At 38.1% G+C, this 72,089-nt stretch overlaps 1 long non-coding RNA gene and 1 pseudogene across 1 annotated transcript; one reads left to right on the plus strand and one right to left on the minus strand.

Annotated features, from left to right (window-relative positions):
* The first annotated feature begins 962 nt into the window (after positions 1-962).
* On the plus strand, positions 963-2,129 carry LOC129530283 (uncharacterized). The gene is made up of 3 exons (XR_008675776.1): positions 963-1,019; positions 1,133-1,278; positions 1,821-2,129. It is a non-coding gene; the product is annotated as an uncharacterized lncRNA (long non-coding RNA).
* A 1,455-nt stretch (positions 2,130-3,584) lies between these two features.
* Positions 3,585-34,145, minus strand: LOC129530348 (uncharacterized; annotated as a pseudogene).
* Positions 34,146-72,089: the final 37,944 nt, after the last annotated feature.

Raw genomic sequence — 72,089 nt, forward strand, 5'->3', positions numbered from 1 at the left:
CCGTTTCCAGAAGGCTCGCCCCAGAAACACAAGGTGCTTAAGACCCCGGTTAGCGGTACATGGGGCTGCCGACCTCCACAAGGCAGGTACCAGCTCCCCAGATATGCTTTCTTCTGCCTGCTGGCGCTGCACCCAAAGGGTTATAGGCCCTGAGCGTATACAACCTCCTTTGCACCCACGCAGTCCCCATGGGGACTACCAGGAACTACCAGGAACTACCCTGCAGCCCCTTCTAACTACACGGCTTCCTCAGGCAGACAGGTCCACACCTCAGGGATACTAGGATAAGAAGACACCACACATGCGGACATCAGCAGAGCATGTCCAGCACTCAACACGCAAAGGCCTCCTGCAGCTCATGAACCCAGAGAAGCAGCCGCCTCACACCACCCTGCCCCCGCCCCTGCCCCTCAGCTGCGACCACCTGCCCACTTTTTCTGCCTCCCGTCTCTGGTCAGCCCAGGCCGTCTTGGCCGGGGTCCAGCCACCCCAAAAACCACCACAGTTGTGGCATTGCCTCCTCACCAGACAGAAACAGAGGATCAACATCGGAAGGTGACAGGCCAAATGTCTGGGAGATATCCCTGCTCCACATTCTCTGTGCTCTTGCAAAATTGCAGGCATCAGGAGGCTTGCCCACCCAATCATCTGGAGACTCCTTGACCAGATGTAGATTGTTTGGCACACCAGATGTTGGCCTGGGTAGGAAACCATGATGAAGTGATGGATTTGCAGGCCAGGCTGGGGAGCCTGGGTCTGTGGGAGGGGTCCTGTGTCTAAGTCAGTTTGAGGTCTCCTGGCGACCAGGGTTGTCTCAGTTGCAAAGCTGGGAACGGGAAATTCATGCTTCACTCCAGCTAGCAGGCCACCTCAGCCCAGCTAGATGAAATGGTCCCATTGAATCCATACTCTTTCTCCTTCTTGGTTAGGCAGGTGGAGGAACTCAGGCATCCCTGTTACTGGCAGCAAGATGAAGATTTCCTTTTGTCACAGCCTTTATTTCCACAATGAAGTGATCAGTAAGTAGTACTGCATTGGCATCCTTGGTAAGGAGTGCCTCCTAGCATGGTAGGGGAGCCGGTATGTGGGAGGGTAGGTCTAGCATGAACCTTCCTGACTCCTCTCCCTGCAGGGTACAGGGTATCTCATTCCACTGCAGTCCAGTTGTTCTGGGATCATGAAGGTCAAGCCTCCAGCTGCAGGCAGTACACCTCCTACCTGAGCTTATTCACCTGTTTGGCTGAACATGACTGCCCGGGTTTTGGCAGGATTGCTGAGGTGAGGTTCACCATGGGGCATCATGGTGAAAGGACCTCGCTGGGCATTCCTTGGTCTCTGGGGAATTGGCATTAAACTGTGACATGAACTGTCCTGGACCCACTTCTTCAGTCCCCTAGATCATCAGCCAGGGCCTATGGCTCAATCCATTGCAGTTCTATTCCATGGTGGAAGGGACAGCATTTTAGAGGGAACAGAGGCCAGGCAAACAGCCTAGGGCTGGGAACTGAGAGGTCTTTCAGTCCTGGATCTGTGCCCCACAGGGAGAACCCAAGGATCATGCAGGAAACTGCAATGAGCAATCCCAGGCCATCCATTGGTTGGGGGAGAAAGGCCCATCAGTGAACTGCAACACCCACATTTCAGGATTGGGGAACCTTAAGCCACTACAATGCATATGTGACTAAGATCAGTGGGTGAGAAGCAGAGCTTAAGGGATAGCTGTCTCATCATCACTTGCCAGCTCCCTCCCTTGCCCTGAGACCTGCTACCACCTGGGACTCAGTTTGAGCTCATCCAGGACCCTCTCCCTCTCTACACAGATATCCACCTGAGGCCCATCTAGGTCTACGTTCTTTCAGAATGTTTCTCCCAGGTCTGTCATGTTCTGTTCTGATGACCCCGGGCTGCCCTGATATGTTATCCTCTCTGCTATCCTCACTCCAACTGCCCTGCCTTCCCATATAAGACAGTCCACTTCACAGGGAATCTGGAGGAATGCACTGGGTTCCAGTGTGATGAAATGTTCTATTTTCTCCATGTACATGTATTTTAGAACTTCCTCCAGGACTGGAAATGTGAAGAGATTGCAAAATGGCTGGGGACCCTCAGTATGTGTCCAGGGAGGGAACCTGGCTGGGAATTAAGGCCCACCTGAGTAATGGTATGGACATCCAGTGTCAGTTATCTTGATAAAGACCTGCTTTGTTACATCACCTACTATTAATATAAAAGTTAATTTCTTAGAATATTGAAAAAACAAATTTAAGCACAAAGAAAAATAATTTCTTCATAATTGTATGGAAAAACTGCAGAAGGATCCATTTTCCATTACAAATATTATGAGAGACTTGAAGTGTTTATCAAGTTTTAAGATACATTTTTATTGTTCTACTCCTGGCAATTGTTATGATCATTTTTGCAATACAGGGACATGGACTCTGGAAAGTTTTTGAGGGACTTTCAGCTTCTTTTAGAGTACTTAGTCATAAATTTTGAATTTTTTTCCCCTGTGGTTCTTTTCACTTTACTATTTGTACTTTATATGCAAGGTGTTAAATGTGTTTTCTTATTTGCCTCTTCTGGAACTTTTGTTTTCAAGGATTTTCTTTTTCTGTTAGGTATGTGAGTTTGCCTCTGAGCACTTTTTCTAGCATAGATGTTTTTTAAATTCATTAATTTTTTGGGGGTGTGTGTGTTTGTTTGTTTTCAGATGAAGTCTCGATCTGTCATACAGGCTGAAGTTAAGTGGCAAAATCTCGTCTCACTGCAACATCTGCCTCCCAGCTTCAAATGATTCCCCTGCCTTAGCCTTCTGAGGAGCTGGGATTACAGGCACATGTCCTGCTAATTTTTCCATTTTTAGTAGAGACTGGTTTCACCATATTTGCCAGGCTGGTCTCATACTGCTGTGATCTGCCTGCACTGGCCTCCCAAAATGCTGGGCTTCCAGGTGTGAGCCACCACGCCCAGCCTCATTTGTTTGTTAATGTATTTTAATCATTATTATATTTTCTTCATGTACATGTATTTTATAATTATTGAAATAATGTATTTTATTTACTTAATACTTTTGTAGGATTTTAAATGTAATATTTTCACTCACCAAATACAGTATTGTGTATAGGTTAACATTGTATAGTATTGTCATTCTGTCTTACATAAATTATTCAAGAACTCCAATACTGTTTTTCCCCAACCTGAGGAGAACATGCAGATAGTTATAAAAAATTGTGTGAGTGGGTAGGTATGAATACATAATTTGAAAGCATAGTAAAGTTCACAAATTCAATTTCACATTTGTATTTTGCATCATTTTGAAAATTTTATTTGCTGACACATGAAATTCTGTATTCACGTTCATGTTAAATAGACACTTTGGAATCAATCTGAAGAATGAAAACAATCCAAGGCCAAGCATTAGTTCAGGAAGTAAGTAGAAAGCTGTTGTTATGTAGAAAAAGCATATTTATTGAAGGTATATTTAGAGAGATTTTAGGAGGCTTAAGTCAATATTTTGTTTTTGTTGCTCTGGTGTTTTATCATACTGTGAGCCGACTGTAGCATCACTAGTTATAGTTACTAGGCTACCAAAGTCTCAGGGCTGCAGTAATTATTATTGAAGAAAGTGGCAATGTGGTTGGCTGTTTAAGGAGACTAGATGACTTAGGAGTTTGCACTCAAGGCATAAGGGCCTGGTTTAGTGGGTGGCCTTCTTTTGCTGAAGTAGATAAAATCCAGGAGAAGTGTGGACTCACTGTAGTAGCTAGGGCTTTGAGACTATTGAAGCCTATATGTCTCCAACTGCCATTGCCAGATATTGGTCTGCACATAATGGCACTTCCTGGACTCAATGACTCCTGTAAATTCAAATGCAGAATTTGGATTTAAATCCCTGTTCCAACTTCTTAAACTTAGAATTAATAAGTGGGTAATAAAATATGTATTCAGAAGAAAGGCAGACATCAGATAAGTACATAAGTAAATCTTCCTGGTAAAATACCTTCAAAAGTGTTACTACAAAAAAATCACTGAAGAGCATACCTTAAACAAGTTATTTTAATTGGAGAAATAGAAAAAGGTTGGAGTCGTTTTAAACCCTGAGGTGTAAAGGCACTATTAGATTACAGGAATTATATACAATGTCTAATTTGTTTGAAGAACAGCATACTATCTCTTTAGTATGGCTAGAGACTAATAACTCATGTAAGAAAACTCAGAGATTGACAATAAAATTTTTCAGAGATTTTGTTCTGTAATTAAAGACTTTTAAAATGGTTTCCTACTGATCAATGATTGACTTATATTTATCATTTAGGCATATGCTGTATACCCTTTTACATAGGGACAAAGTTATAGTTTCTATCATGTAGATAGAAAAAAATTTGACTGTGTACCACATTTGCATTAATGTCTTTGACCTGAGTAATGAAGCAAACAATGGAACTGTCTATGTCAGGTTACACGTGGGCACAGCTGGAAGCTTCCATCACTTGCACTTTAACATTTGTGCATTCTCATCAGTCTCTCCTGGAAAGAAAATGGACTATAACTATCCTAAAGAACATATGTTACATGTAGACACTAAGTATTGAGATAAAACCATGATTTGTCTTATCACTGTCTCGTCATTACATTTGTATGTGTAACTTACAGAGAGAAATTCAGTTTATTTTATCACCATTAACATTTTACATCACACATTTATGTATTTTATTATCTTTCTATTGACCTTTTTTTTTCTTGAGATGCAGTTCCACTTTGTCACTGAGTCTGGAATGCAGTGGCCTGCTCACAGCTCACTGCAACTTCAGCCTCTTGGGTTCAAGCAATTCTCCTGCCTCAGCCTCCTGAGTAGCTGGGATTACAGGCACGCACCACCCCTCCTGGCTAATTTTGTATTTTTAGTAGAGATGGGTTTTCCCCATGTTGGTCAGACTGATCTTAAACTCCTGACTTCAGGTGATTTACTGGCCTCAGCCTCCCAAAGTGCTGGGATTACAGGCATGAGCCACCATGACAGCTCCCAAACCTTTTTTTGGACAAGTTCTTGCTTGGTCACCCAGGCTGGAGTGCATTGGCACCATCTTCACACACTGCAGCCTCAACCTCCTGGGCTCAAGCTATCTTCCTCTCTCAGCCTCCCAGATAGCTGGGACTACATGTGTGCAACACCACATCAAGCTATTTGTTGTTGTTGTTGTTTAGTGATGAAGTCTTGCTCTATTGCCCAACAGGGTATCAAATTCCTGGGCCTAAAACGTTCTCCTGGTTGAAGCTCCCAAAGTGCTGGAAATATAGGATTGAGCCACTGTGGACAACATTGTCATTCTTTAATCACTTTTTAAATGCCACTCTTCAAAAGTAACAAGTAAATTTTACTTAAGAAATTCCAAATGCCATGTCAAGTTCAGCTTCATTTTCATAAAGAGGTAAAAAGAAAACAAATCAAGAAACCTTCTTTTTCCTTTGTTTTGAAGTTAGCAAAGAGTTGGAAAACAAATCATGTCTACTTTGGTTTACAAAATTGACTGTACAGAGAAAGATCCTCATATAAATGTTTTCAGATCTAAAATCTTGTGAAGTTATCATCAGAACCATCATCTTATAAAACAAAAACACATCTCCTAGTGGGTCTCTTGTGTGGATTAAACATCTTATTATTAGTAATGTATACAATTGTGATTATAGTTACTCCTTGAAACATAATATTAAAAATATAAACCTTATATATTTTTTACAACTGCTACCCCAGTGAGAAAAAATAACACTGACCCGGTATAATAATTTGTGCCCCAGAGAGCCAGCATTCTGGACTATTCAGATTCTTCAGACACCCAGAGTGCTAAGAGCCGAATGGGAGTCTGGACATCTTGGAGGAGTAGCAATGCCAGGATATTTCTTGCTGCTCCACTCACCAACCGGAATCTCTCATGCAGCAGAATGGTAGACACCTTCACAACTCTCAGTTGTGCCCCAGGGTGCCTCAGGCCCAGTATCACAGCAGTGTCTTCAGGACTCCTGTGTGCATAGGCAAAGATTTATTACAATACATTCATTGGAAAACCTGAACCTTAAACCTACATCAGGCTTTCTAGCATATTTCTTTATTTATGATACATAAGGTCCCTAACTCATCTTCAGAGAAATCAGAAATCTATGGATAAAGAGTTCATAGACAAGGGGATTGCAGAGGAATTGACTAACAGAGGTACTAATAAGCCAAACACTGTCACAAAATTTCTTTTTAGCCTAAAACAAAAATGTTATCCATATAAGTAAGATGCTCATGTATTATAGAAGTGAATTAGGACAGAGAAACCTTCAGCAATGTACTTATGGGATCATAAATCATAGGATATGGGAAGAGGCAGGCACAAACTTACATGTTCCTGACACAGTGGGCAGCTATGAGAACCCATGAGCTGCTAACTATGGACCCGCTATAGACCTGACTGCCACAGCTGATGATCCCAGCCTACCAAGGCATGGCATATTGCAGAGAAATCTGATCTGCTGAAGCTGAGAAGAAAAATAAGCTAATTGTGCTAATTTGAATAGAATTGCCACCTGTAGATCTTTTTTTTTTTTTTGTTTGTTTGTTTGTTTGTGAGATGGAGTCTCACTGTTTCCCAGGCTGGAGTGCAGTGGCGTGCTTCTCTGCTTAGTGCAAACTCCGCCTCCTGGGTTACTGCCATTCTCCTGCCTCAGCCTCCTGAGTAACTGGGATTACAGAAGCCCATCACCGTGCCTGGCTAATTTTTTTTGTATTTTTTAGTAGAGACGGGGTTTCACCATGTTAGCCAGGATGGTCTCGATCTCCTGACCTCGGGATCCGCCCGCCTCAGCCTCCCAAAGTTCTGGGATTACAGGTGTGAGTCACCATGCCTGGCCCATTTTTTTAAGTTTTAAATCCCTCCTATTTGTGCTAACCAAATTAGCATTGTTAAATATGACCAGCAAAGACAAACTTCTATGTCTTTTGTGTTCATGCATTTTTCTTGAAAAGAAGTGTTCCTCTTACTATCTTTCTGAGTTCATAGTTTCTTTATGTCATAGCTTAAATTTCTTTAATCAAAATATTGGGAGTCATCCCAGCTTTCTCCCCCATTGCAACATTTATATATCTATGATTGTAGCTACCCAGAAATCACTGAAGTAGATAGGCAACAAAAAATGTAATGATTTGAATGTGTTAATAAATACTGAAAAATTTGGAGATAAAGCACCTGTCTCTAAAATGGAGGGGGCTTTTCTTCCTAAACTTATAATTTTAGTGAGATATCAAACCAATAGTTTAAATAGAAAATTCAAGACTGAGGTTCAGGAAAGAGCTCATATTTTTAAAATTATTTTAGCGTTCCTCAGAAAACTGAGTTGAAGCAATGCTCGTTTATATATATGTAGAGAGAGAGATAAAAATGTTGAAGACAACCTGTCTGTAGAAGGGGTAAGGAAGTATAGATGAAATTAGAAGCATGACCAAGATCTTAAGTGTAGTTGTCTTTGAGTTAGACTTTGGAGGATGTGAGCAAATAATTATGGCCTCTTTTATGTTTTAAGTGTATTATTCACTGTAACTATGGCAATACGTGGTAGCTTTAAAACAGCTGTGGCTAAGTGCACATTTAATTCATTAGACCAAAAGAGATCCCTCAATTTCTAAAGAAACAAGTAGAAGTACAGTAATGTGAAATAGCCATTGCTAATATTGTGATAGGTTTTCTGATAGCCAAAGGAAGGGGGAAACTGATAATAGCAAGGTAACCCAATCTAGTACACCAGCACCTAAAACTTATTACTTACCAACTATTACACTGTTTCCAAACATCAAAATATCTTTAACTTAAAATATACTTAATTTAAAATAACTCTATTACAAATGCAAGCTACTGTGTGGTAGTAAAGAAATGTCTTTGTGTTAGAAGAGTGTGTCTTAATATTAGCCCTATACATCTTTTGCCATGAGAACCTGATTAATCAATTCTACTTATCTAGTATCAGAATACACATTTAAGATAACTATAATAATCATGTTAAATGACCTATATCATAATCTATAGGGATACTATGGAAATTGAATAATATATCAAGTATGAAATGCCTTTGTAAGCCATAAGGAAATAACTTCCATGATTTGGGAGATAAAGTCTCGTGCATTTTTCAGGAAGAGCTTTCTCTCCTATCTCCTTCCATCTACTCTTTTCTATTTCAATTACCTTCTTCTTTGGCTTTGCCTACCAAGGTTTTTAGCCTTACTCTGAGGCTGTGGCAGAGAGATGAAGTGTGGCCGAATAGGAGTGGGAGCGGAGGTAAAAGCCGAGGCATCTTTAGAAGCAGAGACTGAAAGGGACATGGAAGCAGAGGTAGTCATGGGCCCCTGGTAGTGCCAGGGTGCATGGCTAGGCCATGGCACTCCCTGGAGCCAGAAAGAAAAGGGTGCACTTGGCTGAAGACATAGGGCTTTGTGCAATGCTCCTCAAAGTGACACAAGATTCCCACTTGCACCCAAGTGTCCTTTTGCTGTAGATGGCACACCAAAGGTGCTCCCAGGTCACCCTGCAAAAAACAAAGATACAAGATATGAATCAATATTTTGAAGGAGGGCCAGAAGTAAGTAACTTTTAGTGTGCAAGATATTCCTCTTTCTTCCTGGCATTCATACCCCATGAATTTGTCACCTTACAGCCAGCCTCCCCAACAGCTTTCTTGGCCTCTATGCAAAAGGTGAATTCATTCAGCTTGGGGCACAATTGGGCACAAGTGCTGACTTGTTGGTTGCTCAGGTGCCCTTTTTGCAGAATTCCAGAACTTCCTGATAGAAAACACAGAAGAGGTGTTTGTGTTTGTTTTCAAATTTAGCCTAGATTAGAGGGGGAAGTATGGTGAAGAGAAATACAATTTTTTTATATTATTATTCAAGAGAGGATACTATTCTCTTTCAAAACATGCTTCTCTTCCATCCCAGGGTCTTCTTCATTACTCAGCCCTCATAAGGGACCAGCTAGATAGCCAATAGTCATACAATTGTGTAAATTTCTCCTGTTCCAGACTTTCCTCCAAGCATAGAGGAAACACCAGGGGTTGAAAATGTAGTGGCTGCTTCAGGAAGATCAACCCAGGTCCTAGAGCTCCCTTGGGAGCTAGGTAGGGTACGGCATGGTCAATGCTCACAGTCAGCTTGGGCAGAATCCCGAAGATGACTAAGCCCCACTTGGACTAGGGCCAGGGCTCCTGAGCTTTTTCTGGGGAAAAAAATCAAGAAAAATATTATTATTTCCACATTTCAATTTGAATAAAGCCCTGGAGGTCACATGAATCCAGATGAAGTCCAGGTAAGCACTAAAGTAGAAATACTTCTTTAGAAACTATTTTCGAGGATCATTTGAGACCAGGTGCACAACATGATAAGAGTTTATTTCTGCCAAAATAAAAATAGCCAGACGCAGTGGTGTGTGCCTGTGGTCCCATGTACTCACGAGGCAGAGGTGGGATAATCTCTTAATATTGGGATTTTGAGGCTACTGTGAATCACGCCACTGCACTCCAGCCTGGGCAACAGAGTAAGACCTTGTTTCTATCTCTGTTTCTCTCTGTCTCTCTCACACACACAGACATACACAAATAAAGGGAAAGATATTCATTAACAATCTCCAGTTGTAATTGCTTTATAATGATATCTTAATCTTGAAATGAATTACTTAGATTTACATAAAATAGGCACATCTAGCTGTGGTAACGATACACTGTTCATTTAGTATGGAGCTAGCACAGAAATGGGAGAAAGACAGTCATACAGAAACTATCAAGGGAATTCTCCAATTCCTGCCTCCCAGCAGCTGGGACAGAGGGTTACATGGCCAGGGCATAATCCACACTCTGCAGAAGGAATACACATGTGGAATAGAGTGAGATTAGTGTTACCACTCTCCTATTTCTAAAACCTAATTTTAGGTTTTTAGGAATATGCTTGAGAAATTCAGTATCTTCATTTCTGAGACAATGCTTCGAAATATGCATTATTCACCCTACAATTTCAGATATACTACAGAGCTTATCTGCATACTTTCCCTTTAAATAATAATGTAAAATATATATATATATCTTATTTATATCCAAGATATTATACTATTATCCAATAGTGTGTGTATATATTCATATACGTCAAGTGGAATAATAAACCCTTTCTAAGAAGTAAGACTATCTTTAAAATACTGCTCTCTGAATAGAATTGTGCTTATAAAACATAGCCCATAACTCCTGTTTTGCAAAAATAAGATATCTCTCAATATTTAAGCATCTCTGCTGAGTCATACAATAACCTAAATTTTGGTTTTGCAAAGATCTGCGGACATAACTTCTTATCTTACAAACTGTGGTTTTAGAGTTCAACAAGGATCTTCGTACCAAGTATATTAACACAAACCTATGACTAGGCTAACGGTGCCTGTGTTTTCATGACAAATAACAGCTGTCTTGAAGAGCCAGAAAGGCTGGAAACTTTCTTTCCATATCACAGCTAGTTGACACTCAACCAGGGAAACATTGAGTTCTAAATGCCTAAGAGGTTGTTGTCTAGGCTTGGGTCCAGACTGAGATACAGGCATCATGAGAAATTAAAAGTGTGGCTGGAGCAGCATGCAAGGATGACAAAGAATGAGAAAGAATGGACTATTCAGTAAATGTTAAGAAAGATATTTTCTGAAGAGGATTAGCAGAAGAGGCTATGGATAGGAGAACAGGAAAGGAGACCAGAGAAAAAATAACTGAGAAAGATGGGAAAATGCAAAATGAAGGGAATGCATAAGAAGAAAAGATTGAACAAGAAGAACACAGTGTATGTGGAGATGGAAGAGAACAAGACAGAAAAAAGAAAAAGGAGGAACAAAGAGAGATAAGAGAGGTACCTAGGGCATCAGGGCTCTCTTTTATCTTGATAATTTTTAATTTCCTGCCATTGTGCTGGTAAACAAATCTTCTAGGAAGCCAAATGCTTATAAGCTAGCTTGGTTGGAGAGAAATGATTTATCTTGGCTTTCTGTGACAGGTATCTCAGTTAACAAAGTGATAAAATACTGATCTGGGAAAGAAACAGTTTTTACTGGCAAAAAGGGTACACATTTAGACAGGGAGCCAAAGTGACTCGTTAATAGTGTTTCTTCATCTCAATTTCAGGAGGAGAAAATGATACAATTATATCAGCCTTATAATGGGTTCTGGGTCTTAGTATTTCTGTTTCAGGCTGGATCCAGGTTCTTACTTTACCAGCTTTAAAAACAGCAAAGGATTCAATAATATCAGCTTCAGACTGGATCCAGTGCGTGTCTGCTTTGGCTACAGGTAGTATCCAAGATATGAGTGTTCTTCCTATAAGCAAGGTCCACAGTTTGACTACTGGAGATAGAACCTTGGGCCAGAAACTTAGTAGGAAGCTTTCAGACCGGATTAAAGCATGAATTATATCAACTTCAGGCTGGATCCAGGGAATGAGATTTTAAATAAGCCCATGATCTGCCTTTATTCATTTGAATATTAAATGAAGATCTGACTATATCAGTTTCTTGCTTGATCCAGGGTCTCACTGCTTGGTTTTCAGCGTTGGTTCGGTATGTAGCAGCTCTTTGCTGAGTCCAGGGCCAAAATATACCAACTTCAGTTTGGACCAGGGAGAGACTTTCAGGATGGATCCAGGGTCTAACTGTATCACATTGAGTCTGTAAGCAAGATGTGACTGTATCAATTTCAGTCATGTTTCAGGGCTTTATTCCTTGGCTTACAGTCCAAATTTGGAATACTTCAGTTTCAGGTTGGTTCCAGGATCTTATTGAATTCATTTGAGTCTGGAACCAGTATCTTATCACTGGATTGGCTTCAGGGTGGGTCCAGGGATGAATTTCAGAGTATAAGTCCATGATCTGATAGTAGCAGGTACATGCTGAGTCCAGGAGTAATTTATGCTAACTTGATTCTGGGTCCAGGAGTGTGCCATTTGAGACTCAAGTTGGGTCCAGGGCCAAACTGCATAGTTTTGAGTTGGGGACCAACGTGTCAACATTCCGCCTCAGGCCAGGTCCTAATTTCTTGAGATTCAGGCTCAGTCCATTGTTCTATTTTATCAAATTGAGAATGTGTCCAGTGTCTGACTGTATTGATTTCAGCATAGGTCCACGGTTGAATACATCACATTCAGACTGTGTCCAGGGTCTAACTGTATTCTTTTCAGATTGGTTCCATGGGTGGGTTATTTACCATTCTCTCTGGCTTCATCCAGGTAGTAACTGTTTGAGAATAAGGTTGAGTACCATTTCTTCTTACATGCTTTTGGGTCTGAAACCAATTACTCAGAGTATTAATGTCAGGCATGGTCAAGCCTGATTCAATAGTGTACCAGACTCATACATATAACAGTGTATCAGACAAGGACAGGGTCCAGAGTCTGACTGCTTGAAATTCACCATGAGTCGAAGGTCTGATAATATTAGTTTTAGCTCTAGTCCAGGGCTGGATTGTGCCTGCTTCAGTCTGGATCCATAGTTTTACTGTATCAGCTTCAGAAATGGTCTGGGATCTCATTGTACCTACTTCAGATTGGGTACACAGGAAGAAGCCAACAGTTTCATATTGGATCCATGTTATAAATGTTGTAGTTCTGTGTTTAGCCCAGGATTCTATTTTACCAGGTCCAAAGGGAGTAAATGTGCTCAGTGTTTGAAATTCTGGCTGAGCCTAAGGTTTAATTTTTTTTCTGTTGCCGTTTTAAACAAACTTCTGCTAGTTAGAGCTTCAGGTTGGGAGCATAGTTTTGTTGCTTGATAGTGCAGAGGCACTACGAAGGATATAAGGGTTCCAAATTCAGGCAAGGCCCATTCATTGATGTTTTCAATTTCATGATGTGTCCACAAAATAGGTGTTTGATTTTCATATTGGATTAAAGGTTGTGTAGTATCACCTATAGGTTCTGTCCAACAAACTACTGCTGGGGATTCAGCCTGAGGCCATGGTGTGTCTGTGTCATTCGTAGGCTTTGTCCAAAGATTTCCTGCTGGAGATTGAGAATGTGCCCATAGTGTGATAGCAGCAGCCCAGGGCAGTATTTATGGATATTCTGTTGTTAATTCAGCCTCTTTCCATAGTGTGATGGTATCAGCTATGGAAGTTGTCCAGGTATTTACTGATAGACATTCAACCTGGGTCCAAGGTATGACTATGGAAGATATAGGCTGTGTCCATGGAATTACTACTGGAGATACAGCCTAGGCCCATGTTGTGACTTTGGAATTTACAGCATCTGTGCACGAATTTACTGTTGGAGACTCAGCTTGTGTCCACAGGATAATGTTATCAGATTCAGGTAGTGTACTGAGAGTTACTGCTGAAGATTCATGTTGGACCCAAGGTTTTGTGTCTAGAATTTATTCCCTCTGGTGGGTTCTTGGTCTCACTAACTTTGAGACTGAATCCACGGAACCGCACCGTGAGTGTTACAGCTGTTAAACGTGGTGTGTCCAGAGGTTGTTTCTTCAGATGTTCAGATGTGTCCAGAGTTTCTTCCTTCTGATGGGTTTGTGGTCTCACTGACTTCAAGAGTGAAGCTGCAGACCTTCCCAGTGAATGTTACAGCTCTTAAAGGTGGGACCTCCAGAGTTGTTTGTTCCTCCTGCTGGGTTCTTTGTCTCACTGACTTCAGGAATGAAGCCACAGACCCTGAGGTGAGTGTTACAGCTCATAAAAGTAGTGCAGACTCAAAAAGTGAGCAGCAGCAAGCTTTATTGTGAAGAGCAAAAGAACAAAGTTTCCACAGCAAGGAAGGGGACCCAACCAGGTTGCTGCTGCGAGCTAGGGTAGCTAGCTTTTATTCCCTTATTTGGCCCCATGCAAATCCTTTGATTGGTCCATTTTACAGAGCACTGATTGGCCCATTTTTTAGAGTGCTGACTGGTCCATTTTACAGAGTGCTGACTGGTGCACTTACAATCCTTTGGCTAGATACAGAGCGCTGACTGGTGCATATACAATCCTTTAGCTGGACAGGAAAGTTCTCCAAGTCCCCACACCATCATCAAACTGAGGTAAAGCTCAGCTGGTTTCACCTTTCAGTTTGATTGTATAAGATTGATCCTGTGTAAATGGATTTATTGGTGGAGACTCACTCTGAATCCATGGTATAGTACTAAACCTACTAGTTTGTCCAGGGATTTATGGCTGGAAATTCAGGCTTGGTCCACAGCTTGTCTCCATCAGCTGTTGTCTGTGTCCATGAAATTAGTGTTGGAGAGTCATTCAGGATTCCTTGTGTGACTATGTAAGTTTCAGACTGTGTCCAGGCATTTCCTTCTATAAATTCACCCTCATTCCATGGTAGGACCATATCAGTGATAGCCTTTCTTCAGGGATTAATTGCTGGAGATTTACCTGGAATCCATGTTGACTACAAGATACTGGTGGATGTTCAGCGTTGGTCCATGGTAGGAATATATCATGTGCCCAGGGACCTACTCCTAGAGTTTCAGCCAGAATCCACGTTGTGAGTATATCAGTTTCAGACTGTGTCCAATGATGTAATAATAGTGATTCAGCCTGGATACACATTATTATGACCATATCAGATATAGGAGAATATATCCATGAATTCATCACTAGTGATTCAGCATGGGTCCCTAGTGTGATTATATCAGCTTCCAACTGTTTCCAGGAATGTACTGCTGGAGACTCAACCTGGTTTCACAGTGTTATTGTTTCAGTATCAAATTGTATCTGGTAGTTTACTGCTGGAAAATAAGCTGTGGTCCACAATGAGACTGAATTAAATTCAGATGGGAGCCAGTTGTTTCCTTCTAGATATTCAGGCTGCAATTTTGTCCAAGGATTTATTGTTGGCATTTCATCAAGGGTCAATTGTATGACAGTTTCAGCTATAGCTTTTGCCCAGGGATTCATTGCTGGGAATCTATCCTGGGTCCATGGTGTGACTGTCTTAGCTATAGGCTCTGTCAAGGGAATTAAGGCTGGAAATTCACCTTGATTCCAACGTGTGACTTTATCAGATACAAAACGTGTCCAGAGATCCACTGCTGGAGATTCAGCAATAATCCACAGTATGACCGGGTCAGTTTCAGACTGTCTCCAGCATGTTAATCCTTGAAATTCAGCCTTTGTCCATGTTGTGACTATATCTGCTAACATATTTGTCCAATAGTTTACTGTTGGAGTTTCAGTCTGGGTCCACAGTGGGACTGTGTGAGTTTCAGATTGTGTCCAGGGATTTAATTCTTGAGACTCTCCCTGCATCCATGCTGTTTACATAATAGCTTCATTTTGTATCCAGGAGTTGATTACACCAAGGTCTTTCTGAATCCAGGGTCTCAGAATGTCATCTTCAGCCTGGGTCCATGATCTAACTTTACCACTTTCAACCTTGCCCCAGTGTCTAAATGCATAAGTTTCATGAAATATCTAGTCTCTTAACTTTTTAGCCACAGGCTGGTTCCCAAACCTCACTATTTCAGTGTCAGACTGTATCCAGTGGTGATCTGTCAGAATTACTGGTTCTCTCCACTATGTGACTGTCTCTGCTTGAGATTGAAACAAAAGTTTGATGATATCAGCTTCAGTGTGATTCAGGGTCTGCATTTATCAGCTTCAGGTTGGGACCCAGGTACCACTGTTTCCATTCCAGTTTGGGCCCAATACCTAACTGGATCTGTTTCTGGTTGGGTCCAGTGTTTTTCTTTCCATTCTTCAGTCTGTGTTCTGGGCCACAATATCTAATATTTATGCCGAATCCAGGGTCTCACTCTTTCAGTTTGTTTGTAACCATGGTTTAATTGTATCAGCTTTCAAGTGAGTCAAGAGTCTTCCTGATTGAGTTTCTGGCTGGGACCACGTTTGGAATATGGTTGTTTCAGGCTGATTCCAGGGTCTGATCATGTCAACTTTAGAGTGAATTAAGGGCTCAATTATGTTCATAATAGGATTTATTAAGATCCATGTCTGCATTGGGGGTTTGAGTATAACAGCCTCATGTTTATTCAATGTACTAAATCTATTCATTTGATATAAAGGCCTGATAATACTTGTTTTCTGTTGCATACAGTACCTAATATTATCATCTTTTGACTTAGCACATAACTATGGAGTATGCAGTATGGAAGAAATCCAGAACTGATTGACTCAGCTTCCGTCAGAATCCAGTATCCATCTGTCCTTTCTATAGTTTCTTGGGATCGAAATATATTTAAGACTGGCTGACACCATGGTTCAAAGTTATGGGTTACTGTAGGATACTGAGCTCCATCTTCACTGAGGGAAGAATGAGCCCATAGTTCAATTTTATTAACTCTGAAAGGTACCAGTGGAATCCAGTTGTAAGTTACTGGTTTAACACCAGGTTTAACTCTATGAGCTGCATGATACGTTTGGTGTTTGAATCTGCATCACTGTTTCTGTTTTATAAGACACAAACTGTTTCCAAGTTTCAACTTCAGGAGTAATTTCTAGCCAAGGTATAGCTACAAGTTGTCGATGAGATGGAACATTAATAGATTGAACCTCAGACTGACCAATCTCCATCTTAGAAGAAACTTGAGATCCATCTATCCCACTTGAAAAGAGAAACCAGAGGCAGGGCATGGTGGCTCACGACTGTAATCCAAGCACTTTGGGTGGCCAAGTTGGGCAGATTACGAGGTCCGGAGATCGAGACCATCCTGGCTAACACGGTGAAACTCTGTCTCTACTAAAAATACAAAAAAAATTAGCCGGGCTTGGTGGCGGGCGCCTGTAGTCCCAGCTACTCGGGAGGCTGAGGCAGGAGAATGGCGTGAACCCAGGAGGCGGAGCTTGCAGTGAGCCGAGATCATGCCACTGCACTCCAGCCTGGGCAACAGTGTGAGACTCTGTCAAAAAAAAAAAAAAAAAGAAAGAAAGAAAGAAAGAAAAGAGAAACTGGTAGAGTATGAAGCCTAATTATAATAGCTAATGTATTAATCCAGGATCTTGCTGAATCAGTCACAGTTTGATACTTATAATTCATTGCATTTTTCTGAGGAAGATTCCAGGATATAGGTATAATAACAGGGGTACTCCAGTGTTCAGCTGTATTGGGATGATTCCATAGTTTGGCAACAGGAGAAATCCAGGATCATACCATTGGGAATTTGCTAGCAGAGGAGAGGTGACCACTTTGAAAGTGTAATAGTCTATTGGCATGAAAAAAGTCTCTATTATTTGAACCAAAAAACATTGATTGAGGATTCCAGTGCTTTCTGTTTACCGGGAAAGTGCTTAATCTTCTCCCCTATGTTTGTACTGAGAATCCATGGAACACCAAAGTGGCAGAGCCTGTGTTAGAGCAAAGTGTGTTTTGTGGACTGTCTTTTACTCCAGGAGGAAAGTTGCAGGGTAGAGAAAAAGTAGGACCCAGTGGCTTCTGGGATGCCTTGATAAGCCATCTAATCCATATGTATGGGACTGTCCTGATGACAAGAACAGGGTCATAACATGCTTCTGAGTTTATCACTGACCAGGCCTACCAGTTCCCAGTGACTTCCAAAGAGGCAAAGAACAGGAATACCTTGCTGTACCTGAAAGGTTAGAAACAAAGATAACCAAATATATTAGAAATACATACAGACATATAGTATACAGTATTAAAATACATAATGCATAAATTACATATATATGCAATACATGTATATTAATTATAAAATACACAGATACATATATTTTATGTTTATCAATACTTATATTTATAAATTAGTTAAATAGTTATGTGGTTTATACATACATTAAATTATAAGATATTAAATTGTAAGTATAAGTTATACTTTTGTATCACATGTAAATTTCATATTACTTGGGCAATAATAAATATTACATGGTCCATACTTCAAGAGTTCCATATGACACTTAGGAATAAATAATTCTAACTGTGGTTAAAATAGTAAAATTAAATACTAGAGGGAAATTAGAGGAAAGTTCTATACCATAAAAAAAACACCTACATACTCAAAATCATTATCTGAATATTACTTATGTCTTTAGCCAAGTAATCTTAGGCAAAGCACAACTTACACAGTCATATGAAATGACTGTTTGTATCACCTCCTCTGCCATTACATTTGTTGAAGCCATCATCATTTGTTTGGTCTCTCTGCTTGATTCTGATAGCTACTTGCCTCTCACAGTTTGTTCTCCCAGTAGCCAGAACTACACTCAGAGTAAAAGTACTTATTCTAAAATTGACTACGTAATTGGAAGTAAAACACTCCTCAGCAAATGCAAAAGAACAGAAATCATAACAAACAGTCTCTCAGGCCACAGTGCAGTCCTCAGGATTAAAAAACTCACTAAAAGCTGCACAACTACATGGAAACTGAACAACCTGCTGCTGAATGTCTACTGGGTAAATAATGAAATGAATAAAGAAATTCTTTGAAACCGATGAGAACAAAGACACAACATACCAGAATCTCTGAGAAACATTTAAAGCAGGGTTTTGAGGGAAATTTATATCACTTAATATCCACAAGAGAAAGTAGGAAAGATCTAAAATTAGCACACTAACATCAAAACTGAAAGAACTAGAGAACAAGAAAAGCAAGAGCAAACAAATTCAAAAGCTAGCAGAAGACAAGAAATAACTAAGATAAGAGCAGAACTGAAGGAGACAGAGACACAAAAAAACCCTTCAAGAAAATCAATGAATCCAGGAGCTGGTTTTCTGGAAACATCAACAAAATAGATAGACCACTGGCCAGAGTAATAAAGAAGAAAAGAGAGAAGAATCAAATAGACACAATAAAAAATGATAAAGGAGAGATCACCACTGATCCCACAGAAATACAAACAACCATTAGAGAATACTATAAACACCTCTACCAAAATACAGTAGAAAATCTAGAAGAAATGGATAAATTCCTGGATGCAAACACCTGCCCAATATTAAACCAGGAAGAAGTCCAATCCCTGAATAGACCAATAACAAGTTCTGAAATTGAGGCAGTAATTCATAATCTATAAAACAAATAAACAAAAAAATCCAGGACTAGATGGATTCATAGACAAATTCCAGCAGACATACAAAGAGTAGCTGGTAGCATTCCTTCTGAAATTATTCCAAACAGTAGAAAAAGAGAGAATCCTCCTGAACTCATTTTATGAGGCCAGAATCATCCTGATATCCCAACCTGGCAGAGACACAGCAAAAAAAGAGAAAATTTCAGGCCAATATCCCTGATGAACATTGATGCAAAAATCCTCAATGAAATCCTGGCAAACCAAATCCAGCAGCACATCAAAAAATGTATCCACCACGATCAAGTCAGTTTCATACCTGGATGCAAGGCTGATTCAACATGTGCAAATCAATAAATGCAATCCATCACATAGACAGAACCAATGACAAAAACCACATGATTATCTCAATAGATCCAGAAAACCCCTTCGACAAAATTCAACATCCCTTCATGATAAAAACTCAATAAACTAGGTATTGATAGAACATATTTCAAAATAATAAGACCTACTTATGACAAACCCACAGTCAATGTCATACTGAATGGCAGAACCTGGAAGCTTTCTTTCCCTCTGAAAATCTGCACAAGACAAGGATACCCCCTCTCTCACCACTCCTATTCACCATAGTATTGGAAGTTCTGACCAGGGCAATCAGGCAATTGAAAGAAATAAAGGGTATTGAAGTAGGAAAAGAGGAAGTCAAATTGTCTCTGTTTGCAGATTACAAGATTGTATATTTAGAAAACCCCACTGTCTCAGCTCAAAATCTCCTTAAGCTGATAAGCAACTTCAGCAGTCTCAAGATACAAAATCAATGTGCAAAAATCACAAGCATTCCTATACACCAATAGCAAACAGTGAGCCAAATCATGAGTGAACTCACATACACAATTGCTACAAAGAGAATAAAATACCTAGGAATATAACTTACAAGGGATGTAAAGGACCTTTTCAAGGAGAACTACAAAACGCTGCTGAAGGAAATCAGAGAGGACACAAATACATGGAAAAACATTCCATGTTCATTATAGGAAGAATCAATATTTTGAAAATGGCCATCCTGCCCAAAGTAATTTATAGATTCAATGCTATCCCCATTAAAAATATGATTGACTTTCTTCACAGAATTGTTAAAAACTATATTAAACTTCATATGGAGCCAAAAAAGAGCTGGCATAGCCAAGACAATCCTAAACAAAAAGAACAAAGCTGTAGGCATCATGCTACCTGTCTTCAAACTGTAATAACACAAGGCTACAATAAGCAAAACAGCATGGTACTGGTACCAAAACAGATACATAGACCAATGAAACAGAACATAAGTGTCTGACATAATACCACGCCTCTACAACCATGTGATCTTTGGCAAATCTAACAGAAACAAGCAATGGGGAAAGGATTTCCTATTTAATAAATGGTATTGGGAGAACTAGCTAGCCATATGCAGAAAACTGAAACTTGACCCCTTCCTTACACCTTATACAAAAATTAACTCAAGATGGATTAAAGACTTAAACATAACACCTAAAACCATAAAAACCCTAGAAGAAAACCTAGATGATACCATTCAGCACGTAGGCATCAACAAACACTTCATGTCTAAAACACCAAAAGCAATGGCAACAAAAGCCAAAATTGACAAATGGGACCTAAGTAAACTAAAGAGCTTCTGACAGCAAAAGAAACTATCATTAGAGTGAACAGGCAACCTACAGAATGGGAGAACATTTTTGTAATCTATCCATCTAACAAAGGACCAATATCCACAATCTACAAGGAACTTAATCAAATTTACGAGAAAAAAATAAAACCACCCATCAAAAAGTGAGCCAACGATATGAACAGACGCTTCTCAAAAGAAGACATTTATGCAGCCAACAAACATGAAAAAAAGTTCATCATCCCTGATCATTAGAGAAATGCAAATCAAAACCACAATGAGATACCATCTCATGCCATTTAGAATGGTGATCGTTAAAAAGTCAGGAAACAACAGATGCTGGAGATGACTGGAGAAATAAGAATGCTTTTACACTGTTGGTGGGAGTGTAAATTAGTTCAACCATTGTGGAATACAGTCTGGTGATTCCTCAAGGATCTAAAACTAGAAATACCATTTGACCAGGCAATCCCTTTACGGGTTATATACCCAAAGGATTATAAATCATTCTACTATAAAGACACAGGCACACTTATGTTTATTGAGGGATTGTTCACAATAGCAAAGACTTGGAACCAACCCAAATGTCCATCAATGATAGATGTGATAAAGAAAATGTGGCACATGTACACTATGGAATACTAAGCAGCCATAGAAAAGGATGAGTTTATGTCCTTTGCAGGGACATGGGTGAAGCTAGAAAGCATCATTCTCAGCAAACTAACACAAGGACAGGAAGCCAAACATGGCATGTTCTCATTCATAAGTTGGAGTTGAACAATGAGAACACATGGAGGGGAACATCATACACCGGGGCTTGTCGGTGGGTGGAGGGTTAGGGGAGGTATAGCATTAGAAGAAATACCTAATGTATGTGATGGGTTGATGGGTGCAGCAAACCACTACAACACATGTATACCTATGTAACAAAACTGCACGTTCTGCACATGTACCCCAGAACTTAAAGTATATACAAAAAAGAAATACATATTTATATATAGACATATACTATACATATATTAAAATATATATAATGCACAATATACATGTATTATATATATTGCACAAATTTCATCTATAGGTAATACATATATAATTATAAAATATGTGGATGCATATATTGTATATGTTTAGGAATACTTATATTTATAAATTAGTTATATAGCTTATGTGATTTATACATATATTAAATTATAAGATATTAACTTAAAAGTATAAATTATAGTTTTCTATCACATGTAAATTCCATATCACTCGATAGACAGTAATAAATTTTACATTTTATATACTTCATGAGTTCCATATTAACACTTAGGCATAAATAATTGTAACTCTGGTTAAAAGAGTGAAATAAGATACTAGAGGGAATTTAGAGGAAAGTTCTAGACAAAGATCACTTACATACTCAACATCGTTATCTGAATATTACTTAAGCCCTCAGCCAAGTAACTTTAGGCAAAGCACAACTTATAGTCACATGAAATGACTGGGAGTATCACTTCCTCTGCCATTACGTTGGTTGAAGCATCATCATTTGTTTGGTCTCTCTGCTTGAACCTGATACTCACTTGCAGCTTACAGTTTGTTCTCCCTGTAGCCAGAATTTATACTCTGCGTAAAACCAAAAGGAGTTGTCTTTGATCTCACTTAAGTGTTTTATTTTGTTCATCTTGCCACATGATGGGAGTATGACTACTTGCTTAATTCTAGTCTCAGAATTATTTCAATGGTTATTTTCTCTGCCTGGAATTCTCTTCCTCCAAATATCTGCCTAGATTACTACCCCAAAGGTTTAGTCTTTGCTTAAGTAAAGCATTTTTAAAGTCATGCCACTCCAAAAGACATTTGCCAACATCTTCCTATCACTTATTAATTTATCAAAATATGTTTTACCACTGAACATTTTACTTTACTTTTTTCTTGCTTGTAGATTGACAAAAAATGTAAGCTTCATGACAGTAAGCCTAATTGCATGATTTTATAACCAATAACCCTTAGCCCACATGAAAATAAATGCTTAAGCACTTCATATTTTACAAATGAATGACTGCTAATTGTTTTTGTTCTATATTCAATATCATTACGTTGAAATGTAAAGAATATTAATTTCTTTAAAATATTGTTTAACAGATTCTTAAATATGATTTAATTTTTAAAGACCATCTTGCCTATTGCTTTCCAGAACAGAAAATGTTTTATTCCTCTAAAATGTGCTGCTTTTGCTTTAAAATATTTCTGTAGGAAATTTTTTTCTGTGGCTCCTACTGATTAAATAATCAAGTCTAAATATCATAACTTCAAATTATGAATTCAGCTTATTTTTCTGTTCTCATGTCTTCTCTATCTCTTTTTACCAACTTTTTTCAGAAAAAACCCCACATTTTCCTATCCAAATATAATCTATGTATTAAATATTCTTCCTACATCTGTATATCTTATTTCTATAATAAAGAGCTGCTTTTCTTTCAAAGCCCATTCTAAAAACCTAATCAATGTGTACATATAATGAACCATATATTCTATATATTCCTACTATTTGCAATACAAATTCCTGCATGAACATGGACCATTATATCTTGTAAAGTTATTGCACTATCCTTTACACTTGATTTATTTCATATTAGGCAGTAAGCTCTCTAACTACAGGGCTCAGGATTGGATTTTCTGAGAAGCGGGATGAGGCCTGTTTCCTGTATGTGCCCTATTACGTTACAATTCTTTGTCTGTACTGGTATTCTGCCTGTCTTAATTGCAAGTTTTTTAAGTACAAATTTTATGATTTTTTATGGTAATCTTTTGGACTTCGAAAATGTTCCAATAATGTTTGTTAGCAAAGAATATTGAAATGATTTAGTATCCTTTCTCCATCATAAATTCCATTCATATTTCAAATAGTTTAACTTTTCTATTTTTTTTTTTTTTTTGAGAGAATGACTCTTCTCTGTCCCCTAGGGTGGAGTGCAGTGGCACAATCTCAGCTCACTGCAAACTCTGCCTTCTGGGCTCAAGCGAGTCTCATGCCTCAGCCTCCTCAGTGGCTGGTATTACAGGCACGCATAACCACGACAGGCCAATTTTTGTATTTTTAGTAGAGAATAGGGTTTCACCATGTTGGTCAGCCTGGTTAAGTTTCCTTCTAAGGCCAAGCGTGGTGGCACATGACAGTTATCCCATGTAATTTGGGAGGTTGAGGTGGGCAGATCACTTGATCCCAGGAGTTCAAGATTAGCCTGGGCAACAGTGAGACTCCAACAGTAGAGAAAAATAATTAACTAGGTGTTGTGGTGCATGCCTATGGTTCCAGCTACTGGGAAGTCTGAGATGGGAGTATCACTTGAGCCTGGGATGTCAAGGCTGCAGTGAGCACTGATTATGTAATTGTACTCCAGCCTCGATGACAGAGTGAAACCCTGTGTAAAAAAATAATAATAATAATAATTCTGGCCATTTTTGTCTTATTAATTGTGGCTATTGATAGACTAAATATTACCCCCTTCAGAAGGTACTACATGATATCCTACATTAGGCTTTAAGAAAAAGACCATGATATTCTTTCAAAAGTAGCTATTTGTAGATGTGTGTTTTTCAGGACTAATTTTGTTGTGTCATTTTGGATTTTCATGATTGATAATGACCTTTCATGACTTCAGATTTTCATTTTTTATAAATTCTCAGTTTATATTTGTTTAATTGGATTATAGATTTTTTTCTAACAACTGAGTTCAGGAATCAAACTATAACTCTGTCGGTTTTTCCCTTTGCTTCTAAATACCTTTTCATTTATTCTATTTGTTCATTTTTTTTTTTTAAGAAACATAGTCTCCCAGGCTGGAGTGAAGTGACAAGATCATAGGTTACTGCAACCTCAAACTCCCTGGCTCAAGCAATTCTTTCCCAACAGACTTCAAAGTAGCTAGGGCTACAGGCACAGTCCATAACACCCAGCTATTTTTTTTTTCTAGAGACAGCATCTCACTATGTTCGCCAAGCTAGTCTGGAACTCTTGGCCTCAAGTGATCCTCCTGCCTCAGTTTCCCAAAGTATTGAAGTTATAGGCATGAGCCCCTGTGGCTTCAAAGACTTTTTATATAAGTTCCCTACTTCTCAATTTTTTAAAATCACTAAAAATGCTTCTGCTTTATTTATTTGTGATTGAAGAAAATACATTCCTTCATGAACCTTTATAGAATTGGTAAGGTGTTTCTACAACCCCCTCACAATACTAACTTTGCCTTTATATAGGAAGTACCCAGCAGTCTTCTTGTGACTGACTCCAGATACATAAATTATTATTCCTAGTCTTGTGAGTATGTTGATGGTGGCAGAAGAAGGGGTCTAGAAGCTTGACTGACAACTTCTTGATACTGCTGCCAAAGTTATTGTGAGCTGAAGAAACAGAGATGAGAAGGATATGAGACATGCATTATTCCATTAGGCAATTTATAGCATGGCTTTCCTATAAGATTTTATATTATAGCTTTCATTCATTACAAATATCCCTGAGACAGTTCAAATTCTCCTTTTCTCCATCTTATCTCATATATACTTACTTCATAGACTCTTGGATTTTGGCAAATCACCTTACACCAGGTAACATGATACAGAGTAATTTCAATGCCTGACATTGTGATTTTTACTTCCTTTGTTACCCATATAAAGAGGAATAATATGGATTCAATTGTATGCTAGTTTTTTATACACTTCTGATTTTATTTTTCCATTAATTCTGTTTTTATTGTCAACCTCTGAATTACATTAATGACATAGAGAATATGACTCTTGTGGCTTAGTCTGATATTGCTATACCCTGCAGTGTCTGTACAAGCACTTATAACAGCTCTTCCAAAAGATGTTGTAAGTGTGGAAATCTGGCATTTCTTCACTTCTGATAGGGTATTGGAGAAGAACCACTCCTATATCCCCCATTCCTGGATCTGTTCCGATTTGTGGATTAAATCTTGGGTGCAGGCAGATTTTGGGGCCCAGTAAAACACTGGTCAATGACTCCAGAAATGGTTAGTGTGCATTGCATTCTGGTCAATGACTCCTGAAATGGTTAGGGTGAAAATAGTTCCTAATGGAATGGAAACATAAAGAATACAATAAAGATTAAAGTGAGAAAAGCATTTAATTTTACTTCAATTTAAACTTAAATGTTTGCTAAAATATAATTTTTGTTGGCTGGGCATGGTAGGTCAGACCTGTAATCCCTGCATTTTGAGAGGCTTGTAATCCCATGACTGCCCAACACAGGCAGACAACTTCAGGTCAGGAGTTTCAGACCAGCCTGGATAATACCGTGAAACCTATCACTACTAAAAATACAAGAAAAAAATGGGTAGGTATTGTGGCACGCACCTTTAGTCCAAGCTACTCAGGAGGCTCAGGCAAGAGAATCATTTGTATCGGGAATGGAGGTTATAGTGACTGAGATTGTGCCACTGCACTGCAGCCTGGATGACAAAGCAAGACTCCATCTCAATAATAATAATAATACAATAAAAAATAAAATAAAATAAATCCTTATTTAGCAATTTAAGCACTTGATATTTTACAAATGAATGATCCCTCATTTTTGTTCTATATGCTATATCATTACAGTGAAATATAAACAGTATAAATTTCTTTAATAGACTGCATTGTTGCTAGATGCTGACAATGGGGCAACCATTGGGATCAATGAGTATAACCACTGCTTCTGAGAATTAGGAACTAAATGCCTTTATATTGTACTTCATTTTGTACTTATTGTTAATTTGTTTGTTTTTGGGACAGGTTCTCACTCTGTCACCCAGACTGGAGTGTAGTCGTTTGATCATGGCTAACTGCAGCCTTGACCTCTCCACTCAAGCAATCCTCCTACCTTAGACTTCTGAGTAGATCATACTACAGGCATATACCACCGAAAGTAGCTAATTTTTGAAACAAATATTTTTAGAGATAAGGTCTTTCTATGTTGTTCAGGTTGGTCTTGAACTCTTGGACTTAAGTGATCCTTCCAGTTCAGCCTCCCAAGCAGCTGGCACCACAGGCGTGCACCACCAAGCATAGCTAATTTAAAAAAAATCATATATTAGAGATGGGGTATCCCTGTGTTGCCCAAGATGATCATGAACTCCTGGGATCAAGTGATTCTTTCACTGCAGCCTCCCAAAATGCTGAGATTACTGGTGTGAGCCACAGCACCTGTTCAGTATTTTCTCCCCCTTTCTTTCCTTCCTTCTCTTTCTTTCCCTTTCTTTTTTCTTTCTTTCTTCCTTCCTTTCTTCCTTCCTTCCTTCCTTCCTTCCTTCCTTCCTTCCTTCTTCTTTCTTTCTTTCTTTCTTTCTTTCTTTCTTTCTTTCTTTCTTTCTTTCTCTTTCTTTCTCTCTTTCTCTCTTTTCTTTCGTTTATTTCTTACAGGGTCTCACTCCCAGCAACATGTCATGGCTAGTGTCCATGGCTGAATCCTGCCAGGGCATTATTCTCAGTTGGTGGTAGATCCTGTCTACAGCCAGCTGTCTGACTAAACTGTAATTATGTAGAACAAGGCTAAAGAGCAGTGGCTCAATACAGCCAAGTTATCAGGCTTAGGTGTTCCTACCACCTCAGCCTCCCAAGGAGCTAAGATGGGGTCTCACTCCAGTTGCCCAGGCTGGAGTGTAGTGGAACAATCTTGGCTCACTGCCACCTCTGTGTCTCAGGTTCAAGCTATCTTCCTGCCTTAGCCTCTTGAGTATCTGCAAGTACGGGTATGCACCACCATGCCCAGCTAATTTTTGTATTTTTGGTACAGATGATGTTTCAGCATGTTGCCCAGGCTGGTCTCAAACTCCTGGGCTGAAGCAATTTTCATGCATTGATCTCCCAAAGTGCTGGGGGTTACAGGAATGAGCCACCATACCTGGCCTATTATTTTCTAAAGAAGATTAAAGTCCCTTTCATGTATCAAAATCCAAGGCAAATATAGTTAATAATGATAAAATAGATCTAAAAACTAAATGTAAGCATAATTCCATTCTCATGGTTCTAAATACTTACAGTTTAGTCAGACAGCTGGCTGTAGACAGGATCCACCACACAACTCAGAATAATATCCTGGCAGGATTCAGCCATGGACACTAGCCAGGACGTGTTGCTGGATGCTGATAATGGGGCCATCAATGGGGTCAACATGTATAACCACAGATTCTGAGAATTAGGTACTATAAATGGGGGGGAATGGTAAATATAACATGAAAAACAGTATCCTTTCAAGTGATCAGTGAGATATGTCATCCTATATATTTACTTGTTTGATGAAGAGGAAATTAAGGAAATACAGAGAAGAACGAGAAGGAGTAAAGAAAAGCATCTTCAAAATGTAGAATTAAGGGAAAGGGCTCCATTAAATATAGTAAATGAGATAAATAATATAGAGAAGAAAGAAATAATAATATTTTAAAGACTAAAAACAAAACAAAACCCTAAGTACTCAGAACAAGTCTTAGTCAGCAGATTTACTTGAGAAAAAAAATTCCATGTTCTGTAACTTACCAGCAGAACAGTGAAGAAACAATCCCCAAGAAGAAAAGTAGAACTCCCATGTTGGCTTAAGTGTGTGCGAATAGAAGATAGGGTTTATGGTTATCTATGAAGATAGGGTTTTAGGAAACTATTTTGGAGATTAAAATGGCAGGATATAGAATGTCTGACATCATAAGAGGTCCTTGTGAGATAACTGCCTTCCTTTAGGATTAACTAAGCGTTATATGCAAGAAATGTAGCCAAATTAAAGGAGATATTAAAATTTTAACTCTTCCATTAGTTCAGTGTTAACCATTAATTTTGGAGTAGGGACAGATAATATTCCAGTCCCACACCTTTTAAAAATTTAGGGTCTATTCTGTGTTACTATGTAGCTTTTTTTTTTTCATTCTTTTTTTGAGATGCAGTCTCACTCTGTCACCCATGCTGGAGGGCAGTGGTAGAATCTTGGCTCACTGCCACTTCTGCCTCCAGAGTTCAAGACATTCTACTGTCTCAGCCTCCTGAGTAGCTGGGACAACAGGTGCACACTAGCACGCCTGGCTAATTTTTGTATTTTCAGTAGAGACAGGGTTTCACCATGTTGCCCAGGCTGGTCTTGAACTCCTGTGCTTAAATGATCGCACCGTCTCAGCCTCCCAAAGTGCTGGGATTGTAGGTATGAGCCAACATGCCCTGCCAATACTTAGCATTTATCTATCAAATACTACTTAGTAATTAAAAACAAATAGATAATCTATATTATCTAACATATTTTCTGCAAGAAGTTAAGGAAATATTGATAATTATTTAAAATAACCAATAAATAAATATAAAGAACAATAGCACATTTCATTCATATATCTATTGACATACCCACATCTACTCATTATTATATCTCTACTCAGAAACACTCATATTGTAAATTTATAGAAAATATCTCAAGACAAATTATCTGGCTTTCCTTTAATGGCAATCTGAAGCAAAGAGCTACAATTCAGTAAATTTTTATCAAATCTCTCAATTGGAATGTGCTATAAGTCAGACACATATATGAGGAAGACCAGTCTTTGCTCTCAGGGAGTTTTCAAGGCAGGGGAGAACAATTAATACACAGTATGGGTAGTTGCTACTAAACAAAATAGAAAAGCTAAAGTCAATTATATATAAATAAATTTATATTCCATACTATATAAGTCATGAGATAACAGAGAAGGCAGATTATGCAGATTAATGATTTTATTCTAGATCGAAATATATTCTATCATTCCACTTAGCAATTATAGTACATTACTTTCAACTTCAAGATGACTGTAAGATGGCCTCACTGTACCCATCTCTATGTCCTTGTTCAAAATACCAAAAAAGAGGAAAGAAAATAGGGGGAAAACTTTTTTTTTCTTTCTTTTTTGCTTTTATTTTTTTTTTGAGACGTAGTCTTACTCTGTAGTCCAGGCTGGAGTGCAGAGCTGTGATTTCAGCTCACTGCAACTTCTGCCTCCCAGGTTCAATTGATTCTCCTGCCTCAGCCTGCCGAGTAGCTGGGATTACAGGTGCCCACCATCATGCCTGGTTAATTTTTCTCTTTTTAGTAGAGATGTGGTTTCACCGTGTTGGCCAGGTTAGTCATGAACACTGACCTCAGGTGATCCGCTCACCTTGGCCTCCCAAAGTGCTATGATTACAGGCCTGAGCCATCACACCCAGCCAATAAATGATTTAAAAAAATAATTAGCCAGGGATGGTGGTGCATTCCCCTAAGTCTTAACTACTGGGGAAGCGAAGGAAGAGGATATGTGAGACTTAGAATTGGAGGCTGCAGCGAGCTATAATGGCACCACTGCACTACAGGCTGGGGAGGGAGACCCTGTCTCAAAAAAAAAAAAAAAAAAAGAGAACAAAAGTAGAAAAGAAGGAAGGAAGGGAGGAAAAGAAAGATAAGAGTAGGGAAGTGAAAGGGAAAAGAAAAAAATACAGGGAGAGGAAGAAGGAAGAATTTGTCAGCAAAATAGTGGCACTTAAGCAGATTTTTCAGATTTATGCCCTAGCATTCATTACATATTAATTTGTTTTTTGTGTGTGTTTACTAGTTTTGTTTTGTTTTTTGACACAGGTTCATGCTGTATCACCCAGTCCAGAGTGCAGCGGCGTGATCTTGTCTTAGTGCAGATTCCACCTCCCGGGTTTAAGGGATTCTCCCAGCTCACCACCTGTAGCTGGCACCACAGGCCCATGCCACTACTCCCAGGTAATCTTATTGTATTTTTGGTAGAGACAGGGTTTCACCATCTTGGCCAGGCTGGCCTTGAACTCCTGACCTCAAGTTATCTGCCCCACCTTGGCCTCCCAATGTGCTAGAATTACAGACATGAGCCACCAAGCTGTGCCTACATACAGGGTTTTTCTTTCTTTCCAAACAATTCTTGATAAATCATGTTTTTTCTTGAAATTATCTGTCATCTTATTTTTCACTTGACTATGATAATAGTGCAACGATTTCTTACAATTCTTTTATTTTTCTTTCTCTTGTTAAATTATCTTGTTATTTATTCTTCCACTGTGTGTATGTGAGTTTGTGTGTGTACTCATACATGTGTATTTCTTCATTTCTTTACCTTCCTTGTATGCATGTATAACTGTAAGTATACATTAATATAAATAAACTATTGGATATTTTACTTGGTGCACAACATCCAAAGCAACTCAATTTTTAAAGTATATTTTATATATTTTTGACCAGTCACTAAGGAAAGCAGGATTGCAAGTATACCTCTAGGTGTCACTGAATATAAATGTAATTATAACAATTCTATACATTTTTTAGCCCTAAACTATGTTGTATGTACCGTGCTCAAACATTATTAATCTTATGATAATAATATCTAGTAGACACTGTTATTATATTCTCTTGTTGATTGGGTAAATTTCAAAGATTAAGCAGTCTAACTTCACACAGCTATTAAGTGGTGAAGGTTAGATTTTTCTTGGTTTGCTTAACTTTATATTGTACAAATCACCACTACATTATACTATCTTATAGATATTAAGCTTTTAGTCAAATGATTTTTAACTGCTGTCCTAAAAAAAAGTAGCCTATTTGCATGGCAAGCAAAATGTTTCATGATCTTGCCCTCCCTCCCTGTGTCCACTACTGACATTCCCTGATCTTTGTGTATTTAGTCCTATTTCACTGACCACAAGAAAATGTAGGTTATTCCATCAAGTTGATTTTTACTTATAACACTGCATGTTTCCGCACATTCTCCTAGCAAATATCATTCTACATTTGTGTTTTTGCTTTTCCTTCCACCACACAGATTTTAAAAACACCGTTCATCTGCATGTTTTATCTCTGCCTAGAAAATATTTCTTAGTATTATGTAATATATTAAAAATCATTTTCAGTCTTGTTTTTTCCATTTCTTTATAAGAGATAGTTTTCTTTAAGAGCAAAATATTTCTGGAGGAAAGATTTGTTGGTTTAAATCCTAATTTTTTTAGTGATATCCTCCTAAAACTGTGTTGCTTTCAAATGCTTGTAACTTAAGTTTCCTGTTTTGCAAATTAGGCCTAGTAAAAATTTTACAAATGTTATGGGACTTCTAAAAATGAAGTTAGTATAAAATGTATGTAGATATTTTATCAAAGCGGTTGATCCTTATCATTATTTAGAAAATGACATTATGTGTATCCTCTTTTAAAAAAAAACACTGAAGCATTTTCTCATACATCTTATGGCATCAACCATTACGTATTATTTACAAATCTGTTTTTCCTGTGGTGTAGCCTCACTAGCTAACTTATTAATTCATTTTTGTATTAGTTATCAATTTAGTATAATATACTACTCAATTACATGTAACATTAGTAAATGTATTCCCTCAAGTAAATATAAATTTAAACAAAGGGAAATATTTTCTCTTCAAAATGGAAAAAGAGTAATCTATAATGTAGACAGAGCCATGGTCAAATTAATGTTTTTCTAGTAAGAATGTGACAAAAAGAATGTGAGAATAGAATGCTACAGTGGGTTTTGTAACAAAAAAACTAATAATAGAAATAGATTTGTAACCATAATTCAAGAAACTTTTTCTAAAATATACATAAACATATAAAATATCTTTCCTTCAGAGCATGATTTTACTGTTAGAATATTCATCAAAAGGCCGGGCGCGGTGGCTCACGCCTGTAATCCCAGCACTTTGGGAGGCCGAGGCGGGTGGATCACGAGGTCAAGAGATCGAGACCATCCTGGCTAACACGGTGAAACCCCGTCTCTACTAAAAAAATGCAAAAAATTAGCCGGGCGTGGTGGCGGGCGCCTATAGTCCCAGCTACTCGGGAGGCTGAGGCAGGAGAATGGCGTGAACCTGGGAGGCGGAGCTTGCAGTGAGCCGAGATTGCGCCACTGCACTCCAGCCTGGGTGACAAAGCGAGACTCCGTCTCAAAAAAAAAAAAAAAAAAAAAAAGAATATTCATCATCAAAAAAGGAAGCATTAAAAAGATAAATTAAAATATTTATGCAGACACAAACAGCTCTATATTGGTATGGTATAGTTTATGAACTAAGTAGTTCATAAGTGGGAGTATAGAATGTATAGACTTTAATTTGTTTAAATTAATATAAAACACTTAAAATGTGGCTTATAATAAGCCTTTTTTAAGGTACTGTTCTTTAAAATTCTGATATGCACAATTTATAGACAAACTCAGAAAAATAAGTTTGGGTTGCATTGTGTAGATATTTAAATGTATTTTTATGTTACATTTTATTTTGCAACAAAATTCATAAAATGGAATAGGTTGGGGGAGAATAACTTAACGGACAATATAGTCTGTCAGCTAATAAAATATTTTTCTCAGGCATATAAATGGTATTTATTTTACTAGAGCTCTGTTAATTAAGGATGTTACTTATTATATACAAATTGAGGACAGAGAAATTGCCTATTTGTGTATATTGTTTTTGTTAATTTTGGAATTTTGGGTCAAATCACTACATTTATCTACTAAGCAAATAAAATAAAGTGTTCAAATATTTCTATTACAACCAAAGAGCGAAGATACAAGATTAAGATGTAGAAACTTTACATTCCTAATTGACTTATTTTTCTTGCTTTCTTTTAATGTTACTTATTATTGCTTGTTTCTTATGGAATTCTTTAAATTTTAGTTATTACTTTTCCCCTTTATGCATTATTTTATGAAATAAGCTTATTGCTAATATTTGAGAGGGGGATGAAACATGGATGACTATTTCAAAATAAAAATACTTCTTTAAGGTTTATCACACTACCACAATTGAAAAAAGTAAATAATGAAAATAATATAGAACACATTTTGGCATTTTAATTTTCTTTCATTCTCTTTTTGTTTTTAATTCAAAAGTTTCTTGGGCCACGCTTTCTTTTATTTCTGTTACACTTCTCTTTCCCTACTTCCTTTGTGGCTCTCGCAGGGGTGGTATATCCGGGTTTCTAAGCTTTTTAGCTGGGTACGCCACTAGCCTCGACTTTTCCTTCAGCTCATGGTGACAGAGGGTTGTGCACAGGCGGTTTCTCAGAAAATCAGGGAAATTAGGCAAATAAATTCTTAATTTTAAGCAGAGAGGACATGTTTGATCTCAGGTGACAGAGATAATGTCTAAATCATCTCCTGCGAATAGAGGAAACGTGGTAATTCAATCCATGTCTCTCAGGCTTATTTTGGCAAATGTTAAGAAATGTTATAATTGTTATTATGTGTGGATTTATGTATATGAGTATAACTGGTTTCTTGTAAACCACGGAGTTTTTTCAGACCCCTAAGTTTTTGGATTTTTTTCTTTTTTCTTTTTGCTTTGATGGGTTTTCAATGTGTGGGTGTTGAATTATGGGAGGAAACAGTAGGGAGAGAACTCTTTACTGCTATTAAGAAACCCACTTTCGTTAAACTCACTGATTTTTCTTGGGTATTCTTCCCTTTACTGTCAGACATGTCCGACATGCGGGCAAGTTGTGGGAGATGGAGCTAGGGCGCCATTTTTTTTCATGTGCACTTTTTGTTAAAGTGGTTTTTTTCTGTGAATGTGGTCATAATTCAAATATATAGGCAATATACTTAACCACTGTGATTAAAAACTTGTATTTTTACTCATCACATGTCAAATTTGTGATTTGCTTGACAGAAATTTTGAAATTTTGACATAAATTGCATTACTTTAGTGTATGAGGAAGTCTGGGGCCATAAATTATCTCAGTTTAAATTTGTCTCCGTAAAACCTTTAATCGCCTCCTTCCTTGTATGACAATATTTGAAACATGTTTCATGTATCTCTGGCACCGTAAATAATTTAAACCGAATAAGTAGGTGTAATTGAGATAAATGGTGAAAGATAGCTTAAAACAGAGACAAAATAATACGTTTAAGTTACTCTGTTAACTTGGCACACGGACTTATTTTTGTAATCCTACCATTTTGGGAAGAGGAGTATGAGGATGGCTTGAAGTCACGAGTTAGAGACCAGCCTGCGTAATATAATGAGGTCCTTTAATCTACTGCCATGTCGGCACCAGGACCTAGTTTAGTGGAAGGCATTTTTTCACAGACAAGAGATGGGTAGGGGGAGAAGGTGGTGAGGTGGACACCTTGGGGAGGTGGGGGGCGGCCGTTCCAGGAGGAGTACAGGGTAGGAAGGGGTTTCGGGCCAGAGCAGTGTGACAGGGGCAGTGGTGGGACAGCGGGACTGCGAGTGGGACAGGGCAGGCCAGCGGGGAATAGGGAGGATGGATTGTGGATGAAACTTCCACCTCAGGTCACACTCAGGCATTACTATCTTCTAGGGAGAGTGCCGCCTAGATCCTCGCATGCGCATTTCACAGTAGGGCTCTTAACTCCTGTGAGAATCCAGTGCCTTTGCTGATCTAACAGGAGGCGGGACTCAGGCGGTGCCAGTAGTTCACCAACTGTTCTGCAGCCGGGTTCCTAACAGGCCACAGACAGATACTGGTTGGAGACTAGGGTTTGGGGATCCGTGATCTATTGTATATTTCAAATCACTGAAATATTGTAAAATACTTAAAACGTTCTCCCCCAGGAAAGCATGTATTTTAGTTAGCTTGGTTTAATCATTTATTAAAATTTCAAGCTGGTCGTGGTTGTTCACCCTTGAAATATCAACACCTTGGTAGCACCAGGCGAGAAGATCGCTTGAGTCCAGGAGTTCGAGACTAGCTTGGGTGCCATGGAGAATCCCATATCTATTAAAGAAACACAAACAATTGCCTACTAGCTCTGATAGCGAGAGCCTGTAGCTTCCCAAGTAGCTGAGAAGTGGGAGGATCACTTGAGGCTCCGCAGGGGACACTGCAGTGAGCAGTGCACGTTGGCAACAGGAAATTTCCATCTCAAAAAAAAAAAATACACAAAACATCACATTGTACAGTATAAATATATAGTTTTCAAATAAAATTATTTAAATGGGACATCCCGCATATTGCAGCTTAAGAAAATTACAATAGCTTTTCTCGTCTCATTTTTACAAACAAGTTTTTGCCAGGTATGTATTAAAATGCAGCATTTGTCCATGAAGTCAGTGCCCCTTTCGCTCTGCATGTTACAAATTTTACATATTTAAAGTAAGAAATACTAAAAGTATGTCAGCCTTTTTAAGGGAAGGGAATTTCACTTGAGTTTTCAACACAGTATGTAATAAAATTTTATCCTTTGGGCTTATGTATTGTTATCTAAATATGGATTATTATTTTTTTTTACCATTTTCAGCAAAATGGTGGAAGCAGGTGGGCCTGGCAATCTTTTCACTGGTGTCCTCCATTTAGAAACCAATGAAAAGTCGCTTAAAGCAGTATTTGGGAAATATGGTCCCATATTGGAAGACAACATATGTGTGTTTGTGTGTGTGTGTGTGTGTGTGTGTATATATGTGTTGGATATATATACACACATATGTATGTTGGATATATATATGTTGGTTTTATATTTTTCCAAAATAAATATATACTTACTATATTTACTGAATACATAAACTAAAATATTTATTTGTTTTTGAACTGTTATTTTCAAGTTTTTATTTGATATGGGGAAAATTCTCATGGCAGCAGTTAAGGGTCTGTGGAAAGGGTCACCTACTAGTGAGAAAGGAAAATGAGCAAAAGTAAATGTGTTGTGCAGGTAGGGAACAAATTGGAATACAATAGGCTGACTATAGAGGTGACTTAGTATTAAGAATCATAGTAATGATGCGAAATGTAATTTTTTTTCATTTGTTAGTACTATGGTGTGTCCACTATATAAATGTAAAATGTTTTCATGTATTTTACTTTTTCTGATAAATGATTGGGAAACCAGCAATTTCAGATGCTTTGCATTTATTCTGAGAATGTTGCAGATGAGTCCCTTATTAATAATATCCTAACTGTTCTTCACTTAGCATGTCAAGGTCTTTTTGGTATTACTAAACTTTTGAAGATATCATAATGTCATATGATCTGAAATACTGTATCCATCACCTTCTTTTTGCCATATAAGTGCAAATGTAGCTGGAAAGATATTGGAATAAACGTTATATAAATTAATACATGGTAATCCTATTTGTATGTTAGTATCTCAATACAAGTGTAAATAGATTTTCAAAGCTTTCAAGCAGCTTTAAAACTTAGAAGGAACTCTCACAAAAATGAGGGAAGTAAGTTAGTATTTATTAAATACTATCAATGGAATTACTTTCAATTCATAGAAACACTTCTATAGCGTAGACAAACTGCATAGTCAGCTAGAAAGACTTACAAGATGGAAATCTTCTACAGAGAGACATCTAGACAGACTCATAAGAAGAAAAGATTCTTTCACATTTTCTGAAAATACGTTCTTGAGAAAGCATATTTGAACAAGACCTTTACATTTAAGGAAGTGTTAAGCACTTGAAAGTAGAAAATAATATGAGAACATTGAAGTTGGGTAACAGAACTACTAACTGGCATTTTTGCCCCATCATTGCTCTTTTTCTCCTGAAAACATTTTTATTCTGTCACCAAAGTGATTTATGTAACATGAATACCTAATTACCCATTTTCCCAGTGTGTTTGAGCACTTATTGGATCCAACCAATGGTCTCTGTCTTATTGAATCTGAAATTCTAGGAATTGTGTGTTTATTACAGCTTTAAACTTTTGTGTCATTCTATTGCCTACTGAAATTGTTTATATTACCATCAAAATCATTGCATTCTGGATACTTTGGAGCCTTTTTGTTTTATAATACCATCCCAATCTGTTTTTAGTTCCCATTACTCTTTATGCTATCACCAATATGCTTTTTTGGACTTCTTGAGAGTTATTCTTCCCAGCGTACATCTGACAAATGGGAATTTATGCTCCAAAAACAGCTTAGATTTTACATTTTCTTCTTTATTGCATATTTTGGGTATTTTGGCCTCACTGAACAAAGTACTAATCTGTTGATTGTTAAATTGTCTTTAGTGCATATTTAAATTTTCCTAGTTGCCTTTGTTTCTGTTACATCTGGCATACTTCCTGGTGCATAGCAGAAGTACATTTTTATTCAGGTTATACTTTCATATTTTAAGTTTTGGTAGAAACTGACAGTTGCTTTTGGCTCATGGTTTTGTAGGTATGGAAATAATTTTGACTTATGTACAGTAATCTATGATAATTTCTTTTTCCCTGTAGTTTTCAAGCACAAGAACAGGTGATTTCTGTAGATGTTATTTCTAAATTACTTCATCCAACATATCTTACTGTGTAAGAATAAATATAAATGTAATATGCACACAAAAGTTAAGGAGGGAAATAAAGGAGGTACTTAGAGGTTTCAGGCGGAATGGACAGCTTCAGAAAGTTTGACTGACTTCTGAAAAGTGGGAAGGAAGCAGTCATGCATAAATCTGAGGAACGTATTTTGGGCCTAGAAATAACAAAAGAAGTCCCAAGGTTGGAAAGACAGACTATGTGACAGCAAGAGGTCTTGGAATGGATTTAAGTTCTTCCCCAAAATAACGAAGCAATGTAAATTTTAAACACATTTTTTGCTGACATTTTTTCTAAAACCACCTTTGCCTATAGAAAAGATTAAACTGAAGAAAGTTATTATGAAATTAATTAGCACACTTCAGCATTTCTGAGAAATAACATGAAGTACTATATTAAGAGTCACTTATTAGCGACACTTCTAAGGCAAGATAAGAAATGAGTAAGGCAAAAAACCTGAATGAGACCAAAGAAGGATCACGTTTACAGAAACAGAACTACAGTAAATATAGAATTGTAAATCATATTGAGACATTTTATGTAAGTGTTAGGAGAACAAACAAGAAACAGTTCGTAACCAATAATGTGGTTAATCACTTTGAATAAATAATATTTTTTAAGATGACACATTCATTCATATACCCTTGGGACACTGAAACAATTAAATGATATGAATACAAAGATTATAGATTGTAAAAAAGAAATGTACTACATTATCCAATAGAATGTGTGATGGGTTAATTTTTTTGAGGTGTTATTTTTCAATACTATAAAACTTTTCAAGGAATTTGAATAACAGAATTCGTGTTTGGTCCCTTAATGTAGGGCATGTGCTCAGTAAATGTCTCAAATCTGGCATTGTGAAAGAGATGGTCGTTTCAGGAAAAAAACCTATATTTGCTTTGGGAGAAAACATCTAGAACTGAAATATAGTGGATGCAAAAATGTTTGTAAAATGTGTTTAGGTTAAATGTGACAACTTTATTGATAGGATACTTAATACTTTTAGTTTTTGGATGGAAAAGCAATGAAAGTAGAACAAGTTAACAAACCGTCTTTTCAAAGTGGCGGTAATGTGGAGATCACCATCTTCTTGGAGAAACAGGAGCCCTTCAGGAAGTCTGAGACAGGAAAAAAGTAAGTCAGTATTTTGTGATTGATCTTGCAATATTTGTTGTTTGTGTATACACATGGAAATATCTATACAAATATATTTCTTTGCCATTTTGATATGCATAATTTGCACATTAGCCTGCCATAAAGCATTTTGCATTTGAGAAATCTGTAACTTCAGTTATTGAAAAGAGTCTGTGACTCAGGAAAAGTCTAAAAACCACTGCTTCACATATACGTTAGTTTCTTTCTTTGCTGGAGGATGAGTCACTGAAAATGGTATTTATGAATGATTTACTCAATAGGAATGAGGGGTCAATTTTTACTTAAAAAAGTCCATGCATTAAAAAATTTCATTCAATTATCTATTAACCAACCTTCAAAAATCTAACATTTAATTTGAGTTTTAATAACCAGATGTGTAAGTCATTGGATATGTTTTGTCAAGTTGAAATTGCAATGTTTGCTCCATTTTGAGGTACATAGCTTCATTTTATTTCTTTTCTCAATTGATCTTGAGGGTGAAGATTAATACTGCTCTTCCATGTATGAGAATACGTGTTTACTTACCTGTGACACCACCAGGGTGGTGTCATATTTTTTGTAGATATATGAAGATATTTTATTACTTAATATACAATTCTTAAAGATTATTAAAATTGAGCATAGCCTGAGCTAAAAATTAATATTTCATAATGGATTTTTAAGAATTGTATATTATGATACAAATTTTACAGATAATGTATTTTTCTGAGGTGTCATTTTTTGATTTTGTAAATAACTGAGTTTCTTTGAATGGGATTTGGTGTAAGCTTATGGTATGTTTTGAAAAAGCTTTACTCATACCAGAATTATATGAACAGTAATTTATCATTTATCTCCTAATATATTTTTTCTTTATGTAGATTGTATTTATGTATTTAACTGATGATAGATTTTTGCTCTCTCTTCACTCTGCATTTATCCCAAATCTCTCTGTCACACCAATATAAAATGATTCTTGTGTCATTTTTTAGATTTTCTTCTGTCACCAGGCTGGAGTGCAGTGGTGTGATCTCAGCTCACTGCAACCTCTGCCTCCCGGGTCCTAACGATTCTCCTGCCTCAACCTCCCATATACCTGGGACTACAGTTGCTCATCACGAGGCCTAGTTAATTTTTTTTTTTAATTTTTAGTAGAGATGGGGTTTCACCATGTTGCCCAGGATGGTCTTGATCTCAACCTCATCATCTGCCCACCTCAGCCTCCCAAAGTACTGGGATTCACACTGTGAGCAAACATTAGTTTTAATCCTGTGTTTGCTAGAGAATTCCTTTTAATTTTTCTTGAAGTTCCTGGCAGTATACTTTGATGGTAGGCTTCTTAATCTAATGAATTAATCCATTTCCTAGGTCCCACGGTAGTGGTCTCTCAGTGTGCCAATCTAAAAATTGTTTGTTCAGTTTCTTTGTTGGGTTGGAGTCTTGCTCTCACCAGGCCAGAGTGCATTGATGAGATGATAGCTCACTACGGCCTTAAATTCCTGGGCTCAAGTAATTGTCCTGTTTTAGCCTCCTGCATTGCTGTGACTACAGGCATGCACCACCACACATAGATAAATTTATTTTTATTTTTTCTGTATTTTTGTAGACACAGGATCTCATTACATTGTCATAGCGGACATTAAAGTCTTGGGCTCAAGCAGTCCAGCTGCCTCAGCCTTCCACACTGACTCAGTGTGAGTCACTGTGCCTGGCCATCCAGGTTCTGAGACCTCAATAATACTTAGGTGCAAGGCATTCTTACTGGTTATGTGAGGATACTAAGAACTAAAAGAGCATTTTGCAGATAAGCAATCACTGGGCTTAAATAATAATTAATAATAAAATTAAGGCTTGATGGGTAGACTTGAAGGAGTCCAGCATTTTTAAGTTAAGAGCTTACCACAAAAGTGCAGAGTTGTGAAATATATGGGGGGTTTAAATTAAGATATGGTATAAATTAATATATGGAGAGTGTAAATATATGGGGGGCGCACAAATATTAAGATTGTACAGGGATGTTGAAACCTTAACACAAGATCCTTGGTGTAGGATTTGAAATTATTTGAGGAGAGAATTTAATTCTAAGCAGCATGAGGTGAACAGTAGAATTGAACAGAAGTAATATTTTTGAGAAGAAGTGTGAGATTTCAGACTGAACAGAAGAAAACAAGACCATAAAGTAGTAGATCTTAGCAAAGACATTTAAGCAGAACAAATTAAAATCCTAACCTAGCCCTCCATCATAATATGGAGGAAATTGAAAACTGCTATTTTCAATTTTGGCATGCAGTAGTTCGAAGGTAGCAATATTGGTTTGTGAGATGAATTAAGCAACATGGGAAAACTTACCTTCTTCAGCTGAGAAAGGACAACATATGTAAACTTTATATTCAGTGAAGTGTTTGATGGTTTTACATGTTTTCCGTGTGTCATTAGTAGTCATCAGTAATTCATATGAAAAGAAAAATAATAACTAACTAGTTATTAACAATTAAAAGTGAACTTTTACCTAAGAATTAATGTCTGCCTTCAGCTTTGTTAGAAGATCTGGCCTTGTGGACCCATGGGATTATCCACAGCCAGAAGAAATATTTAAGTTGTCACGAATGTCTAGTAATTTAGCGAAAGAAGAATGGAGTCAAACAATAAATAATTTTAAAAAGTTGTTTCAGAGAAGAAAAAATTGTATTTCAGATTTTGTGTTCTTTACGTAATATTTAATCATTTTAACATTAAATGTCCCATGTCACATGGATGAGGGAATTATGGAGGTCCTCTATGCAGAGAGCCAGTCTCTTACCAGGGAAATGACCATGTGTCACCAAGAGAGTTATGCAACTAAGGATACGTAAAGGAAAAATGAAAAAAATAGTTGACTTTTGTTGTGGTGATGGAATTCACATAATAAAATTAAACATTTTAAGATAAATAGTTAATTGGCATTTAATATATTGTTTTGTGCAACAACTACCTCCATCTAGTTCCGAAACATTTTCATCACTCCAAACTACAACTCCACTAGCAATTAAGCAGTTCCTTTCATTTTCTCCCTTCTGTCAGCCACTAGCAAACACCAATCTGTCTTCTGCCTCTCAGCTTACCTGTTCTGGGCATTTCATGTTAATAGGCCCAGACATTACATGACTTTTTATAAGTGTCACCTTTCATTTGCATGATGCCATGAAGTTTCATTTACATTGTAGCACTTCTCTCCTTACATAAGCTGCTAACCCATTATTTTGTTTGGGTTGTTTCTACCACAGTATTTCTATATATACATATCTGTTTGGGTATACTTATTCAATTCTCAGTATATATGAGTGGAATTGCTTGTCCTATGATAACTGTGTTGATTTTTTTTGAGGAACAACTACATTTCTCCATAGTAGCTGCATCATTTTCCATTCCAGCTAGTATTGTACCACAGTTCCAAATTATCTACAACTGCTCAAACGTTTGATATTTCCTGCTTTTTAAAATTTATTTCCATTCCAGTATGTGTGAAGTATGGTATCTCATTTTGGTTTTGAAATGCATTTTCTGAATAACTAATTATGTTTCTTTGTTCCATGTGCTTTTTGAGCATTTGCATATTTTAATTGGGGAAATAACTATTCAGGCGTTTGGCCCTTTATTTTGTTTAAGTTGTAAGTTATGTTTTGGATATTAGAAGTTGATAATTTAAAATTTGTTCCTTTAACTTATGTAAGCAGAATTCATACAAATTCCTGAGACACCAGGGATTATGCTCCATCATCTAGAGATTATGGATACTGTGATTATGGACATTCTAGTCAGGATGAGCATTCCTCTAGAGGATATAGATACTATAATATTTTCTGGTTTTGTCAAATAGATTTTTTAAGTTGTTCCTGCTGACATTAGCAAACTTTTTTAAATTTAGTGACTGTGATGACTATGGTGGGGGCCATGATAGAGATCATTGTGAACATCCAAATGGGGGTTCTTACAGAGATGCATATCAGAGTTATGGTAAGTGTCCGGGTTTGATTTGTAAATTACAGTATTATATTTAGTAGACTAGATCATTGTTTTAATAATCATTTAAGGAAAATCATAAAGGAAAAATACAACATGTTTAAACACTGAGAATTGTTAACAGTATAATGCATAGTGAACATGTAGGTGAGAACTTCAGTTCATTTTCAGAAAATGTGACAATGTTTAAGTTTAAAATAAACTTTCTTATGCTTTGAATTGCTATTCTTATACTTCTTTTAAATAAAACCTTTTGACTATTTCAGGCATAATTAATATGGTGTCAACAAAGACAGAAGAAAGCAGAGTTTTCAAAATAGTACTTTAACTGAGACATGCATTAGAAATACTATTAAAAATGTTTAAATGTAGTTCATTATAAGTTCTATATTTTACCAACTTTGCAGGGACCTTTTATGGTTCACCACCTGCATGATGGCCTTGGATGAGTTATGGTGGAAGTAGTCGCTATGATTATAACAGCACATGAGATAGATATGTAGGAGTTGGGAGAGTTACTCATGGAGCTGTGGTGATTTATATTCCTGTGGTCTTGAGCACTGTGGCAGAAAAGAATGAAGGAATCTACCTTCTCTGGATAGGGTACACCCTGCTCCTCATGAAGGATATGGTAGCTCAAGTTATGGGGCATCTACAGGAAGCGGTGGGGGAAGCCAATGTGAAAAAGGAGACTGAAGCGATATTAAAGGAGATATTAAAAATAATAGTTACCTTGGTATTCAGGAGGCTGAGACAGAAGAATTGCTTGAACCCAGGAGGCAGAGGTTGCAGTGAGCCAAGATCTCATCACTGCACTCCAGCCCGGGCAACAAAGCAAATGGTCTCTCAAAATAAAAAGAAAAAAAGTAAAGAAAAGAAAAATAATAATTATTGCATACAATCTTTGCTCGCAAATCAAAATTTAAAATGTCATTTCTGCATCATTATGTGAGTACCACTAAAACGAAATGTTGATTTTGAGGGGAGAGGTAGAGCTCAACTTCCTTCATGAATTTTTTGAGGTATGAAGATGAAGAGGAACTTTTTTCAGAGTAATTTCGTAATTGTTAATGCTTTTTGAAAACTATCTGTTTAGATGATATGGCTATATTACAATATTCAGAATAAAATTACACATGTAATGCGTAATGCCTGATTTTGTTGCTACACATGCTTAAAAGCAAATAAAATAGGAGATTAAATTGTGGTGTTTGTTGAAAATTTTCATTTGTATCTTTGAATGTAAATAGATACAAAAGTGGGCATAGATTAGGTCTCCCTTTCAAGCTGCACACGTTCTCTAATTAGGCTGTGTTTCTCTTTAAAAACTTAACAAGTTTTAAAAGTTTGAGAATTCTTCAGAAAGACTATAAAACTGTCTGCCTCATCATTAACTGTTTATCATTCAGAGGAATCATGTAAGTCAAAGGAAATAATTAGATATGGTTGATATTAAAGTTTAAGACATTCAGAACATTCTTCTTGTCGCATTCTGTGACCGAAGGGGGATAATGGTGATGAAACATTTTTTTCAACCTAAATAAAAACCGAACCAGCTACATTTCCTAAGTACATATAGCTTAATGAAATTAAGTATTCCTAGTTTTAAAAAGTGGAAAATAAGTGTTTTACGTGGGAGGTACTCAAGTCAATTATTTCCTATAATATTTGACAATGGTTGTTGTAAGTTATGGTTTAGCAATAAGTTCTTGTAAATAGAAACTATCTAGAAGGCTTGGGATTGTATCAGATTTTTTTTTTTTTTTCAGGACGGAGTCTAGTTTTGTCACCCAAGCTGGGGTGCAGTGTCTGGATCTTGGCTCACTGTGACTGCAACCTTCTGGGTTCAAGCTATTCTCCTGCCTCAGCTTTGTGAGTAAGTGGGTTTACAGCTGTGTGCCACCACAGCTGGCTATTTTTTTTTGTATTTTTAGTATAAACAGCATTTCACTATGTTGGTCAGACTGGTCTTAAAATCCTCATTCACCCTCCTCAGCCTCCCAAAGAGCTAGGATTACAGGCATGAGCCACTAGGCTCAGACTATCAAACTTAAATGAAGATATGAATAGGAATGCTTTAAACCTTATGTTTTTTGGAAAGTGAAGTATATAAAACATGAAACAACATCATAAAGTTTCAGATAGGTGATTGCTTAGTGGTTTAAAATTTCATCTAATGATAAAACTGAAAAGATTTGGACCCAAATGAGTAAACCAATTAATTTTCCTGATCATACAAGCTAAAGAATTGAAGTATATGAAGATCCAGAACTTTACAGTCCATAATTCTTAAAATTAAGAGTAATCTGTAAGAAAGACATATTTTTATGAGAAAATTTTGACAAGATCATAATTTTTTATAGGGTAAGGTGGCAAATAATTTTAAAGGGAGAAGTTATCAACTTTGATTTTTGAAGTGAGTTATTTATGTTATGAAATAATAGGTTTTCATTCACCTATAATGTAGGATTGTGAGGATTAAGTGAAATGATATAACTCCCTGGTCTTGTGTATCTTCACAGTAGCAACAGAAGAAACAGTGTCTGTCCAGGTGTGATGTCTCAGGACTTTAATCCCAGCATTTTGGGTGGCTGAGGTGGGCATATTGCTTCAACTCAGGAGTTTGAGGCCAGCCTGTGCAACATGAAGAAATCTTGCCTGTATAAAATAGACAAAGTATTGCTGGATGTGGTAGTGCATCAATGTAGTCCCAGATCCTTGGGGGCTGAGGCAGGAGCATCGCTTGAGCCCCTGAGGTCCAGGCAGCAGTAAGCCTGCTTGCTCCACTGCATTTCAGCCTACGTGACAAACTGAGACCCTGTCAAAAAAAAAAAAAAGTAAGGACAAGGTGTCTATGATACTCTCTGTCCCTAGACTTATTTATTTATTTATTTATTTATTTATTTATTTGTTTATTTTATTACTATTATACTTTAAGTTTTAGGGTACCTGTGCACAATGTGCAGGTTAGTTACATGTGTATACTTGTGCCATGCTGGTGTGCTGCACCCATTAACTCATCGTGTAGCATTAGGTATATCTCCTAATACTATCCCTCCCCCATGCCCCCACCCCACAACAGTCCCCAGAGTGTGATATTCCCCTTCCTGTGTCCATGTGTTCTTATTGTTCAATTCCTACCATGAGTGAGAACATGCAGTGTTGGGGTTTTTTTTCTTGCGATAGTTTACGGAGAATTATGGTTTCGAATTTCATCCATGTCCCTACAAAGGACATGAACTCATCATTTTTTATGGCTGCATAGTATTCCATGGTGTATATATGCCACATTTTCTTAATCCAGTCTATCATTGTAGGACATTTGGCTTGGTTCCAAGTCTTTGCTATTGTGAATAGTGCCACAATAAACATACGTGTGCATGTGTCCTTATAGCAGCATGATTTATAGTCCTTTGGGTATATACTCAGTAATGGGATGGCTGGATCAAATGGTATTTCTAGTTCTAGATCCCTGAGGAATCGCCACACTGACTTCCACAATGGTTGACCTAGTTTACAGTCCCACCAACAGTGTAAAACTGTTCCTATTTCTCCACCTCCTCTCCAGCACCTGTTGTTTCCTGACTTTTTAATGATCGCCATTCTAACTGGTGTGAGATGGTATCTCACTGTGGTTTTGATTTGCATTTCTCTGATGGCCAGTGATAGTGAGCATTTTTTCATGTGTTTTTTGGCTGCATAAATGTCTTCTTTTGAGAAGTGTCTGTTCATGTCCTTCGCCCACTTTTTGATGGGGTTGTTTTTTTCTTGTACATTTGTTTAAGTTCATTGTAGGTTCTGGATATTAGCCCTTTGTCAGATGAGTAGGTTGCGAAAATTTTCTCCCATTTTGTAGGTTGCCTGTTCACTCTGATGGTAGTGTCTTTTGGTGTGCAGAAGCTCTTTAGTTTAATTAGATCCCACTTATCAATGTTGGCTTTTGTTGCCATTGCTTTTGGTGTTTTAGACATGAAGTCCTTGCCCGTGCCTATGTCCTGAATGGTAATGCCTAGGTTTTCTTCTAGGGTTTTTATGGTTTTAGGTCTAACGTTTAAGTCTTTAATCCATTTTCAATTAATTTTTGTATAAGATGTAAAGAAGGGATCCAGTTTCAGCTTTCTACACATGCCTAGCCAGTTTTCCCAGCACCATTTATTAAATAGGGAATCCTTTCCCCATTGCTTGTTTTTCTCAGGTTTGTCAAAGATCAGATACTTGTAGATATGCAGCATTATTTCTGAGGGCTCTATTCTGTTCCATTGATCTATATCTCTGTTTTGGTAGCAGTACCATGCTGTTTTGGTTACTGTAGCCTTGTAGTGTAGTGTGAAGTCAGGAAGCGAGATGCCTTCAGCTTTGTTCTTTTGGCTTAGGATTGACATGGTGATGTGGGCTCTTTTTTGGTTCTATAAGAACTTTAAAGTAGTTTTTTCCAATTCTGAGAAGAAAGTCATTGGTATCTTGATGGGGATGGCATTGAATCTATAAATTACCTTGGGTAGTATGGCCATTTTCACGATATTGATTCTTCCTACCCATCAACATGGAATGTTCTTCCATTTGTTTGTATCCTCTTTTATTTCATTGAGCAGTGGTTTGCAGTTCTCCTTGAAGAGGTCCTTCACATCCCTTGCAAGTTAGATTCCTAGGTGTTTTATTCTCTTTGAAGCAATTGTGAATGGGAGTTCACTCATGATTTGGCTGTTTGTCTGTTATTAGTGTATAAGAATGCTTGTGATTTTTGTACATTGATTTTGTATCCTGAGACTTTGCTGAAGTTGCTTATCAGGTTAAGGAGATTTTGGGCTGAGACAATGCGGTTTTCTACATGTACAATCATGTCATCTGCAAACAGGGACAATTTGACTTCCTCTTTTCCTAACTGAATACCCTTTATTTCCTTCTCCTGCGTAATTGCCCTGGCCAGTACTTCCAACACTATGCTGAATAGGAGTGCTGAAAGAGGGCATCCCGGTCTTGTGCCAGTTTTCAAAGGGAATGCTTCCAGTTTTTGTCCATTCAGTATGATATTTGCTGTGGGTTTGTCATAGATAACTCTTATTATTTTGAGATACATCCCATCAATACCTAATTTATTGAGAGTTTTTAGCATGAAGTGTTGTTGAATTTTGTCAAAGGCCTTTTCTGCAACTATTGAGATAATCATGTGGTTTTTGTGTTTGGCTCTGCTTATATGCTGGATTACATTTATTGATTTGCGTATATTGAACCAGCCTTGCATCCCAGGGATGAAACCCACTTGATCATGGTGGATAAGCTTTTTGATATGATGCTGGATTCAGTTTGCCAGTATTTTATTGAGGATTTATGCATCAATGTTCATCAAGTATATAGGTCTAAAATTCTTTTTGGGTTGTGTCTCTGCCCGGCTTTGGTATCAGGATGATGCTGGCCTCATAAAATGAGTTAGGGAGGATTCCCTCTTTTTCTGTTGATTGGAACAGTTTCAGAAGGAATGGTACCAGTTCCTCCTTGTACCTCTGGTAGAATTCGGCTGTGAATCCATCTGGTCCTGGACTCTTTTCGGTTGGTAAGCTATTGATTATTGCCACAATTTCAGAGACTGTTATTGATCTATTCAGAGATTCAACTTCTTCCTAGTTTAGTCTTGGGAGGGTGTATGTGTCCAGGAATTTATCCATTTCTTCTACAATTTCTAGTTTATTTGTGTAGAGGTGTTTGTAGTATTCTCTGATGGTAGTTTGTATTTCTGTGGGATTGGTGGTGATATCCCTTTTATCATTTTTTATTGCATCAGTTTGATTCTTCTCTCTGTTCTTCTTTGTTACTCTTGATAGTGGTCTATCAATTTTGTTGATCCTTTCAAAAAACCAGCTCCTGCATTCATAAATTTTTGAAGGGTTTTTTGTGTCTGTATTTCCTTCATTTCTGCTCTGATTTTAGTTATTTCTTGCCTTCTGATAGCTTTTGAATGTGTTTGCTCTTGCTTTTCTAGTTCTTTTAATTGTGATGTTAGGATGTCAATTTTGGATCATTCCTGCTTTCTCTTGTGGGCATTTAGTGCTATAAATTTCCCTCTACACACTGCTTTGAATGTGTCCCAGAGATTCTGGTATGTTGTGTCTTTGTTCTTGTTGGTTTCAAAGAACATATTTATTTCTGCCTTCATTTCGTTATGTACCCAGTAGTCATTCAGGACCAGGTTGTTCAGTTTCCATGTAGTTGAGTGGTTTTGAGTGAGTTTCTTAATCCTGAGTTCTAGTTTGATTGCACTTTGGTCTGAGAGACAGTTTGTTATTATTTCTGTTCTTTCACATTTACTGTGGAGAGCTTTACTTCCAACTATGTGGTCAATTTTGGAATAGGTGTGGTGTGGTGCTGAAAAAAGTGTATATTCTGTTGATTTGGGGTGCAGAGTTCTGTAGATGTCTATTAGGTCCGCTTGGTGCAGAGCTGAGTTCAATTCCTGGGTATCCTTGTTAGCTTTCTGTCTCGTTGATCTGTCTAATGTTGACAGTGGGGTGTTAAAGTCTCCCATTATAATTGTGTTGGAGTCTGAGTCTCTTTGTAGGTCACTCAGGACTTGCTTTATGAATCTGGGTGCTCCTGTATTGGGTGCATATATATTTAGGACAGTTAGCTCTTCTTGTTAAATTGATCCCTTTACCATTGTGTAATGGCCGTCTTTGTCTCTTTTGATCTTTGTTGGTTTAAAGTCTGTTTTATCAGAGACTAGGATTGCAACCCCTGCCTTTTTTTGTTTTCCATTTGCTTGGTAGATCTTCCTCCACCCTTTTATTTTGAGCCTGTGTGTGTCTCTGCACGTGAGATGGGTTTCCTGAATACAGCACACTGATGGGTCTTGACTCTTTATCCAATTTGCCAGTCAGTGTCTTTTAATTGGAGCATTTAGTCCATTTACATTTAAAGTTAATATTGCTATGTGTGAGTTTGATCCTGTCATTATGATATTAGCTGGTTATTTCGCTCGTTAGTTGATGCAGTTTCTTCCCTAGCCTCAATAGTCTTTACAATTTGGCATGATTTTGCAGTGGCTGGTACCAGTTGTTCCTTTCCACATTTAGTGCTTCCTTCAGGAGCTCTTTTAGGGCAGGCCTGGAGGTGACAAAATCTCTCAGCATTTGCTTGTGTGTAAAGTATTTTATTTCTCCTTCACTTATGAAGGTTAATTTGGCTGGATATGAAATTCTGGGTTGAAAATTCTTTTCTTTAAGAATGTTGAATATTGGCTCTCCCTCTCTTCTGGCTTGTAGAGCTTCTGTGGAGAGATCTGCTGTTAGTCTGATGGGCTTCCCTTTGTGGGTAACCCGACCTTTCTCTCTGGCTGTCCTTAACATTTTTTCCTTCATTTCAACTTTGGTGAATCTGACAATTATGTGTCTTGGAGTTGCTCTTCTTGAGGAGTATCTTTGTGGCGTTCTCTGTATTTCCTGAATCTGAATGTTGGCCTGCCTTGCTACATTGGGGAAGTTCTCCTGGATAATATCCTGCAGAGTGTTTTCCAACTTGGTTCCATTCTCCCCATCACTTTTTGGTGCATCAATCAGACACAGATTTGGTCTTTTCACATAGTCTCATATTTCTTGGAGGCTTTGTTCATTTCTTTTTATTCTTTTTTCTCTAAACTTCCCTTCTCGCTTCATTTCATTCATTTCATCTTCCATCACTGATACCCTTTCTTCCAGTTGATCGCATTGGCTCCTGAGGCTTCTGCATTCTTCACGTAGTTCTCGGGCCTTGGCTTTCAGCTCCATCATCTCCTTTAAGCACTTCTCTGTATTGGTTATTCTAGTTATATATTCATCTATTTTTTTTCAAAGTTTTTAACTTCTTTGTCTTTGGTTGGAATTTCCTCCTGTAGCTCAGAGTAGTTTGATCGTCTGAAGCCTTCTTCTCTCAACTCATCAAAGTCATTCTCCATCCAGCTTTGTTGTGCTGCTGGTGAGGAACTGTGTTCCTTTGGAGGAGGAGAGGTGCTCTGCTTTTTAGAGTTTCCAGTTTTTCCCCATCTTTTGGTTTTATCTACTTTTGGTCTTTGATGATGGTGATGTACAGATGGGTTTTTGGTGTGGATGTCCTTTCTGTTTGTTAGTTTTCCTTCTAACAGACAGGACCCTCAGCTGCAGGTCTGTTGGAGTTTGCTAGAGGTCCACTTCAGACCTTGTTTGCCTGGGTATCAGCAGCGGTGGCTGCAGAATAGTGGATTTTCGTGAACCGCGAATGCTGCTGTCTGATCGTTCCTCTGGAAGTTTTGTCTCAGAGGAGTACCCAGTGTTGTGAGTTGTCAGTCTGCCCCTACTGGGGGGTGCCTCCCAGTTAGGCTGCTTGGGGTTCAGGGGTCAGGGACCCACTTGAGGAGGCTGTCTGCCCGTTCTCAGATCTCCAGCTGCATGCTGGGAGAACCACTGCTCTCTTCAAAGCTGTCAGACAGGGACATTTAAGTCTGCAGAGCTTACTGCTGTCTTTTTGTTTGTCTGTGCCCTGCCCCCAGAGGTGAAGCCTACAGAGGCAGGCAGGCGTCCTTGAGCTGTGGTGTGCTCCACCCAGTTTGAGCTTCCTGGACGCTTTGTTTACCTAAGCAAGCCTGGGCAATGGTGGGCACCCCTCCCCCAGCCTCGCTGCTGCCTTGCAGTTTGATCTCAGACTGCTGTGCTAGCAATCAGTGAGACTCCATGGGTGTAGGACCCTCCGAGCCAGGTGTGGGATATAATCTGGTGTGCTGTTTTTTAAGCCTGTTAGAAAAGCACAGTATTGGGGTGGGAGTGACCCGATTTTCCAGGTGCTGTCTGTCACCCCTTTCTTTGACTAGGAAAGGGAACTCCCTGACCCCTTGCACTTCCTGAGTGAGGCAATGTGTCACCCTGCTTCGGCTCATGCACGGTGCGCTGCACCCACTGTCCTGTGCCCACTGTCTGGCACTCCCTAGTGAGATGAACCTGGTACCTCAGATGGAAATGCAGAAATCACCCGTGTTCTGCATCACTCACGCTGGGAGCTGTAGACCAGAGCTGTTCCTGTTTGGGCATCTTGGCTGCCAAAAAGGCCCTAGGCTTTTTTAACCCTAATTATCTCCATGAGGCATTCTGTCATAATGATTAAAAGGTATGGAAAACAGAAGAGTAACCAGTAAGATACAATCTGTCAACCTTGGAATAGGGATTCTGTTTCAGCAAGATGGAATAAATGCGGAAAACTCTTTATGTAACAAGAGCAAAAGCCTTATTGCATCATTTTTCAAAGGAACATAATGCTTTTGAATGAGTAATAGGTTAATTTTTTATCATTTTTGTCCACAGGCATTACTATGAGAAGATACCTGGACTTGGTGGTTTATAACAAACATTTCTTGTAATCCCAGAGGCTGAGAAGCCCAAGGTAAAGGCATCAGCTAATAAAGTGTTCAGGTAAGGGGTCATTTCCTGGATTTTATCTTTATTGATTTATTTTTGAGACAGAGTCGCTCTGTCGCCAGGCTGGAGTGCAGTGGCATGATCTCGGCTCACTGCAACCTCTGCTTCCAGGGTTCAAGTGATTCTCATGTATCAGCCTCACAAGTAGCTGGGATGACAGATGTGCACCACCATGCCCGGCTAATTTTTTGTATTTTAGTAGAGACAAGTTTCACCATTTTGGCCAGGATAGTCTTGATCTCCTGACCTCGTGATTTGCCTGCCAAAGTGCCAGGACTACAGGCATGAGCCACCTCGCCCAGCCACTTCCTGGATTTTAAACACCCCTCCTGCTGAGGCTACACCTTATAGAAGTGAGTTGGGAACTCTATAGTCTTTTAGGAGGGTGCTAATAACATTTACGAAGGTGCTGCCTTCCTGACCTGATTACTTCCCATCAAAGTCCCCTTTCCACCTCCAGAGGGCAGCCAATTGACACTTCCACATGTTGATCATAAAGTATTTTTTAGATGGTAGAGTGAGGATGGCAGTGATGATTTAATTAATTCTTTGGTTTCCAGTTTTTAATGACTTCAGTGTTGGCATCAGGTATTAAAGGCATGAAGATGATTTTTTAAATTGTTCATATGTAGTCATCCACTTTCAGCTTACAAGGTTTGGGGACAATTGAGCAGTTTTGGTTTTCAGTGATGCTAAATCATGAAAGTGGGACCCAGGGGTGAAATTTTAGTTTAGAGAAGGGTAGCTATATAATGGATAAAAGGAGAATTGAAAGTGTAGACTAATAAAATATGTAAGGCAACTCACATGGGGGTGTGTTTTAATTTTCCATTGAAACAAAATTCTCTCTGAAGTTACTTCTCCTGACTCTCATTCACAAAATAAGTCTGGTCTGACTAAATTTGTCCTCATTTTTTACCTAACTGCGGTAAGAATTGTCACTGATCACAAAGACATATATATATATATATATGTGTGTATATATAATTTATATATACACACACATATAAATTATATAAATTTTTAAATATATAAATAAATTTATATTTATTTTTATTTATATTTTATAAATTTGTATTTATTTATTTATATTTAAATTTATATAAATTATAAATATACATTTTATATTATATAAAAAATAATGTAAAATAAATTATTTATATAATTTATTTTTAAAATCAGAGACAATATCCAGCTCCATGCCGTCTCAAACTCATGGGCCCAAGTGATCCTCCCACCTCAGACACCTGAGTAGCTGAGACTGTAGGTGCAAACCATCATGCTTGGCTAATTTTGCATGTTGTTTGTTTGTCTGTTTGTTTGATTTTAGAGATGGGGTTTTACCATGTTGCCTAGGCTAGTCTTGAACTTCTGAGCTCAAGTGATTCTCCCACCTCTGTCTCTGAATGTGCTGGTATTACAGGTGTGAGCCACCATGCCTGGCCACAGACGCCTTGGCAGTATACATGGTGAGAACTTTATATAATTAGTTTCAGATTATAATTTTTAATGCCTTGAGACTAGGAACTAAGCCAGGAACTTGCCACCAGGCTTCCCTTTCAGAACCTATACACTTGGTGGAATATCTTTCCTTTCAAAGTCTCCAAATATTATGAGGTTTTCCAGAGCTTGCCCAGAAGTGACCTGTCTTTCTCACCTCTTAGACTAGGAACTCTAACCAATTACCAGGTTGGTTTTTCCAAGAGGTCTGTATAAGCATTTTCTCCACAGTCAACTTTACTTCTTAAAGCTGCCTGGTTATCTCTGATTTTCTGAAAATCATTCCTAAATGTATTTGATATTTCAGACAAAGCTTTGTTATAAAACCAGGTTCTAATTAGGTTATGTTGAAAGGATAATACATTCTTACTACTTCATAAATGACTCTATTGCCATACAAATGTTTATAAAATCTTAAATGTCCAGTGAACATAACACAGCTTAACTAGTAAATTAGTAATTCTAAGAAGGATACAAATGACAAATGTATTCTCTCTCTCTTTTTCTTTTCAGACTGGATCTCGCCCCCTCACCCATGCTGGACTGCAGTGGCATGATCTTGCAACCCCTGCCTCCCAGGTTCAAGCAGTTCTCCTGATTTGGCCTACTGAGTAGCTGGGATTACAGCTGTGTATCACCATTCCTGGCTAATTTTTGTATTTCTAGTAGAGATGGGGTTTCGTAGTTTTGGCCAGACTGGTCTGAAACTCTGGACTCCATATGATCCACCTGCCTCAGCCTCCCAAATTGCTGGCATGAGCCATCATGCCTGGCCCACAAATGTCTTTTTATACTTAATAATAACCACAATTGTAATATGTAGCTGTCTGTATTAAACAATTTTAAAGTAATCTTAGTTATTAAATATTTGCATGAGTCATGTGAACCTGAATACATATTTCTAGGATTATTAGGAGTATGTAATTCACAATAGTGCTCATTTATCTCTAAGCCAGTTTGAATAGCACCTTTTTAAGTGATATTAGAAATTAACTTGGTAATAATATCCAGAGGTAGAAATACATCACACACACAGCATATTTGCATAAAAATATAGAGGCAAACATATTTTATAGCTGTCCTAAAATTTAGTTATGAATGAGGCAATAGAGTAATATAAAACTCACTAGTTTATATCCATTTCATATTGTATCTGAATTGTTCTTCTGGCAAATGAGACAAGGTCGCCTATTCAATAGGAGGTCTGATACTTTTTGTCTGTATTGGTGAGGAAGACTTTTATGATATTATTTTGCCCTAATATTTAATATATGGAGCCAGAGGACTACATTTTAGGCATAGAATACATCTAGTTGCAGTCTGGATGTCTCCAAAGGCTGAGTAGATAAAATACTCAATCTCTTCTAATGAATTAGCCATTTTTTCATTTCAACTTTAGGCCAGTAATTTTTTGGAGGGTGGGGAAGATACTCAAGTCCCTCAAGAGCCTCTGATTTAGTGGGCCTAAATTTCTGTTGACTATAGAGAGTTGAAAGGCTGAAATAGGAAGGGAAATGTTTGTTTAGGGGTAGATAGAAGAATGGATGATGAGATGTTTGAAGGAGGATATGTCAAAGGATTCAAGGAAGGTAAAGGGAGGATCAAAGGTGGTGAGAGGAGAAACAAGAAACATGAGTAATAAGAAGGAAGATGTCAAAGAGCACCAGTGTAGGGAGATGTTAAGTTTCTCAAAGGTCATTGAAGTTCCAAATTATCCTTGAAAAATGCATTCAAACAACAAGGATATAGAGTTACCAAAGCCCAAGTCCACAAGGGTTCAAGAAGGTGAGTTTTAGTTGGCTAGGAGACTTCCATTGGACAGGGAAGAATCCAAATAAGAACATAGAGGGGTCAAAGAGCTTCAATGGAGATGAGAGATAGAGATAGTTAGATAGAAAGATAGATAGAGCTAGAGCTAGAGCTAGAGATAGAGATAAAGAAAGATAGAGATAGATAAAGATAGAGACAAACTTCCTAACCTGCCAGAAAGATGGGAAAATTCACATTAAGGAAAAAAGGTCTCCAACACAGGGAATCAGGAAATAATCTTCACTCAGGAAAGAGACTAGAAAAAGGGAACCCAGCCGATGGAGTCATGGAAAACCCCACTCAGGGAGTAGCTGAGAAAAAAGATGTTTAGCATAGAGAATCAGGGAAAAAAATCTTACTTGAGAATAGACATCCAAGAGGAAAATTCAAGCCATAAATGTCAGAGAATGAGCCACTCTTGGGCAGAAGGGTATACAACACAGAACCTAAAGGGATAATCTCAAACATGAAGCAAAGCTGACAAAAAAAGAGTTGCAGACTTGTAAATCAAGAAACAATTTCCAGTCAGATTAGAGAGCAAGGCAAAAGAGACTTACAACCCCAGGGAGTCAGGGAATAATCATAAGAAAAGTGATAACCTGGGAAAAGAAAATGTCACGCTAGGAGACAGGGAATAATACCCAATAAAGAAAAAGAGCCAGGAAGATGAGATTTCCAACTAACGTATCAGGAAATAATCCTCAGAAAATTGGAATAATCTGTAATAAGGGAAAAAAAGTTAAGAAAAACAAAACAAAACAAGAACATGTACATCTCCTGGAGTCAGACAGTAATCACTAGTAAGGGAAACACCAGGAGGAAAATACTTTCTGCACATTAGGAATAAATACCACTCGGGAGACAGAGAGAGCCCATAAGAAGGACTTCTACCTAAGAAAGTTAGAATAATCCTTATTTTTTTTAAAAAAAAAGAGAGAAAGAAAGCTTTAAAAGAAAAGTCAGAGTATAATCCCAATCAGGAAATTAGAGTCAGAAAGGAGAATTTTGAGCCCAAATGTCAGAGAAAAATTTCAAATCAGGAAAAAGAGAGAGCCAGGGAATAATCTTCAATCATGAAAAGAAGTAGAAAAACAGTCTTTCTTCACAGAGATCATTTAATATTTACCTCAGAGAAAAGAACAAAGGGGAAAAAAAGAGGTTCAGTCCAAGGATTCAGAGAATAATACCAGTTTAGGACAGTGAGCCAAGAAGAAGTGACTTTGAGCTCACAATCACATGAGAATTGTTCTCATTTAGGAGAGAGAGAGACAATCAGGTTGTCAGAAAATTTTACCCATTAACAAAGAGACCAGAAAGAAGAGATATCTAGCCAGAGAGTCAGAAAAAAGAACTAATAAGAAGTGACTTACATAATAAAATAACAACAACAAAAGGATAAAGATGGCTGCTAGAGCCACTCAAGACTCACCTCCTCCACAAAGAAGGTCCAAATAGCAAATAGATGACTATGCATTGAATTGAACATCTTTGGGAGAATGCTGGAATTCAGCAGGGAAGTGACTGTGACTCTCTTGGGAAAACCGGCTAGCCATATGCAGAAAACTGAAACTGGATCCCTTTCTTACACCGTTTACAAAAATCAACTCAAGATGGATCAAAGACTTAAATGTAAGACCTAGGACCATTAAAATCCTAGAAGAAAACCTGGGCAATGCCAATCAAGACACAGGCATAGGCAAAGACTTTATGTCCAAAACACCAAAAGCAATGGCAACAAAAGACAAAATTGACAAATGGGATCTAATTAAACTAAAGAGCAAAAGAAACTATCATCAGAGTGAACAGCCAACTTATGGAATGGGAGAAAATTTTTGCAATCTCTCCATCTGACAAAGGGCTAACATCTGGCATCTACAAAGAACTTAAACCAATTTACAAGAATAAAACAAGCAACCCCATAAAAAAAGGGCAAATGATACGAACAGACACTACTCAAAAGAAGACATTTATGCAGCCAACAGACTTATAAAAAATGCTCCTCATCAGTGGTCATTAGCGAAATGCAAATCAAAACCAAAATGAGAGACCATCTCCCTCTGGTTAGAATGGCAATCATTAAAAGTCAGGAAACAACAGATGCTGGAGAGCTTGTGGAAAAACAGGAATGCTTTTACACTGTCGGTGGGAGTGTAAATTAGTTCAACCATTGTGGAAGACAGTGTGGCAATTCCTCAAAGATCTAGAACTGGAAATACCATTTGACACAGCAATGCCATTACTGGGAATATACCAAAGGATTATAAATCATTCTACACAAAGACACGTGCACACGTATGTTTATTGCAGCACTATTCACAATAGCAAACACTTGGACCCCCAAAAAATAAGATGAAGAAAGGAACCATGTGGTCAAGTTAGTGAGTAATCACTAAGTCATTGGTCTGCAATCGAGGTCACAATGTTCTGGCGGAAGTTCATTCAAGCTGAGTTTTCATTATGGGACAACAGTTATCAGCAACGCAGAAACAGTATATAAAACTATTGAAGAAGTTGCTTAAGTCTAGGAGAGTTTCAGTTTCACAGGTTCAATTAAGGAAATTATAAACTGTGGTCTCATATAATCCGTGACTTCCAGAAGAAGGAACCCTACACGTAGAACTCTGGCAACAAGTAGGGAGAAATCTTAAACAATATTATGCACAGGGGCATCAGGTCCCAGCATCAGCTTTAAGATGGCAGGCTTTACTAAGGATGGCTTTAGTCCCGTTATACACAGAAGAGCCTAAAAAGGAGAAGGAGGGAGAAAGGTGACCTGCCTTATCACCTCCTTTTCCCTCAGTCCCACTATCATCGGGATAAAATAACAAAAAGTAAATGGAGGGTTTGCCTGATCCCCTCTTACTATAAGTAGAAAAAAAGACAAGAAACATACTTCAGCTATGGGACCTTGTCTTAAACAAGCAGCATTAGAAGGAGAGTTCTTAGCCTGTCCAGTAATGCAAGACCGACATGGTAATAAAGTATATGAACCCGTTTCCTTTCACACTTACAAAGAACTAAGAAAAAACATTAAAGAAAACGCTCCCACTAGACCATTTACAAAAGGAATGATTGAGGCCTTAGCAGACCACTTCTGTATGGCCCAATGGAACTGGTCAATTCTGGCTAAAGCAACTCTGGAGCCTAGCCCATACCTCCTCTGGAAGGCAGAACATGATGAGCTGTGTGAACAAGAAGCCAACCAGAATCAGGCGGCGGGGCAAAATATAACTGCTGATAAGCTCCAAGGGAAGAGTCCTCATGCTGATGTACAACAACAACTAAATTTTGATCCCCAGGCCTATGATCAAGTGTCTTTGTGTGCTCTCAGAGCTTGGGACTGAATTCCCAAGAGCTGACTGAGTTCAGCAGGGTCTTTCGTAAATATTTGACAAGGGCCTCAGGAGCAATTTGTTGAGTTTATGGATCACTTAATTCAGGCAATTAAGAGGCAAATCAGTCACACCCAGTCCACTCCTATCTTATTGTTGCAGTTGGCTTTCAAAAACATTAATGTGGATTGCCAGCAGGCAATGCAGGCAATCAAAGGAAAGGCAGGCACCATCAGGGAGCTGATATAAGTGTGTCACCTGGTAGGAACTGAGACAAACGAGGCCAGAATATTAGCTATGGCATTAAGGCCTCCTAAAGTGAGAAGGGAGAGAAAGCAAAATCATTTTCTATGTGGAGTGAAAGGTCATGTGAAGAGGCAATGCCCCCATAGTAAAAAGCAAGCTAACTCAGGGAAAGGACCCTTTTCTATATGTCCTGGATGTAAGAAAGGGAGACGTTAGGAAAATCAATGCAGATCTAAATTTGATAAAAATGGCCATCTCATAGTAAATCAGTTGGGAAACTTCATGAGGGGACGGCCCCAGGCCCACTCCCAACTGGGGCAATGCCAACAGCTTTCCTCGGTTGGCTAGAAAGCCCACAGTCCTCTCTCTCAGAGCAGTCACTACTGGGAGTGCATGACTGGACTTACTCTGCTCTGCCAAATTAGTGCTAAAAGAGGAAGAAGGCCCTAAAAGGGTTGAGACTGGGATCTGTGGCCCGCTGCCTCCAGGAACAGCAGGATTATGCCTGGGGCAGTCTAGCCTATCCAGTAAAGGAATTAATGTGCTCCTTGGAGTAATTGATAGTGATGACCAAAGTGAGATATTGGTTATGATGGAATGTAAAGGTCTGCATGTTCTTCCCCCTGGATCAAAAAATAGCTTAGTTAAAGATTTTACCATGCTGGGTCCCTAATGCCCATGAGAAGGAAAGGGGAAAGTGAAGTTTTGGAAGCACAGGAGCATATTGGAATCAATTAATCACTGATCAGAGATGCATGATTACCTTAAAAATTGGTAATAAGAATTTTACTGGCTTATTGGGCACAGGGGTGGACATTTCAATCATTAGTGATCAGAACTGGTCAAAAATCTGTCCTTTGGTCACTCAGAAACAGAAAACTGTCAGCAACAGGAAAGCGTACACAGTCAAACAGAGCACATGCCCCTGAACCTGCTGTGATTCAGAAGGAAAAAAGGCATTATACAATCTCTGATTGTGCTCATCCCTGCTAATCTTTCAGGATGGGACCTATTAGCCCAATGGTGGGGGGGGGGGCACTCTGCAGACCCCTTTCTAACAATGGCCACTCTTGTTATTCCTCCACTACCTCTGACTTGGATCTCTCAACACCTGGTCTGGGTAGCACAGTGGCCTCTGAAGGGAGAGAAATTACAGGGAACTCATGAGTTTGTTGAGGAGCCATTAAAGGCTGGACATCTTGAACATTCTACCAGCTTCTGGAATTCTCCTATTTTTGTCATTCCCAAAAAGTCTTGGAAACAGAGGTTTTTAAATGACTTACATGATATTAATGCTAATTTACAGCCCATGGGACCCCTTCAAAAGGCCTCTCCTCCCCCACAGTGATTACTCAAGATTGGCCTATAATTGTTATTGACTTAAAAGATTGCTTCTATACCATTCCTCCAGCAGAATAGGAGAGAGAAAACTTTGTGTTTACAATACCAGCTGTCAATAATGAAAAGTCAGCTTGTCAATTTCACTGGCAAGTGCTTCCTCAAGGAATGCTAAATAGTCCTACCATGTGTCAGTATCATGTTAATCAAGCTCTGCTCCCTAGTACAAAAGAATTTCCTGACTGTAAAATTATTCATCCTATGGATGATATTGTACTAGCAGCCTGAATAGATCAATACTTTTACATTTGTTTACCTCTGTCCTAAAGAATACACAGCTGAGAAGTTTAGTCATTGCACCTGGAAAACTGCAAGTGTCCAATGTCCTCTCCTTGGAAATACCTTGGATATCTGTTAACCTCCTGGTCAGTAAGACCTCAAAAGGTTAAACTAAGTACTAGCAACTTATACACCCTAAATGATTATCAGAAATTACTGGGTGATATTACCTGGCTCCATCCCATTTTGGGAATTCCTAATAATAAACTACAAAACCTGTTTTCTATCTTAAAGGGCAATCCAGCTCTTGATTCTCCCAGGTATTTAATCCCTGCAGCAAAAAGAGAAATCGAGGAAATCAAGCAAGCCATCTCTGAGAGACAGCTAGATCACATTGATCCATGGTATTCAATTCAGTTGTATATCTTTCCCAGCAAACACTCCCATGCAGGGTTACTAGGACAAATGACCCCTGGGCTACGATTCCTACAATGGATTTTTGCTCACATACTGAGACTAAAATACTGTCTCCCGATATTCAGTTAATTACTAGAGTCATCTATTCAGGTTGCAAACGTTGCAATCATTTACTAAGTTATGACCCTGATGTCATCAGGATCCCTTTAAAAAGCAATTCGAAGCAGGATTACCTTTGTCAACAGACCTGCAAATAGCTTTCTCTGATTACACAGGGCAAATAGAGCACACCCTCCCTGCTGATAAACTCCTTCATTTCTTATCTCACACTCTGACAATATTGCCTATAAAAATAATTTACTCCCCCATGCCTAATCCTTTAACACTGTTTACCAATGGGTCAGCTAAACATGGAAAAGCAGCAGCCTGGAGACCCCAGAATTCAATCACTCAATCTGGGTTAACTAGCACTCAGAAAGGTGTGATTGGGGCTCTGATTTTGGCCTTAGAAACTTTTTCCACTCAGCCCATAAATATAGTTAGTGATTCTGCATACTCACTTCATTTATTACAAAAGTTTGAAACAACATTGATTAAGTCCACTCTGGAGCTGGCCCTGTTTACTCTTTTTCTCTGACTTCAGCAATTGCTAGATCAATGTGCACATCCTATTGTTATTACCCACATGCGAACCCACAGCTCACTGCCTGATCCATTGGTTTATGGCAATGAACAAGCTGACCTTCAGGTTATGACATCACTGCTAGACCAAGCCACTCAATCACATCAATTTTTCCACCAAAATTGGAGAAACTTATCTAAACAATTTCAAGTAGCCCAGAGACTGCCTAAACAAATTATCCTACAATGCCCAGATTGTCAACTCACAGGCACGTCCCCTCCTTCTAGAGATGTGCACCCTAGAGAATTGGAAACTAATCAGTTGTGGCAAACAGATGTTACAGACATCCCCGAATTTGGGAAACTAAGATATGGCATGTATCCCTTGATACCAACACTCATTTAATTAGTGCAGATGCTTTGCCTGGAGAGCCTACTCGAAATGTCATTAAACATCTTCTTTTAACTTTTGCATTTATGGGGTGACCCACAAAAATTAAGATGGATAATGGCCCAGCTTATACCAGCTCAAAATTTAAAAAAACTTGTCACACATGGAATATTCAACATTCCACAGGCATCCCATAAAACCCCCAAGGACAGGCAATAGTAGAACATGCACACTTCACCCTTAAAAATACGGACAAAGAACAGAAAAAGGGGAATATAGGTAAGGCTCCTACAACACTACTGGCACAAGCCTTATTTACCCTTAATATTTAAAATTTGGTGTCAAATTGCAATCAGCTATAGAAAAGCACTTTGCTAAAACCTCTCAAGGCATAAAACCTGCAGTTTTATAGAAAGATGTAAACAGTAATGAATGGTGTGGTCCTAGCAAATTATTAACACTGGGGAGACGGTATGCTTGTGTTTACATTCCATCAGGTCCTCTTTGGATTCCAGCATGAGGCATCAAACCATACCATGGTGTAGCTAGGATCCAACCCAGTACCAGAATTGAAAGAGTTAACCCTGCAAGACTCACAGTTCTAGAGGATGCGGCTTCCACAGACAACACAGCCCTGGACATTAGCTGGGGATGCTGAAGAGGACAACTCAGGAGGCTGAACAAATCCTGCTCTGGACACAGACACCATTTACTCCAGATAATTTTTTTCTTGCTATTCTTTCTATTGTACATTGTGATTCATATCGGGTATTGATCCTTTTTATCCTCTTGCTTTGTCTGCAACCTGTACCTGCTACACTCTATTGGGCTCATATCTTAGGCCCACTTTTCTTTCACCCTGTCACCTGGGCAGACACTCCCTTCCCAGTCTACAATAATGTGACTACTTGGCAAGGAAGGATAGAATTACCCCCAGCAGGGTCCCTCAATAATGGCAAATATTGGACTAAGGTGCCAGATAACACTACATATCACTCCACTATCCTCCCACTGCATGTAAGTTATAAAGGCTCTAACCCTTACTGTGTACCTGGCCAAAGACAAGTATGGCTACATAATGGCAAAGAAAATGCCTTAACATTTTTAGCTACAGGTAGCCTCAAACCAGGCAATGCAATCCATGCTTGTTTCCCAAGTAGTCCTTCCTGTGCCAAAGAACAGAGCTGAGAGAGTAATGAATTTCACTTTAGCTGTGAAGTCTGTCATGGGAAACAAGCCTATAGCCTCCAGTTTAGCAATTAAAACATTTTAGACTGGAGTCCCCATGGCCAATTGCAGGGCAGCCTTACAAATGTCTTTGACTATCATAGCATTAATCACCGTTTCATAGCCACTTCTCGTTCCCCTCTAATTTGGGCTGATGGGGAGATGGGATATCCCCAGATTCCAAGTAAAGTCCATGCCAATCCAAGGCATGTTATGGTGCCTGGGACATCTTAGTACCTACCTTAACACCTGCCATGGGAGATAAAATAATTCCAGCTGCAACTACACTATAGTCTTTATTCATATTCACACTGATCAGTGGCTGCTTTGCACTACCCATCCATATGTTTTGCTTATGGGAACTAACATTTCCATTACCACTGGAAACTCCACATTTATGACCTGGGTGCAAGGACAGGCTTGGTTTGCCTCATGTATCACTGGTCACAATATATCTAAATTAAAAACTTCTAGTGTCATGGTATTAAGGAGACAATCTACCAGTCACTTTGACACCTAATTGGCAAGCTGCCTCTGCCCTTGTCACCTTAGAATGTGCCCTGTCCCTGGTCAGACACAAAAGATTCACATTTACACTTATGGCCTTTATAGTCTCAGCCACAGGCGTTCTGGCAATGGCTAGTGTTGCTGTTGCATCTATCACTGAATCAGTACAAACAGCTGCTTTTGTAGATAATCTGGCCAGAAATATAAGTAATGAATTTCTCTTACAGTAAGGGAAGAATGTGCGAGAGAGTGACAAGATGCACTAGCATTCTGTCAACAGTTAAACTGTGACTGGGAACATAAACACACTTGTGTCACTTCTCTACCATTGAATCAATCAATGCATAGCTGGGATGAGGTGAAACAACACCTCTGGGGCAACTTTCATAACAATTTAACAGCAGACATAAAGCAACTTAAAACTAAAATTTTGGAATCTGTTCTCACCTTAGATCTCCGGACCCAACAAACAGCCATGTGGAAGGGTGTACGAGATCATCTCTCCTAGTTCCACGCTCACTCCTGGGGACACTCTTTGACTGGAAAATAATTTTGCTAATTATGCTCATGTTTGTCTTATGTTATTTGCTAATCCTGGGATGCAAAGTCTGAATAAGAGCAGTGACTGCCTCATCTTAAAATCCTGTGGCTGCACATATCTGTGCTCTGCAATCAAAAACCCTAATAAAGAAAACAAAAATGGAGAAATGTTGGGATTCATTCAGGATGGTGGCAGAAATATTAAAGGGAAATATTAGGAAAAATTCTAGGGAATAGTCACAAACCTTTTGGAAGGCCAAAAGGTCACATAGCTTGTAATAATTGAGCAGGGTGAAGGCAGCTGGTTCTTACCTTAGAATATTAGGTCATAGGGTAAATACGAGGGACAATAGAGGCTTCCCTAGATAAGTCTGTTTATCCTACCTCCATTAACTAACTTTTGAGCCAGACGGCCCTCTCAGAAGGAGGTCAACCAAGGGTATTGCCCCCTAATGGTATTTACTCTAGACCAGGGTACCTGAGCTTTAATTATTCATAGAACCGCTGTCTTAACCATGTTTATTATCCTCAAGTGTATTTACTCAAGGCTTCTGTTGGTAGTTGTATACTAAATCAATGCCTGGAGTGCCAGCTGCTCAGGGCCGGCTGCAGTGACAAACCTGTCTTGGTGTGCAGGCAGTCAGATACAGCAGGACTGGCAAAACAGAATATCTTTGTATCAGTGTACATTTTATTCATCCATCGTTTGGGTCAGGACCCGCAGGCAGACCCCCACAGCTAATGCCCTTTTGTGAGGAGGAATAACTCAGTTAGGAAACTCAAACTACTGGTAGTTCAACTCAGGGTAGTTGAGTTTGAGTCCCACTAATTTAGAGAGAGTAGACAAAAACCTTTGGCTTCCTATTGAAATTGCAGAAAGGATACACTTGAGGAAAAAAATCTATATGCCAGGAATAAAGAATTCAAAATGAGAATAAGGATAAGATCCCAACAGTCTCATCCCAATAAAGTATAACACAAAGGTTCTACAACATCTGTATGACTAGCCAACAATTTCTGCTAGAACAAATGCCAGCCTTTTTCAGAGAAAGAAAATAAATCCATTCTCTAAACATGCAACTGCAATTCACAGAAAAATGTTGTTATGTATACAAAGAAACAAGAGCATATTGAGATAGGAAAGATAAATAAGAAGTCGGACTGCTCCATGACCCAGATATTCGAATTAACACACAATTAAAACCGTGTGTTCAAGGACTTAAAAGATAAAAAGGCTGTATTAGCAGAGATAATTCAATATCTGAGAAATTTAAAAAGTGGATGCTTTTAGCAAGACTTGGAGAAGAAAATAAGGTCAGTGTTCAAGAATGTGGTAAGCAGTATGGCTTCTAGATGCTAGAAAAAATAAAGGGAATGACTCTCTGGTAGAGACTCTAGAAGAAATGCAGCCTTGCCTACACTCTGGTTATAGTTTACTGGCCCTGTTTCAGACTTCTGACATCCATAGCTGTGAGAAAATAAAGTGTAATCTAAGATCTGAAGAAAATGAAAGTGTCAGTCTGAGAAGACTAACAGAAAACAGTATGGGAAAAAAGCAAAGGGGAAAAGCTATGAACCAAGACAGAACTTGAAAACATGGGCAACTTGAATAAAATATTATTGACTCTGGAATAAGGGGTGGGCCTGAGATATGAGGTTAGAGCATTGGAAAGCAGGCACACCATGAGGGCCTTGTGGATGCTGGTAAAGCAAGTAGTTACTTTCTGAGACATATCCTCCACAAACACATTCCTTAAGAAGAGTGACTTAATATAATTTATATTTTTAAAAAAGGGAGTATTACAGAGAATAAATTTGAGAAGGCAAGAGTGAGAAGGTGTTAAATTTTAGGAAAGCTATTGCAGTAGATGAAGCAAAATATAATAGTGGCTTGGATTTACGGTGGATATTTGGAGCAGAGCATACTTGGATTGGGGATATTCCGAAACTAAGTTTAGTAGGACTGAATTATGGATTTGATGTAAAGCTTTAAGGAAGAAAGAAATTGAGGATAAAACTTTGGTGTTTTGTCTTGAGTGTTCGATAGTGACTTACACGTTTTTAGCAGTGAATGCCACTGTTAATAAAAGACTCAGTTGGAAACTGATGCTGGGACTGCCTGAATGCAAAGCTCCTGTTTTTTACGAGCTGAAAAATCATCCCTACTTGGTCCCAGGATTTCTATATATAAAAAATAAAAAAGGAAAAAAGTTGTGAAACCAATATGACTTATCTCAGTTTTGTAATTCTCTGAGACTTTTACTCAATTCCTTGGTCTGCAAATCAAAAAACAAGAACTGAATTAATGTATATCCAATTTGTTACCCAAATGTGTTCATCTAAAAAATTCAACACTCACACACACACTGACATACACACAGCCAAGCAATAATGAAATATATTGTAAAGTACAAGAACTTGGGGCTGGGCATGGTGGCTGATGCCTGTAATCCCAGCATTCTGGGAGGCTGAGGTGGGTGGATCACGAGGTCAGGAGTTCAAGACCAGCTTGGCCAAAATGGTGAAACCTTGTCTCTACTAAAAATACAAAAATTAGCTGGGAGTGGTGGTGGGTGCCTGTAATCCCAGCTACTCGGGAGGCTTATGCAGAGAATTACTTGAACCCTGGAGGTGGAGGAGGATGCAGTGAGCTGAGATTGCACCACTGTACTCCAGCCTGGGAGAGAGAGTGAGACTCCATCTCAAAAGAAAAAAACAAAACCAAACCACAACAAAACAAAACAAAACTTGAAACCACAAATACACTTGTTTTTGAGTCTCAGCACTAGCACTTTCTGACATGTGTCATTATATATGTCATTTAACCTTTATGAAACTCAGTTTTTTAATAAATAAAAGCATATATTAATACCCACAACATTGTTGTAAGCATATTAACCAAATTATATTTGACTGTAAAATTAAAAACTAGAAGTACATGTTGGTTTTCCAGTGCTCTTACAAAAAATTAATCATTATAACATTTGAAAATAAGAAGGTATGGAAGATAAATTAATACTTTTCTTTTCTTCTTCCAATTTCAAATATAAGCATTAATAGCAATTTGACAATAATTTTCCTGAAGTTAATTTTGCATATAAAACATCTGCAAAGATTATGTTCACATTTACAAAACTGAAACTGCTACACACACATCCATGTACACACATAATACATGCACATTCTATAATTTGCCTTTGTTAAATACACATTTTAGATTTTCTTCCAAAGCAACACATGTATCAATCTTATTTGCATTAATAGCTACATAATAATCAATATTATATTTATACCAAGGTTTCAATTGATGCACCATTTAATCTTTCTGATTTTGAGGAAAGTTCTAACATTCCAAATCTTTTATATTAATAACAATGCTATAATAAACATGATGGTATATTTATCTTTTATTCTTGGTAATGTTATTTGTATTTAATAAGTGGTACAAAATGTGAAACCTTGGCCAAGTGCTGTAAGTATTGTGTATTGAAATTATTTAAATACTAAATTTATGTAATATTAAATAAAATTATAACTATTTATATACAAAATTACTTTCCAAAACCCTTGTAGTAATGTGTAGTAATCACACTTCTTCTAGTACTTACAATTTCATCAACAATGGATGCTACTATTAGTTTTTATTTTTGTAAACTAATGAATGTATTATCTATTATCTTAACTTCACTTTTTTTTTGAGAACTGGAAATTTTATTTTATTGTTACTGATCTCTAGGATGTTGATTGTTTTTCTAGCCAGAAACGTCTGTGGCTGTGACACCTTTGCCTGAGATCTTGTCCTGTGTCAGGAAGAATGAGGTAGAATGAGGTATGCAGACAAGTGAATGGTGAACAAGAAGAAACATTTTATTTAGTGTTAGTACAGCTCAGAGGAATGGTTTGCTCCTCTCTGTAGGCAGGTTTTCCAGTCAAGTGTTCAGCTCTTAGCAGAGAGGAGGCCGTGGAGAGCATGGCTCTTCTCCATGGCAAAGTCATTCAAGTCTCTGCAGGCCTCTGAAACTGTCAGCAGAGACAGTAGCTCCTTTCTGTTTGTGTCCTATATGTAATGCTAAGAAAATACTGATGTTGAGCTTTAAAGCAACATTTCACTAACCTTCTCCACTGGCAATGCTCTTATTAAAATATAAGTAATCATTTGGCTTATACAGTATCATATTATGAAATGTAATGAGAGGTACCTACTTACAATTTTTAGATTTCAATTTTGGTAATGAATATTGGCTTTGCCAGACACTCATGTAAGATGTACATCTAAAGTTTAATTTATGTTATTTGGATATTATTTCATTAAATATCTAAATCTTGGAAAGCATTAATCAATGTGTTTCACTTCAGAAATGCCTGCCATATATCTTTCATATTTGTTAATCAAATGAAGTCTTGGCAAATTCAAATTTTTGCAGCTTAGAAATTTTCAAGGAAAATGCAATGCACAAAATCACAAATGGTGATATTATCCCAAATCTTAAGTCAAGTAACATGTCATTAAGAAACACATAAATTGGCACATATACACCATGGAATACTATGCAGCCATAAAATATGAGTTCATGTCCTTTGTAGGGACATGGATGAAACTGGAAACCATCATTCTCAGTCAAGTATTGCAAGGACAAAAAACCAAACACCGCATATTCTCACTCATAGGTGGGAACTGAACAATGAGAACACATGGACACAGGAAGGGGAACATCACACACTGGGGACTGTTGTGGGGTGGGGGGAGTGGGGAGGGATAGCATTAGGAGATATACGTAATGCTAAATGATGAGTTAATGGGTGCAGCACACCAACATGGCACAAGTATACATATGTAACAAACCTGCATGATGTGCACATGTACCCTAAAACTTAAAGTATAATAATAACAAAATAAATAAATAAAAAGAAAAATATTTAATGAAATGTCAAAAGATATCTTAGAAAGCAAGTTGACTATTGTGTACTAATTTTGTAGAAATCCAGAATAGCGGAAATAAGAGTAACAACTACTATTTCATCAGACAAAATATGGGAAATCATCTTTAAATACAAAAACACACTTATAATGAAAAACTGGGTTTTTATTTGGTAGAAGTGTATTCAACCTTCCCGATGGCAGGACTCGGCTGAATATTATATCAAAGACACTGATAACTAATTAAAAGCATGTATGGATGCTGCTAAATGTGACAACATAAGCAGAAGGAATCTCTTTCCCAATCTGCTCTTCCACTTCTCTCCCTCAACCTCATGTAGCCTGACATGGGACGGTTGGCAGATACTTCATTCCAAGGAGTGAGACTAGCAAGGCCAAATCTTTGATTTGAATTAGCACATAGAAACGGTCTCACTTTAGTGCCCATGACAAATTTGTTTGCACTGTCTATTTCTTGTGTGTGTGTGTGTGAGTGTGTGTGTGTGTGTGTGTGTTTTGTTTTTTGAGACAGAGTTTCACTCTGTCACCCAGGCTGGAGTGCAGTGATGCAATCTCAGCTCACTGCAACCTCCACCTCCTGGGTTGAGGCAATTCTCCTGCCTCAGCCTCCCAAGTAGCCAGGACTACAGGTGCATGCCACCACGCCCAGCTAATTTTTTTGGATTTTTAGTAGAGACGGGGTTTCACCATGTGAAAATGTTTATTTTTAAAAAAATGGAAATTTGGATGTTATTAGATTCTTTCTTGTGTAGGACTTTCTTGCATGAGTGAAGTATAACAGTATGTTTCTTTCTTTAGGTTGAAAAAAAAGTACCAGTCTGGCATGGTGACTCATGCCTGTAATCCCAGAACTTTGGGAGGCTGACGAGGGTGGATCACCTGAGGTCAGGAGTTCCAGACCCTCCTGGCCAACATGGTGAAGCCCCATCTCTATCAAAAATACAAAAATTAGTTGGATGTGGTGGCATGCACCTGGATTTCCAGTTACTCTGGAGGTTGAGGGAGGAGAATCACTTGAGCCTGGGAGGCAGTTGTAGTGAGCTGAAATCATGCCATTGCAGTCCAGACTGGGCAACAGAGTGAAACTCCACCTCAGAAAAAATAAATAAATAAAATACAAACAATAGAAAAAGAGGGAATGGATTCCTCCCTAATTTATTTTATGAGGCCATCATCACCCTGATAACAAAACCTGACAGAGACACAACAGAAAAGAAAATTTCAGGCCAGTATTCCTGATGAATATCAATGCAAAAATCCTCAATAAAGTCCTGGCAAAATGAATCCAGCAGCACATCAAAAGGCTTAACCACTACAGTCAAGTCAGCTTCATCCCTGGGATGCAAGCCTGGTTCAACATAGGCAAATGAATAAACATAATTCATCAAATAAAGAGAAGTAACGACAAAACCACATGATTATATCAATAGATTCAACACCCCTTCATTCTAAAACCTCTCAGTAAACTAGGTCTTGATGGTACATATCTCCAAGTAATAAGAGCTATTTGTTATAAACTCACAGTCAATATCATACTGAATAGGCAAAAACTGGAAGCAATCCCTATGGCAACTGGCAAAAGACCAGGGCAGGGCAATCAGGCAAGGGAAAGAAATAAAGAGTATTCTAATAGGACGAGAGGAAGTCAAATTGTCTCTGTTTGCAGATAACATGATTGTATATTTAGAAAATCCCATCATCTCAGCCTGGAATCTCCTTAAGCTGAGAAGCAACTTCAGCAAAGTCTCAGAGTACAAAATCAATGTGCAAAAATCACAAGCATTCCTATACCCCAATAATAGAGAGCCAAATAGTGAGTGAACTCCTATTCACAATGGCTACCAAGAGAATAAAATCCCTTCAAGTACATCTTACAAGGGATGTGAAGGACCTCTTCAAAGAGAACTACAAACCATCACTTAAGGAAATAAAAGAGGACACACGCGAATGGAAAAATATTCCATGTTCATGGATAGGAAGAATCAATATGGTGAGAATGGCCATACTGCCCAAAGTAATTTATAAATTTATATATACACACACACACACACACACACACATATATATACACACACACACACATGCAACAGATCAGAGGCCTCAGAAATAACACCACGCACCTACAACCATCTGATCTTAGACAAAACTAACAAAACAAAGCAATGCAGAGAGGATTCCCTATTTAACAAACGTTGTTGGGAAAACTGGCTAGCCATATGCAGAAAATTGTAATTGGACCCCTTCTTTAGACTTTATACAAAAATTAACTCAAGATGGATTAAAGACTTAAATGTTAAGACCTAAACCCATAAAAAACTAGAAGAAAACCTAGGCAATACCATTCAGGTCACAGGCATGGACAAAGACTTTATTATTAAAACACCAAAAACAATGGCAAAAAAGCCAAATTTGACAACTGAGATCTAATTGAATGAAATAACTTTTGCACAGCAAAAGAAAGTATCATAAT

This window comes from Gorilla gorilla, chromosome Y (genome assembly GCF_029281585.2).
Source record: "Gorilla gorilla gorilla isolate KB3781 chromosome Y, NHGRI_mGorGor1-v2.1_pri, whole genome shotgun sequence".
Lineage (NCBI taxonomy): Eukaryota > Metazoa > Chordata > Mammalia > Primates > Hominidae > Gorilla > Gorilla gorilla.